General features: G+C 36.3%; 3 protein-coding genes across 3 annotated transcripts; 2 read left to right on the top strand and 1 right to left on the bottom strand.

The window, feature by feature from the left end:
- The first annotated feature begins 22,922 nt into the window (after positions 1 to 22,922).
- LOC135644154 (alpha-1,3-arabinosyltransferase XAT2-like) lies at positions 22,923 to 23,318 on the top strand. Its single transcript, XM_065161614.1, has 2 exons — positions 22,923 to 23,075; positions 23,136 to 23,318. The coding sequence occupies exons 1-2, from the start codon at positions 22,923 to 22,925 to the stop codon at positions 23,316 to 23,318; spliced, it is 336 nt and encodes a 111-aa protein (XP_065017686.1).
- An 8,180-nt stretch (positions 23,319 to 31,498) lies between these two features.
- On the top strand, positions 31,499 to 34,173 carry LOC135643968 (alpha-1,3-arabinosyltransferase XAT2-like). Its single transcript, XM_065161290.1, has 4 exons — positions 31,499 to 31,788; positions 31,869 to 31,955; positions 32,117 to 32,200; positions 32,734 to 34,173. The coding sequence occupies exons 1-4, from the start codon at positions 31,656 to 31,658 to the stop codon at positions 33,918 to 33,920; spliced, it is 1,491 nt and encodes a 496-aa protein (XP_065017362.1). The 5' UTR covers positions 31,499 to 31,655; the 3' UTR covers positions 33,921 to 34,173.
- A 6,474-nt stretch (positions 34,174 to 40,647) lies between these two features.
- On the bottom strand, positions 40,648 to 41,256 carry LOC135644155 (uncharacterized; the record flags this gene model as incomplete). Its single annotated transcript, XM_065161615.1, has 2 exons — positions 41,197 to 41,256; positions 40,648 to 41,115 (listed from the first exon to the last, which is right to left on the bottom strand). Coding segments are annotated over exons 1-2 (528 nt in total), but the record flags the coding sequence as incomplete, so codon positions are not given.
- Positions 41,257 to 72,089: the final 30,833 nt, after the last annotated feature.

Consider the following 72,089-nt stretch of genomic DNA (forward strand, 5'->3'; position numbering starts at 1 on the left):
TTAATAGGAAAAGATTAACCTCCTTCTTACAACTCTATTCTCCTTTTGCAAGCTTAGGAGAGAACCTTTACACTCCCTTTTTATAAAGCTTCCCTCACACTCTCTCTTAGAACAGTCTCAAAACTTTAGGAGGAAAGACTCTATACTTCACAAGGGTTTTCAACTATAGAAATATAGAGTTTTTGTTCACTTTCCTTCCCCCTCAATGTAGGAATAGCTAGGGTATTTATAGACCCCAAATGGCTTCAAATATTGGAGCCAAATTTTAAATCCCCAAAATTTCGGGGTATGTGCGGTACCACCGCTTGTAGCCTGACACTAAGCGATACCATCGCCTAGAAAACTATGTTTGGGCAGTACCACCTGTTGGGTCACTGTTTGGGCCTTTCACTTGGCCTAACACAGCCCAAACTTGGGCCCAACTGACCCCTAATTAGGTTAGCCCAACTCCTTCCTAATTATATGCTAACTACAAAATTTAAGGCATACAATAAGCTAAATAAGTCTGGTAAGGCTAGGTTTCTTCCGGTGAGCTTCTAGCGATCTTCCGACGATCCCTCGGTAATGTTCCAATGGACTCCCAACAAGCTCTTGGACTTCACGATGATCTTCTTGGTGAGTTCCAATGAGCTTCTTTGGCAAGCTCCTGGACTTCTCGGTCAATTCCAGTAGAACTTCCGACGAACATCCGTACTTCTAATAAACTCTCAAACTCCCAATGAAATCTCATTCTTGACTTTGGGACTTCATTTTGCTTTATGCCTTGATCGCTATCATAGTTAATCTTGTACAATTAAAACCTACTTTGACCTTAGACAATTATTACAAAGCTTGAATCATGTTGTCCGACATGTCATTGGTTCATCGACGCTTCGTCCGATTCTTCGGAGCATCGTCCTCTCTTGTGGCCTATTGCCCAATCGGCCAGTTGACCTCCGTAACTCTGATTTCCTTGGCGTAATTTCTACTCTTAATGGCTTGATGCCCGAACTCATGCCTCGAAGCCTTTTGTCAATACGTCGACGAATCTTTCGGCTCGACATCCAATCTTCTAACATATTTTTCTCCAGCCCAACATGATTCTTCCTTCTTTATTTGTCTCTCCCTGATCGAAGCTTCCTATGTCACTTAAAACATAGATCAAATCATAAACACTATCAATTGGTTTCGTCATCAAAATCTAAGATTCAACAACGAAGGCACTAGTAAAGTTAAAGATTCGAAAATCAACGTTTTGATGCATGATTTTGAATTATTTCGGATGGAACCAAGTGAGACCATTGGAGATATATACACCCGATTTACAAATGTCGTCAATGGTCTAAAAGTTCTTAGTAAAAGTTTTTCTAACTTTGAACTCGTTAATAAAATATTGAGATCTCTTCCAAAGAGTTGGGATCCTAAAGTAATGGTCATTCAAAAGGCCAAGGATTTGAACTATTTTCAACTTGAAGAACTTATCGGGTCTTTAATGACCTATAAAATGAGTTGTATGGCATAAAACGAATATGAAAATAACTTTCCAAAGAACAAAAAGTATTTGGCATTTCGAACAATAGAATACCACTTGAGTGATAACTCAAGTGATGATGCTGGTGACTTTGAACTTCTCACTATAAAATTTTAAAAGTTCATGAAACAAGAATTAAAGAATAAAAATGAACTTAAAAAAAAGATGCCAAAGAAGAAGAAAGTATTCAAGGTGGCTTAGAACGAATCAAGCTCATCCGATGACGAGAAGCAAACCAACAAAGATAATGTGGCGAACTATGCCTTAATGATTTTCGACAACGAGATAACCAAAACTCTTTACTTTATTTTGAAATTACTTGATGCATTTTCATGAGTTATTTTTAAATTAATTAATAAAAATAAAAAATTATAAGATTAAATAAAAGGGGATCATGCTTTTCCTTCTAGTGGTTTTAAAAAATTAAAAAATTGATCATGACAATTGCATCTCTTTATGATAAAGGAACAAAATATTAGATTTAAATCTAATGCTTATATACCTATTAAGATTAATCAGATGTATGTAATAAGAAATAATTATGTGTATCTTGATGATTTTGTATTGCTTTTCAGTTTTAAACTCGATTGATGGTTTTCTTAAGCATACTTATATGAAATCAATCACATAAAATGAAACACATAAAAACGAAAATGTATTATCATTGGAATCAAAATGATAAATCAAATTGCTAGTTTAAAGAAGCCTTATGTTTAATGTGTTATATTTTTTGTCATGATGATTTTGATGATGAGATTTGTTTTTCGGTTTTAATCAACGATGCATGGATTTGACATAAAAGAAAAGGCCATGCATGTACGAAATCAATCACATAAGTTGAAACAAAAAAGTGGAAAGCATTTTTCTTTAAAATTTCTCAATCCCTACCTTATCGAGTTTTCAAAAAGGGAGATTGATGAATCTATTTGTATCATTTTTATGAATCTCTTAGACTATGAAAATAATTTTGATGATTTAAATTTGAATGACTTTTATCCAAATCTTTCACATATTCTTGAGATTTATGAATCAAAATCTTATATCTCTTATGTTTCATTTTACCATTTACTAAGGAGGAAAATTATCCAAATGAATCATGAATGTTCTTTTGATTACAACTTGAAAGTTTTCGATTGATTTTTTCATAATTTGTTCTCCTATGATTCTTTTTTATATTCACTAAAAAGGAGACTTATCCTAATAAACCATGATATGCTATTTGACATCTTGATAATTTATGACTTGAGTCATGTTATGTATTATTCCCCTCTTCTTCTTTCTTATTTACAATGACAAAGGAGAGAAAGGAAATCACTGGTATTTCAAGAGATCGATAAATCTCTTTATTTCAATTTGAATCTCTTGAAATTGACTTTGTTGATTTGATAAATTGAATGAGTTGAAAATAATGATGAATGTTTTGAAAATGAATGATTGTATCATGTTTGATGATTTTACATTTTATGCATGGTGAGTTGAAGTGATGATAGTTTAAAAATATTTATTCAAATGCATGAATCGACAATCTTTTTATCAAATGAATCATGGTTTTTCTTGTGAATTCTTGGAATTATAACATGAGATTTTATTTTATGAATCAAGATCTTCTATTATTTATTCTCGTATTATTTAAGAGGGTTTCTTTTATGAATCTTGATTTTTTCTAAATTCTAAATAATTATAACTTGTGATATATTTTTTATGAATCATAAACTTGACAACCTGAGATTTTTTATACATGAACCAGATCTTTTATTCTCCTATGATTCCTTTTCGCTAAAGAAGATATTCATCCAAATGAATCTTGATTCTTTCACTTGATACTTATGAATTGAAATTTATGTTATATGAATCAAGATTTTTTATTAATTGTTCTCCTACGATTCCTCTTAGTATTTACTAAGAAAATATTTATCCAGATAAACCAATAATATATCTCTAGACTTTTTAATGTTTATGACTTGAATTTTATATGTATAATTCTTATGTATTTATGATTTGTATATCTCATCACTAAGTTAATTTTTCTTGATATATTTCATGTGATGATTTGAAAAATGATGTAATAGGAAAAGTTTTGCACTATTGTAACCCTTCCTTCTTTTTGACAATGACAAAGTAGGAGCAAAACTTGCTAAGCTTGCTAATCTCAAAAGAGAAGCAAGAAGTGCTATCTTGCAAATCTCACAATAAGCAATGTTTGCTAAGTTATATATTTCAAGAAGATGCAAAAATAGGCTATCTTACATACCTCAAAAAATGTAAAATTTTGCTAACTTTCATATGTATAAAATTTGCTAGCTTACATGCTCTAAAATGATATAAAATTTGCCAGCTTGCATGTTCTAATATAATGTAACACTTGCTAAATTTGCTAGCTTACAATTGCAAGGAGAAAAACTTGCTAGGAAGCAAAATTGCTAGCTTACACTTCTCAAAAGAGAAGAAAAAACTTGCTATCTTGAACATCACTAAGATTTGCTAGCTTGCAATCTCAAGATAAGCAAAAGTGCTACTATCTTGCTTATCTCAAGAAGCAAAATTTGTAAACTTATACAACTCAAAATGTTGCTAGCTTATATGTTGTAAAACTTGCATATCTCTAAAACTTGATTGTTGCACTTCTCCTTTTTGTTGATGATAAAGAGGGAGAAGATATGATGATATGAGAATCATACATGGTAAGATTTAATATACTTTGATATTTTGATACCATGATGATTTGAAATATTTATGATATGCATGCAAAACATATGATAATGATACATGTAATGCAATGATATACATATAATGTATTGCAAATATTCATGATTAAATTTGCTTTTATTTGAATTCAATTTGAATTCAAGGTTCTATCAATATGGCATAATGACAGGGGGGAGTTAAAGTTAACTCCGTCATCAATTGGTTGTCATAATAAAAAAGGGAGAGATTATTGAATCTTGGATTTTGATGATAAAACAAATTGATAGTGTTTATGATCTAATATACGTTTAAATGACACAGGACTAGCTTCAATCAAGGAGAGGCAAATTGATTAAAGCAAGAGGAATCGGGAGTAGATGTAAGTCATGACCACCGAACCACTATAAAACTCTATTTGCATTTCTATTTTGCTTTTCATTCCCTTACTCTAAACTGCCTTACTTGCTAACTGCTTTCACTATACTTCCATATGTTTTCAAAGTTAAACTCACATTTTCGATACGAGCTTTTATCGAACAAAAGATTTTCGAACCGATGAGGTTTTTATTGCTGCACTAATTCACGCCCCCCCCCCCTTCTTAGTGTTGTTCTTGATCCTAACATGCACAACATACACTAGTGGCTATATACTCAGCTTCGATTATAGATAATGCAATCGAGTTTTGTTTTTTAGAAGATCAAGAAATAAGTGCATGACCTAAGAATTGACATATTTCGAATATGCTTTTTCTATCTTTTTTACATCCAGCAAAATTCGCATCAGCATAAGAAATTAATTCAATGTTTTTAAATTTTAGATATCATAATCCTAGATTAAGGGTTCCTTTAAGATATCTAAGAATTCTTTTAACGACTTTAAGATGAGATAGCTTAGGATTAGATTAAAATCTAGCACAATGTACTACGCTAAACATGCTGTCTGGCCTAGTTGCGGTGAGGTATAGTAAACTTCCTATTATACACCTATAAGTTTTTTTATCAAATCTTTCTCCACTTTCGTCCATATCTAACTTAGTGGAGGTACTCATAGGAGTATTGATAGCTTTTGAACCATCCATATTAAACCGTTTTCTTAATTCTAATGCATATTTGGTTTGACTAAGAAAAATACTATCACTAAGTTGTTTGATTTGTAAGCCTAAAAGGAAAGTTAGTTCATCCACTAAACTCATTTCAAACTCTTGGCTCATACTCTTGGCAAATGATTCACATAAGGATTCATTTGTAGAATCAAAAATAATATCATCAACATAAATTTGAACAACAAGAAAGTTATTTTCAAAATTTTTAATAAATAATGTAGTATCGACCTTGCCTTTAAATAAATTATTTTGGATAAAAAAGGAGCTAAGTCTCTCATACCAAGCCCTCGGGGCTTGTTTTAATCTATATAGAGCTTTACTTAACTTAAACACATGATTAGGAAAAAGAGAGTTCTCAAATCCGGGTGGTTATTCAACATACACTTCTTCAAAAATAAAGACATTTAAGAAAGCACTTTTAACATTCATTTGAAACAACTTAAAATTATTACTACTAACATAGGTAAGGAGCATCCTATGTTGAAATCGATATCTTCACTTCTAATCTTGCCATAGGAGTGAAGGTTTCTTCATAATCGATATCTTCTTCTTGGTTGAAATCCTTGGCCACTAATCTAGCATTGTTTCTAACCACGATACCTAATTCATCTTCCTTGTTTCTAAAGACCCATTTAGTACCAATAACTAAATAGTCATTAGGTCTTGGAAAATGCTTCCACACCTCATTTCTCTCAAATTGGTTCAACTCTTCTTGCATTGCGATAACCCATGAATCATCTTTTAAGGCTTCATCAATGCATTTTGGTTCAATTTGAGAAAGAAAAACGGTATTGGCACAAAATTTTTTTAAAAAAGAACAAGTTTGAACACCCTTTGATGTATCTCTTATAATTAGCTCCTTAGGATGAGTATCTACATACTTTCATTCCTTAGATAAGGATGTTTCGGAAGAATATGTATCTAAGTTGCTAGTTGGAGGAAAGGTTTCATTCAAAGTCAAAGCATCAAAATTAAGATCATCATCAAAATTATTTTTCTTAAATTTGAAAACTTCATTAAAGACAACATGAATAGACTCTACTATAACCAAGGTTCTTTTTATTAAATACACAAAAGACTTTAGAAATAAAAGAATAACCAAGAAAAATACCTTCATCAGATTTTGCATCAAACTTTCCTAAGGCATCTTTTTCATTCAAGATAAAACATTTACAACCGAAAACTTTAAAATATGAAACGTTAGGTTTTTCGTTATTCCATAGTTCATAAGGAGTTTTGGAAAGTAATGGTCTTACTAAAATCCTATTCATGACATAGCATACCATATTAACGGCTTCGGCCCAAAAATATTTGAGTAGGCTATGTTCGTTTAATATGGTTCTTATCATTTCTTGTAAACTCCTAATTTTTCTTTCTACTACTCTATTTTGTTGAGGATTTCTCGGAGTAGAGAAATTGTGATTATATCCACTAGATTCATAAAAATTTTAGTAATCGCAGTTTTGAAATTCACTACCGTGATTGCTCTGAATTGATGAAATCATAAAGCCTTTTTCATTTTGAACTAGTTTACAGAACTTAGAAAAACACTTAAAGCAATCACTTTTGTGTGTCAAGAAATATGTCCAAGTGTATCTACTATAATCGTCTACAATTACAAAGGCATATTTGCTATCTCCTAGGCTTGTCATATCAATTGGTTCAAACAAATCCATATGGATCAATTGCAATGGTGTAGAGGTACTTATTTAATTCTTTGATTTGAAACTACATTTTATTTGTTTTCCTACTTCACATGGATCATACACATTTTCTTTAACAAACTTAATGTTAGGAATGCCTCTTACAAGTTCACTAGATGAGATTTGAGAAATTAGTTTTATGCTAGTATGACCTAATCTTCTATGCCAAAGCCAAGCATCGTCATTCAAAATTGAAAAACACATTTCATTACAAAGATCATCAATGTCAATAGTGCATACATTATTTTATTTTAGGGCAATCATAGATGTGTTTTTGTATGGTTGTTTAATAATGCAAGCATTGGATTCAAATCTAATGATGTATCCTTTATCACATAATTGACTAATAATCAAAAGATTATGCTTTAAGCCATCAACCAACAACACATCTTTAATCAAAAAGTTAGATTTGTTACCTATGTTTCCTTTGCTAGTGATTTTACCATTGTTATTATCTCCGAAGGTGACATACCCTTCGTCTAAGCTAGTAAGCTTAGAGAATTTAGATGGATCTCCAATCATGTGCCTTGAGCATCCATTATCAAGGTTTCATCTCTTACTCCTAGTTTGTGATGGTAAATATTTTTATAAAAAAGAATGATTTTTAGGTAACCATTTGACCTTGGGTACCTAAAAAATTGATCTATTCAACTTATCATTGTGTATGGAGTTCTTTACGATTCCTTTAGGAACCCAAATCAATTTATATGGACTATATCTCTTAAACAGATATTTGTAAACAATGTGCCCGAGTTTGTAACAAAAGTTGCATTTGGTGGGGGGTGGTGATACATGCAAGGTAGGACATTTAACAAAGGTGGTTGTATTTTGGTGAGAGCTACTCACAAATCCAATTCTGCCTCTTCTATGGATGCGACCCTTATTGGCAAGGATCATGTTCAAGGACTTGCTACCAACCTTAAACTTTTCTAGATTTTCTTTGAGTAGCAAGTTTTCTTTCTCAAGTACTTCTAAGTAGTCACACTTACTGCATAGAGGCAATGAAGGACTATCATGCTTATGCTTTTCATATTCAATATTTAAAAGGGCATTCTCCTTTTTCAAACAATTAAACATTTTACTCATTATTCTACATTCATCGAACAAATCATGAAAAGCACTTAAAAGCTCATTGAAAGATAAATTTGCATATAATGAACCACTTATTGAATCTCGTATTTTGTTGATGAAACCAATTGATAAGTGTTTATGATTTGATCTGCGTTTTGAGTGACGCAAGATGTTCCGATCAAGGAGAGACATTTAAAGCAGGAAGAATCATGTTGGGCCGGTGAAACATGTCAGAAGATTGGACGTCGCACTGAAGGATCGGTCGACGTATCGACAAATGGCTTCAGGCCATGGATTCGGGCATCGGGCTAAGAAGAACGGATATTGCACCAAGGATATTAGAGTTGCAGAGGTCAATTGGCCAATTGAAAAATAGGCTGCAAGAGAGGATGATGCACCGAAGAATCGGACGAAGCGTCGAAGGACCAATGACATGTCGGACAACATGATTCATGCTTAGTATTAATTGTCTAGATTGAAGTATGTTTTTATATATGTAGGATTAACTACGAAAGCAAGGCATAAAGTAAAATAAAGTCCCGGAGTCAAGAACGTGATTTCATTGGGAGTTCGAGAGTTCGTCGGAAGTCCGGACGTTCGTCGGAAGTTCTACAGGAACCAGCCAAAAAGTCTCAGAGCTTGCCAGAGAAGCTCATCGGAACTCGCCAAGAAGATCGTCGTGAAGTCCAGGAGCTTGCCGGGAGTTCACTGGAACATTGCCGAGAGATCGTCGGAAGTTCGTCAGAAGATCGCCGGAAGCTTGCCGGAAGAAACTAGACTTACGGACTTGTTTAGCTTAAAAAATGTCTTAGAATTCATAGTTAGCACGTAATTGGGATTGGATTTGGGCCAACCTAATTAGGGGCAAGTTGGGCCCATGTAAGGACTATGTTAGGCCCAATTAAAGGCCCAAATAGTGACCCAAAGGTGGTACCATCATGGCATAGTCTTCGAGACTATGTCAGGCGGTGGTACCGTCGGTCTAGGCGGTGGTACCGTACAGACACAACCTCCGAGAGGCTGTAGGCGGTGGTACCACCAGTCCGGGCGATGGTACCACCCAGCACAGCCTCCCATACGGTGGTACCACCCAGTGTAGTGTCAATGTCAGACTGACACTAGCGGTGGTACCGTCGAAACCTAGGAAACCCGGGATGAGATATATTTAGGCTTCAAGTTTGAATCAACTTGATGCCTATAAATACCCCTCTCATCCCTGGTTAAACTACATAAGTATTGAGAGTAAAAAGGAAAGAAACTCTATTGTAATCTTGTGTGAAACACATCTCAAAGTTCTAAGTGTTAGAATAGTTTGAGAGAGGAGTGAGTGGGGGTGTAAGGGTTATCTCCTAAACCCGATAAAAGGAAAAATAGCTGTAAAAAGGAGGTTGATCTTCGCTTATAAAGGAAGATCGATAGTGGATGCCAATGGCCTCGAAGGAAGAGGAATCGGTAGAATTGATGTAGGTCACGATGACCGAACCACTATAAAATCGGCGTGTTCTTCTCTGGTTTGCATTTCTATATTTGAGCAATTTACTTTACTGCAAACCTCTTAACTTGCTTTACATCCACTACGCATCTTTCGTATGCTTTTAAGTTATCTTTACGAAAACGCTTTCAAGTTAACCTCTCTCTAAAATGATTTTCGTCGAAATCAGTTTTTATCGTATGAAGTTTTTTGAACCGACGTAATTTTACTGCTGCACTAATTCACTCCCCCCTCTTAGTGCCGACTCTTTTCCTAACAATTGGTATTAGAGCCTCGTATTTCTTATTTGGTTTAACACCTAAGAGAATTGTCTCTTTTCGACTTTCAAGAGGGTCACTCTCTCATTCGTCCTCCCCTTTTCAATGGGATGGACTACACATATTGGAAAACTCGAATAAGAGTTTTCTTGCTTTCTTTGGATTTGAACTTATGGAACATTATTGAAAATGGTTTTCGAAGGTCTTCTCTTCCAATGAACCATTGGAATGATTTGGAGAAGAAGATATTTTCTTTAAATGCTAGAGCTATGAACGCTCTATTTTGTGCCTTAGATAAAAATGAGTTTAATCGGGTTTTTACTTATGAAACAACTTTCGATATATGGCACACTCTCGAAATCATACACGAATGCACTAATAGAGTAAAAGATTCTGAAATCAATCTTTTAATGCATGATTTTGAACTATTTCGAATGAAGCCAAGTGAAACCATTAGAGACATGTACACCCGTTTTACGGATGTCATCAATGGTTTAAAAGCTATTGGCAAATGCTTTTCTAATTTTGAACTCGTTAACAAGATTTTATAATTGTTTTCTAAGAATTGGGATTCGAAAATAATGGCTATACAAGAATAAAAAAATTTGAATACGTTTTTGATCGAAAAACTTATCGAGTCTCTAATGACTAATGAAATGACGTATAATACACGTAAAAAACTTGAGAACTACCTTCCAAAGAACATAAAAGATTTCAGACTAAGAACAATCAAAGACCACTCGAGCATAAACTCAAGTGAACTTCTCACTCTGAAATTTAAAAGGTTCATGAAACAAGAATTAAAGAACAAAAATAAACTTAAAAAGAATGCAACTACTTACTATGAATGTAAGAAGAAGGAAACTCTTTGGGACGAATCAAGCTCATCCAAAGACGAGGAGAAAATCAACAAAGGCGAGGTGGCAAACTACGCCTTAACGGCTTTCGACAATGAAGTAATCAAAATGCCCTTAGTTTACTTTGAAATTACATAATGATGTTCATGAATTATTTTTAATTTAGTTTAGAATAATTATTTTTCTTAAAAATTATATGTTTAATAATGTAATGAAAATGTAAAAAAATTAGGAATCATGCTTATCATGCTATTAATTTTGAAAATGATAATGACAAATGCATGTTTCATGATAAACAAACAAAATAATTTTGAATGCCTTATGAAATCATGCTTGATGTTTTAATGATGAAAATACAACTAAATATTAGATTTAAATCTAATGATTGATCCTATGTTTAATGTGTTTTTTTTTTTTGTCATGATGATTTTGATTAAAGATGATTTGAAATCATGCTTAATGAGTTTATCTTTCTAAATTATTCATAATGATTCTTACAATTTATGGATTATCGATTTTTACCATAATGAAAGTGACTTTTTCGATTTTAAAAATAATACATGTTTTTTATTTGACATAAATGAAAAAGACATGCTAATATGAAACCAATCACTTAAAATGAAACACATAAAAAGGAAAATATATTATCATTGAAATTAAAATAATGAATCAATTTATGTTATGAATTTTGTGAACCATGAAATTAATTTTGATGAATCTATTTGTATCATTTTTATGAATCTCTTAAAAGTGACTTTGTTGATTTAACAAGTTGAATGATTTGAAGATAAATGATGATTTTTCTCTTGATTATAACTTATGATTTTTTTTATGAATCATCATCTTAATTTTGAACTCCTATGTTTCTTCTTACCATTTATCTAAAACGAAGAGATTAATGAATCTATCTATTTTTTTTATGAATCTCTTGAAAATGATTTTGATTTGATGATTTGAATATGAATGAGTTTTATCATGATTTTTTGAGATTTATAACTTGAGATTTCTTATGCTTAAATCAAGATTTTATATGCATGAATTGAAATTTTTTTTTCTCCTAAGTTTATTTTACGATTTATTGAAGAGAATATCTTTTTAGAAATTCATGACTTAAAATTTCTTTTGAATATCTTTTATTATTTGATCTCCTAATATTTTCTTTTGATTATTTAAGAGGATATTTTTCAAAATAAATAATGTCTTTTGGTATTCACATGATCTTATCTTTCATGATATGATTTTTATACAATTCCTTGTATTCATGAAATGTTTATCTCATCACCTAATTAATTTTTCTTGATATTCTTCATGTGATGATATGAAATTATGCATGAAATACTCATGATATTATGTTGATGCATACAAATGAGAATTTATGATTTGTATTTCGCATGATATGATTGAATCATTGTTGTAAAAGAAAAAGGAAATTGTTAGCTTGCACATTACAAAAGAGAACAAAAATATATACTAGCTTGAATGATAAAACATGAGATTGTTTATAAAATTTATTATTCTCATGATGTGTAAATTGAAATAAAAGGAAATGAATTGTGTCATTGTATTGTTATTCCCCTCTTTTTGCCAATGACAAAGGGGGGAGAAAGAATTGCTAGTATGCACATCTCTAAAGAGAAAAATTACTCGCTTGCACTTCTCAAAAGAGAAGAAAGAATGATGCTATCTTGTGAATTTTGCTAAGTTACATATTTCAAGAAAATGCAAAAATGATGCTATCTTGTACATTTCAAAAACTTGCTAGTTTGAACATCGTAAAGAAAAGCAAATATGCCAACTTGCACATCCTTAAATTTACTAGCTTACAAATTGCATGATGATAAAAATGAAGATTATATTTATTATGCAATAATTTGAACTTGTATGTCCAAACACTTGAAAATTACACTTCTCCTTTTTGTTGATGACAAAGGGGGAGAAGTATGATTATATTATGCATGATGACATATTACAAATATTCATGATGAAATTTGCAATGACTTAAATTCAGCTTGAATTCAAGATTCTATCAATATGGCATATTAATAGGGGGAGTTAAGGTTAACTCCGTCAACAATTTGTTATCATCATCAAAAAGGGGGAGATTGTTGAATCTCATATTTTGATGATGAAACCAATTGATAAGTGTTTATGATTTGATCTACGTTTTGAGTAACGCGGGATGCTTCGATTAAGGAGAGACATTTAAAGCAGGAAGAATCATGTTAGGCTAGAGAAACATGTTAGAAGATTGGACGTCGCGCTGAAGGATCGATCGACGTATCGACAGAAGGCTTCGGGCCATGGATTCGGGAATCAGGGCAAGAAGAGCAGATATTGAGCTAAGGATATCAGAGTTATGGAGGTCAACTAGCCGATTGGGCAATAGGCTGCAAGAGAGGATGATGCACCGAAGAATCGAACGAAGCGTCGATGGACCAATGACATGCCGGACAAAATGATTTATGCTTAGTATTAATTATCTAGATCAAAGTATGTTTTTACGTGTGCAGGATTAACTATGATAGCAAGGCATAAAGCAAAATTGAGTCCTGGAGTCAAGAACGTGATTTCGTTGGGAGTTCGAGAGTTCGTGGGAAGTCCGGACGTTCGTCGGAAGTTCTGCATGAACCAACTGAGAAGTCTCGGGGCTTGCTAGAGAAGCTCATCAGAACTCACTATGTAGATCATCGTGAAGTCCAGGAGCTTGCTGGGATACGCTAGAACATTGACAAAATATCGTCAAAAGCTTGTTGGAAGAAAACTTGACTCATAGGACTTGTTGAGCTTAGTAAATGTCTTAGATTTCATAGTTAGCACATAATTGGGATTGGATTTGGGCCAACCCAATTAGGGGCCAGTTGGGCCCATGTAAGGACTGTGTTGGGCCCAATGAAAGGCTCAAACAGTGACCCAAGAGGTTACACCGTCATGGCACAGTCTCCGAGACTATGTCAGGCGGTGGTACTATCGGTCTGGACGATGGTACCGCCCAGACACAGCCTTTGAGAGGTTACAGGTGGTGGTACCACCTAGCACAGCCTCCCAAGCAGTGATACCACCAGACTAGGCGGTGGTACCGCCCAGTGCAGTGTTAGTGTCAGACTGACACTGGCAATGGTACTGCCCAGCATAAGCGGTGGTATTGCCCGAACCAGAAAATCTGAGATAAGATGTTTTTAGACTTCAAGTTTAAATCAACTTGAGGCCTATAAATACTCCTCTCATCCCTAGTTAAACTACACAAGTATTGAGAGTAAAAAGGAAAGAAACTCTACTGTAATCTTATGTGAAACTCCTCCCAAAGTTCTAAGTGTTAGAATAGTTTGAGAGAAGAGTGAGTGAGGGTGTAAGGGTTATCTCCTAAACCCGGTAAAAGGAGAAAGATCAGTAAGAATTAGGTTGATCTTCACCTATAAAGGAAGATCAATAGTGGATGCCGGTGGTCTTGACGAAAGAGGAATCAGTGGAGTGGATGTAGGTCACGATGACCGAACCACTATAAAATCGGCGTGTTCTTCTCTGGTTTGTATTTCTACATTTGAGCAATTTACTTTACTACAAACCTCTTAACTTGCTTTATATCCACTATGCATCTTCCATATGCTTTCAAACTATCTTTACAAAAACACTTTCAAGTTAACCTCTCTCCGAAATTATTTTCGTCGAATTTCGTCGAAATCAATTTTTATCGTACGAAGGCTTTTTGAACCGACGTAATTTTACCGCTGCACTAATTCACCCCCCCCCCCCCCCCCCTCTTAGTGCCAACTCTTTTCCTAACACCACTTACCTTATCTCCGATAGCTATTAGTGCGTAGTTAGCGATTTCCTTGTTGCTTTATTTAGCGTCTTTAGAATTGCTCGAGTCATCCCACGTTGCTTTGAGCGTCTTCTTCTTCTTTAGTTGTTTCTTCTTCATTTGGGAACATTCATGTTTGAAATGTCTTGGCTTCTTGCATTCGTAGCATATAACTTGTTCTTTCTTGGGTTTAATTTTGTTTTTAGTTTTATTTTTAAATTTATTTCTTTTTATGAATTTTTTGAACTTTCTTATCAAGAGTCCCCAGTCATTATCATAGTCCTCATCACTTGAACAACTTCCTTTCAAGTGATCTTCATGAGTTCTTAGTGTCATATCCTTCCTATTCTTTGGAAGGTTATTCTTGAACTCTTCATGAGCATTGTAAGTCATCTTTAAAATAGGTCATTAACGACCCAATAAGTTATTTGAAAGGAAAATTATTTAAATCCTTGACCTCTTAAATGGTTGTTACTTTAGGGTCTCAACTCTTTGGAAGGGATCTCAATATTTTATTAACAAGTTCAAAGTTAGAAAAACTTTTACCAAGTGCTTTTAGACCGTTGACGACATCCATCAACCAGGTGTACATGTCTCCAATGGTCTCACTTGGTTTCATCCGAAATAGTTCATAAGAATAGACTAAAAGATTTATTTTGGACTCCTTTACTCTACTAGTGCCTTCGTGAGTGATTTCGAGTGTGTGCCAAATATCGAAAGTTGTTTCACAAATAGACACTCGATTAAACTCATTTTTATCTAAAGCGCAAAACAAGACATTCATAGCCTTGGAATTTAAAGGGAAGTCTTCTTCTCCAACTCATTCCAATCGTTCATTGGAAGAGAAGACTTTTGAAAGTCATTTTCCACAATGTTCCATAACTCAAAATCTATAAAAATTAGGAAAATCCTCATTCTAGTTTTTCAATAGGTGTAATCCATCCCATTGAACATGGGTGGACGTGTGATTGAATGACCCTCTTAGTTACCAGCAAATGCCATCTCTCTTGGGTTTTAAACCAAAATGAGAGTGACCTCGCTTTGATAGCAATTGTTAGGTTCAACAACGACACTAAGAGGGGGGGGGGGGGTGAATTAGTGCAGCGGATAAAAATAATCAATTTAAGTGATTTCAAAAACTTTGTACAATAAAAGCCCTTAGTTCGACAAGAACTGTTTTAAAAAGTCAAACAATAAGGAAAGAACATACCAAAATTTATAATGGTTCGGTCGTTGTGACCTACATCCACTTCTTATTTCTCCTCCATTGAGGTCACCGACGTCCACTAATGGTCTTCCTTTAATAGGAGAAGACCAACCACCTCTTTACGATACTTTTTCCTTTTTACGGGTTTAGGAGATAACCCTTACAAGCCTCACACCTCTTCTTGGATGATTACAAAGCTAAAGAGAGAGAGGAGGAGGACTCTTTGTACTTTTATAATACTTTTACACCCTAACATTTAAAGATTTTTTCACACTATGATTGCACTTTGTTCTCATTCATGCAAAAAAGGGTAGGGTATTTATAAAACCCCATAGCTTTAAAATTAGAGCCAAAAAGTATCTCATCCCGAGTTTTTGAGGTACTTGCGGTACCACCGCCTGCAGCACTAACATAGGGCGGTACCATCGCCCAGTCTAGTGGTACTACCGCCTGATAGAGCCTCGGAGACTGGGCTATAGTGGTACCACCACTTGGTAGTAATAACTGTTAGCGGTACCACCGCCAAGTCTGGGTGATACCACCGCCCAGTCTGGGCGATACCACTACTTAGTCTAGGCGATACCACTGCCCAGACCACCTGGGAAGCTGAGCCTCAAGTGATTCCACTGCCCACCCTGGGTAGTTCCACCGCCTAATAAGGTTCAGCAACCTGTTTAGGCCTCGAATTTGGCCCAAACTAATTTAATTATAGGCCTAATTCGCCCTTAACAATGTTAATTGGATTACCTCCCAAACCTAACCCTAATCATGTGCTAACTACGATTTTTAAGGCATACATTTAATAAAACAAGCTCAATAAGTCTAGGTTTCTTTCGGCGAGATTCCAGCATTCTTCCGATGGACTTCCGATGATCTCTCGACATTCTACCAATGGACTCCTAGCAAGCTCTTGGACTTCACAACGATCCTCTTGGCGAGTTCCGATGAGCTTCTTCTTGGTCAATTCTAGTAGTATTTCTGATGAACCTCCGGACTTTCGATAAACTCTCGAACTCCCAACAAAATCTCGATCTTGACTCTAGCACTTCATTTTGATAATACTTCACTGAGCTAGAAGGAGTTCTAACATGTATGACTCACAGCTAGCTCGATTGGGCCTAAAGGGTCACACACATATGGTAGGCGTTGCGATGAGTAGAGGTTCAGATATGATATATCCATCGGAGCCCCTATCTTATTGGATATTTAATAAGCCCCTAAATTATTAGATCCTACAGATGAGATCCAATAATAGTCAATGAGAGATTATTAGATAGAGATCCACCAATATAAGAGGCTTAGGTAGTTGGATGGAGATCCAATACCCAATTGGGCAAGATCCATTAGGGTTAAGTTGACAGAGGACCTTTATAAATAGGAGGGAACCAATGGTTTATAGGCTAAAGCCTTTTTGGGTCGTCTCTCCTATTCTCCTCCCCTTCTCCTCCTCAAAGAGTAGGCTTGGAGTTTTGAGGAGCATCGTCGCAATCCTACTGTTGTTGAATCTCAGATTTTTATGATGAAACCAATTGATAAGTGTTTATGATTTGATCTACATTTTGAGTGACGTGGGATGCTTCGATCAGGATGAGACAATTAAAGCAGGAAAAATCATGTTGGGCCGGAGGAAAATATGTCAGAAGATTGGACGTCGGGCCGGAAGATCAGTCGACGTATCGACAAAAGGCTTCGGGCCATGGATTCAGGTATCGGGCCAAGAAGAGCATATATTGAGCTAAGGATATTGGAGTTGCAGAGTCAATTAGCCGGTTGGACAATAGGCCGCAAGAGAGGATGATGCGCCGAAGAATCGAATGAAGCGTCGATGGACTAATGACATGCCGGACAATATGATTCATGCTTAGTATTAATTGTCTATATCGAAGTATGGTTTTACATGTCCAGGATTAACTATAATAGTAAGGTATAAAGCAAAATGAAGTCTCAGAGTCAAGAATGTGATTTCGTTGGGAGTTTGAGAGTTCGTTGGAAGTCCAGACGTTCGTCAGAAGTTTTATAGGAACCAGTCGAGAAGTCTCGGAGCTTTCCAGAGAAGCTCATCGGAACTCACCAAGAAGATCATCATAAAGTCTAGGAGCTTGTCAGGAGTCCGCTCGAACATTCCCGAGAGATCGTCGGAAGTTCGTCGGAAGATCACCGGAAGCTCGCCATATAAAACTAGACTTACGAACTTGTTTAGCTTAGGAAATGTCTTAGAATTCGTAGTTAGCACTTAATTAGGATTAGATTTGGGCCAACCCAATTAGGGGCCAATTGGGCCCATGTAAGGATTATGTTGGGCCCAATGAAAGGCCGAAACAGTGACCCAAGAGATGATATACCATCATGGCATAGTCTTCGAGACTGTGTCAGGTGGTGGTACCGCCAGTTTGGGTGGTTGTACCACCAGTCTAGGTGGTGGTACCGCCTAGTGGCCCAGTGCCAAGCGGTGGTACCGCTAGATTGGGCGATGGTACCGTCTAGTGCAGTGTTAGTGTCAGATTGACATTGGCGATGGTACCGCCCGAACCTAGGAAACCCGAGATAAGATGTTTTTAGGCTCCAAGTTTGAATCAACTTGAGGTCTATAAATACCCCTCTCATCCCTGGTTAAGATACATAAGTATTGAGAGTAAAAAGGAAAGAAACTCTATTGTAATCTTGTGTGAAACTTCTCACAAAGTTTTAAGTGTTAGAATAGTTTGAGAGAGGAGTGAATGGGCATGTAAGGGTTATCTCCTAAACCAAGTAAAAGGAGAAAGAGCTGTAAGAAGGAGGTTGATCTTCGCCTATAAAGGAAGATCGATAGTGGATGCTGGTGGCCTCGACGGAAGAGGAATCAGTGGAGTGGATGTAGGTCACAACGACCGAATCACTATAAAATCGGCATGTCCTTCTCTGGTTTGCATTTCTATATTTGAGCAATTTACTTTACTACAAACCTCTTAACTTGCTTTATATCCACTATGCATCTTCCGTACGCTTTCAAGCTATCTTTACAAAAATACTTTCAAGTTAACCTCTCTCCGAAACGATTTTCGTCGAAATCAATTTTTATTGTACGAAGGTTTTTTGAACTGACGTAATTTTACCACTGCACTAATCCATCCCCCCCCCCCCCCCCCCCCTCTTAGTGTTGACTCTTTTCCTAATAGTTATGTGGATCACCGCTAGAGAGGAGGACGGTTGACCTCCTACACCCTCTCTTAGAGATCTATAGGGATTCAGAGATATATGATCTCCCTAGGTAACATAATCTTTAATATACGTATGGTTTTAAGTTTCGCTGATTTTGCGTACCAATCTTCGCATGACAACGAACACATCTTTAAGAAATTGAGGGTTTTGTTTTTAATGTTCTTCTGTTGAGCATGTGATGTCGCCTCTAAGATTTCCCTACAAGAATTTTTTTTCTTAGCTACTCATATGATCAATTTGGTTATAGGCTTTGGGATCAAGAAAAGTAGAAGGTGTTTAGAAGTAGAAGCGTGGTCTTCTTTGAGGATCAAACCATTGAGGATTTGAAGAAGAAGATGTTGAATCTCAAATTTTGATGATGAAGTCAATTGGTAAATTATTTGATCTAATCTATATATTGAGAAAAGTGTATAGGACTAACTACGATATTTAGTCGACTCATCGATTGTGGACGTACTTGGTCACTACGCATATACCTATAGTCTCTCATCCATCTAATATCATAAAAATCGTATACCGGGCATGGTGCTATCAGACTCATACGGTTTATGCTCGAGTCTCGCTCTAATCGGATTCTCCCAGAAAACTCTTTCTCTCTTAATCTAAATGACCCTAGCCAAGGATTTGTCTGAGCAAAAATATATGGGGCATTCCTCTCATGACATCGAGAGTGGATGATCCACTATCGACACTTAATAATCCTCGTAAGGTTAGCTACCACTCCCGATGACCGGTTGTGCTAGATCTGGAACCTCTTAACCTATAAGTATGGTATCAAAGAATGGAGTACTCATACAGGATATCCTTGGTGTCTCGAGTCTAAGGACTAGATATACCACTAGGACTACGAAATCGTTGTCTAACAATAAGGCATTATCAACCATCCAACATTCTATTAGCGGATTAATTAGTGAACTCATTCTCCAATGAGCATATGTACTGTATCTCTAGTATCCCCACACGAGCAGCTATGAGACCAACTACATCCATCATATGGACGGGTATATAGCACACTAGTCTATCCGGTTATCTCGATGTCCGTCTCGAGTAACCTATGACTAGGATTATTTAGTATCTGTGTTTAAAGGCAAACCTGTCTCATTATCATGATCTCATCATAATCTGATTCTCATTGCACATATCCATGGACATCACAATATATTCAAGCAATAGGTAATATAAAGTGATAAAATATCAAATAATAATAATAAATAAAAAGACTATGTGTCAAGTCATACATGTCATCACTCAAGCGATTGGCTTGCAAGGCACCTATGACTAGTAATTCTTTTGTCTTACCATCTAGTTTGGACCTCTCATAGTTTGGAACATATGCAAATGCACGATAACCAAACACTCTCAAATGCTTGTAGGAAATATCTTTCCCTAACTATATATGCTCTGCAATATCACCATCTAGGGTTGTATATTGTGACAAGTTAATCATATCAACTGTAGTCCTCAAAGTCTCATCCCAAAACTTTTTGGGTAGCTTGGCTTGTGAAAGCATACATCTAGTCTTTTCCATGATTGTGCGGTTCATTCTCTTTGCAATAGCATTATGATGAGGTGTACCAGGAACTGTCATCTCATGTTGGATGTCATGTGACCTGCAACAATCATTAAACAATCCTATGTACTTACCACCATTATCTGATTTTATGCATTTCAATTACCTTTTTGTCTCCCTTTCTACTATGACATGAAACTTTTTGAAGACATTAATAATCTGATCTTTGGTCTTTATAGCATAGGTCCCAACTTTCTTAGAAAAATCATCTATAAAAGTGACAAAATAAAGTGCACTACTGATGCCAAGAACATTAACAGATCCACCAGGAGTTTTTGTCCTCAAAGGGCCATGTACATATCTATAAACACGGTCTAAGACATGTATTTTTCTAGATAAAGCAAGACTAATAAATGAAACTCTGTGTTGTTTACTAACCAAACAATCAATACAAGGGTTCAGACGTATACCTCTAAGGTTTGTAAATATCTCTCTCTTAGAAAGAGCTTACATCTCCTTCTCATTCATGTGTCCCAGTTGCGTATTCCATAACTCCATGTTGAAGTCTTTCTATATGGCATTTAACTGCTCACCATAAGCTTTGGCCTACAACCTGTATAAGATATGACATTTCTTTCCACTAGCCACAATAAGAGAACCCTTATTGAGCTTCCATTACCCTATATGAAACATGCTATCATAGTCTTCATCATCTAGTCTTCCAACTGAAATTAAATTTAGCCTCAAGTCAACTACATGCCTCACATCTTTAAGTGCCAACTTGCAGCCAATGTTGGTCTTTATGTGGATATCACCCATGCTAATGATGTCTATCGTGCCATAGTTGCCCATCTTGACAACATCAAAATTTCCAGACCTGTAGGTAGCAAAAAACTCCCTTCATGGTGTAGCATGATAAGAAGTACTTGTGTCAATCACCCACTCAAGATCATAACACACATAAAAAAAAATATCATCAGAAGGAGATAAAATCAAATAATCACCACCTTACACTATAGCTGTAGTATTATCCTTTGACTCTATAGACTCCACTTCTTTTCTCTTTTTCTTGCTCTTCTTAGATTGCTTTGCATTGGTTCTTATAATATCCTTTCTCATTATAGTTATAGCAAACAATATTCTTTCTTAAAATTGACTTGCTTCTTCCCATGCGTGAACTACTTCTATCTTTGGACTTTGACCTTCCTCTATTCTTTGAGATAAGTGCTTGTGAATCATTCTAAGATGTTGCTAAATTCTTTCTTTTTATCTCCTTATTCAATAAACTATTTGTTACTTGACTCATAGTGACAACACCATTTAGCGCAGAATTACTGAGAGAAACCACTAGTGTCTCCTAACTTTCTAACAAAGAACTGATAAGTAACAATACCTACAACTCATCATTAAGAGACATTTTCATAGAGGATAACTAGTTAGTGATACTCTGTATTTTATTCAAATGCTCAGCAATAGAAGCACCCTCTTTATATTTCAGGTTCACAAGTTTTCTGATTAAGATGGCTTTATTGCTAGTTGTTTTTCTTTCACAAAGACCTTCTAACTTTTTCCAAAGAGAATATGCAAAACTTTCAATAGAAACATGGTGAAAGACACTATCATCGAGCTATTGTCGAATAAACCTAATTATTTTTTAGTCTAACATATTCCACTCATTATTTGTCATAGTTGTTGGCTTTGTATTATCCTCTTGCAAAGATTTATACAAATCTTTACAATACAAGATATCTTCCATTCTTGGTTTCCATATCATTCAATTGTTTCCATTCAAGCTAATTATACGAGAAACACTACCGGCCTTTATGTTCAAATACAAAAATTAAATCACCAAAATCCTACTCTGATACTAGTTGATGAGATATAAAGAAGAACAAACTTTGTATACAAACAAATACTAGTAGGTCGTAACACGCAACGGAATTAAATAGAAATCATAATAAATTAGAATACCAAGATTTACATGAAAAATTCCTCCAACGTGAAGGGTAAAAATCACGAGATAAACCAGAGATAATCCACTATAAGAATAATGAATATATAAATCTCAAAGTCTTTTGTCCAAAACCCAAGCAACAATCTCAATAGAATAATTGAGATACAAAGATTACGTCAGTGTACACAATATCTAAATTCTCCCCAAGTAATCATAGTAAGAATCTACTATAGATCTGATCTAACTTGAGATGAGAACACTGCTTGGATGATTGAGAAGAGTCTCTCTACGTTGTTCTTGTCTTCTTCCCTTTCCTTCTATTGTTTTTATGCTCTTTTCTCCTCTTTTTTGAATCAAGTTATTGCTGTAATTTTCTATCTCATTGCTGTAGTTTTTTCTCCTATTTTCGCAGTCACCATACTCCCCTTATTAGATCTAGGATTAGGTTAAAAGAGAGGTGAACAATGTACTGTTAAAACTCACTATGAGCTATTAAAACTCATTATGGGTTGGAACTTGTGAGCTGTCAACCCAACGAGAACAAGAAAATTCATGAACACAGAGGAGATTATGGTGATGGCCGAAGAGGTGAGCTATGATGTTGTGGTCACGGATCCTGATATTGCCAAGTTCTCCGGCATCGTGAACTCGTGCGATGTGCTGATGCGTGTTCATGGATCAGCGCTTAACAACATGGTTTTCCTTCTTGGAAACGCTGCGGTGATCCAAGTAGTTCCATGGGGTAATCCGGACTGGATTGCAGGCCACTAATTTTGGGTACCATCCAAGCAAATGAAGCTGAACGACATGGAGTACAGTATAAATGACGAGGAAACTACACTCTCCGAACTGTGTCCCGGAGATCATGCAATTTTCAAGGTCCCCAAGTCACTGCATCCTCAAAAAGCAGATTGGGATACATTTTCCAGGATTTTCCTGAAAGAACAGAATGTGAAGCTTGATGTGAGATAGTTTAGGCCTTTCCTGGAACGTGCCCTTCGGATTCTCCATGAATAGCGGAGAGAATGAGTTGGTTGGAGCGTTCTTTTAGCGCCTCCGATGAATTTCTCAACTACTTTTCCTTTATTTTTTTTTCCTTTATTTTTTTTTACTTCATTTGAGGAACATCTTGTTGATAGGAAGAGAGGATAGAGATATCAAATAGAGGAAGAGTATGACAAGCTTTAATCTTCTATATTTCTCTCAAGAAAAACACTTTTACAAACTCTATCTCCCTCATGACCCAACATATGAGGTTTATATAGTCCCCAAAGATACATTATATTAATTGTATTCAAGATGAATCATTCTCTTTCAAGAAACCCTTTCAAGAACCAATAACCAATTTGACTTATCCTTCTATAACCAATTTGACTTATCCTTCTATAGACTTTTAATCCATTTTTTCTTCTTGATGTAATGATTCTCCCACTTGATGCAATGAACCTTTTTATGACACTTGAACAAGTTTAATTCCAACATTCTCCCCTCTTAAACTTGTTCCATCCAGCATGCCAAGTTTTCTTTGAAGTTGTTGAAATATTTCAAATTTAAGAGGTTTTGTGAGTCTATCAGCTACTTGTTCACTTGTCTTGACATGATGTATCTTCACTTCTTTATTTTTGATATGATCTCTTATGAAATGAAATCTTGTATCGATATGCTTCGATCTTTCATGATAGACTGGATTCTTAGCTAAGGCAATAGCTGATTTGTTATCAACATAAATCTTAGTTGACTTCTCCTGTGGCATATGAAGTTCTTGGAGTAATCTTCTTAGCCATATTGCATGACAAACACTAGAAGAAGCTGCTATATATTCTGCTTCACAACTTGATAGAGCAACGATTCGTTGCTTTTTTGAAGACCAAGTGAATGTAGCTTCACCAAAATAAAATACAAATCCAGTTGTACTCTTCCGATCATCGTAGCTTCCGGCCCAATCACTGTCACTATATCCAATGAGCTCCAACTTTTTAGATGATGAATAGAACATTATATACTCAATTGTTCCTTTGATATATCGCAAAATTCTTTTAGCGACATTTAAATGAGATGTCTTTGGAACTTCCATAAATCTACTTATTAAACCAACTCCAAATAGTATATCAGGTCAAGTGTATGTCAAATACCTTAAACATCCAACTAGACTTTTATAATAAGTTGGATTAATATATTTACCTTCACCTTCCTTAGTCAACTTGGTGCCATATTCAATAGGTGTATCTGTAGGATGACAATCTTCTATGGAAAATTTCTTTAAAACCTCCTTTGCATAATTTTCTTGTGAGATAAAAATTCCTTCATTATCTTGTATAACTTCGATACCAAGGAAATAAGTCATTAAGCCCAAGTCGGTCATCGCAAACTCCTTTTTCATAGAGTGCTTAAAATCTATAATCATGGAGTTACTATTGCCTGTAAATATTAAATCATCTACGTACAGGCATATAAACAAGATATCTCCATTAGAGTTAGATTTTGTATAGAGCATGTTCATATGGACATTTAGAAAAACCATTTTGAATAAAATAAGTATCTATTCGAGAATTCCATGCTCATGGGGCTTGTTTAAGCCCATAAAGAGCTCTTTTTAACTTATATACTTTGTCCTCTTGTTCTTGAATAATAAAACCAGGGGGTTGTTTAATATATACCTCTTCTTCAAGAACTCCATTAAGAAATGCTGATTTGACATCCATTTGTAAAATCTTCCATTTCATTTGAGTTGCTAGAGAGATAAGTAATCTTACTGTCTCCAATCGAGCAACTAGCGCAAATACTTCTTCATAATCAATCCCATATTGTTGTTTATATCCCTTCGCAACCAATCTGGCCTTGTATTTCTCTACCTCTCCTTTTGCATTTTTTTTATTTCGAAGATCCACTTAACACCGATAGCTTGGTGGTCTTCTGGAAGTGTGGTAAGCTCCCATGTATTATTTTTGTTAATGGCATGAATCTCTTCATTCATAGCTTGTCGTCATTTTTCATCTCTATAAGCTTCTTCAAAGGTTAATGGATCATATCCTGCAAAAATACAAAATAAAGAAAGTTCATCATTATTAGTATCAATCCTTCGAGTCACATCATATAGGTCCTGAATCGGTCTTGTCCTTCTTATAATTGGACTTCTTGAATCATGTGACCTAGCTGATCTAGATGATGATTCTAGCAAAGCAACTTCGGTGCTTGCTTGTATTATATCATCTTCTTCTGAAACTACAGCTTTCTTATGCTGCTCATCACTTTTCCAGTTACAAATCTGTTGTTCATCAAACTCAACATCTCTTGACATCACAACTTTATTTGTGATAGGATTGTAGAGTTTGTAACCACTGGAATTTTCTGGATAACCTAGCAAAATGCATTTTTGACTTTTATCCTCCAATTTTGTTCTCTTCTCTTCTTGTATCTTGGCAAATGCAACACTTCCAAAAATCCTCAAATGATTAACTCTTGGTTTTTGTAAGGTCCATGCTTCTTCTGGTGTAACATTACCAATTCACTTTGTCGGAAACCTATTAAGCAAATAAACTACACAAGCAACAGCATCACCCCAAAATTCTTTTGGAATTTTTCTTTCCTTTAACATACATCGGACCATATTAAGGATAGTCCTATTTTTTCTTTTTGAGACACCATTTTGTTGAGGTGTGTATGGCATGGTGAATTGATGTAGAATTCCATTATTTCTACAAAAACTTTCAAATTCATTTGATATATATTCACCACCCCTATCTGTTCTTAAACATTTAATCTTACAACAACTTTGTCTTTCAACCAAATCCTTAAATTCTTTAAATTTGCTTAAAACTTCTTTCTTTTCTTTTAACATATAAACCCAAGTTTTTCCATTATGATCATCAGTGAAGGTAAGAAAATACCTACTTACTCCAAGTGATACTGGATTGATAGGGCCACAAACATCTGAGTGTACCAGATCAAGTCGATTTCATGCTCTTTTTATCCTTCTCACTTTGAAATGCTTTCTTTCTTGCTTACCCATGACACATACTTCACACAATTTTGCTAGGCGATCAATTTTTGGCATTCCTATCACCATATTATACTTCTTTAGAAGTTTCAAAGCCTCAAAATTTAAGTGAGCATATCTAAGATGCCAAAGTGTAGAGATATCCTCAATATCAGCTTTAAAACAATTTGATTGATCAAAAATACTTAAATGCAGAGGAAACATTCTATTCTGTGTCATTTTCACATGTGATATCAGTGTTTTATTCTTATCATGAATTGAGAGAGTCATATCTTTCATCTCAATTTCATAACCTTTTTCAAGTAATTGTCCCAAGCTTAAAATATTATTTTTCATATCAGGAACATAATAAACATCTGAACTGCATACTTCCTTGCCATTATTAAGTTCAAGGAGAATTTTACCTTTGCCTCTTACTGGTCTTTGAGACAAATCGCCAAATGTAATGTTCCCGGAATAACTTGTATCTATTTCTGAAAATAGCTCTTTGATGCCACACATGTGATTTGAAGCTCCTGTATCTAGATACCATGTCATAGATTGATCCTCTTTCAAATTATCATAAATCATTAATAAAACTTGATTTACGTTCTTTTCTTCCTCAACAAAATTTGTCTTATCACCTTGATTGTTAGGATTATAATAACATTCATAAGAATAATGTCCATACCTTTTGAAAACATAACATTGTATTTCAGACCTTTTAGAGTTTCTGCCACGTCCACGGCCTCGGCCACGTCCTCGACCATAACTTCGGCCTCTTTGGCTAGAATTTTCTCCACCACCTTCATTGTTTGGAGATTCTTGATTGGTCTGATTTCTGCCTCCTCTTCCTTTTTGTCCTCGTCCTCTTCCTCTTTGAGAATTTGATTCTCGTTTATTTTCAAGAGTAAGCTTCGTTTGTAATGCTTGCTCCATAGTTTTGTCTTCTCCTCTTTTTGCAATCTTTTGTTCATGAACTTGAAGGGAACCCATAAGTTCTTCTAAAGACATTTTTTCCAAATCTTTAGATTCTTCGATCGCAACAGCAATAAAATCAAATTTCGGATCTAGAGATCTCAATATTTTTTCTATTACTCTCTGATCATTTACTTGTTCACCATTTCGTCTCATTTGATGAACAATAGAAATGATTTTTGAGAAGTAATCAGAAATGGTTTCAGAAGTACCTTGTTGTAATTTCTCAAACTCAGCTCGTAAAACTTGTAGACGAAGTTTCTTTACCTTATCAACACTACCGAATGCTCTTTGAAGCATTTCCCAAGCCTCCTTTGAAGTATTTGCTGGAGCGATGATCTTGAACATTGTATCATCAAGGCCTTGGTAGATTGTGAACAAAGCCTTTTTCTCCTTCTTCCTTCTTTCTTTGAGTTGTTTTCTTCCTTCTGCATTCATTGCTCCTTCTGCTGGACTTGGTTCAGCAAATCCATCTTCTACAAACTCCCATACATCTTAGGAGCCTAGAAGAACCTTCATTTGGATGCACCATATGTCATAATTTTCTTTTGTCAATCTGGGGATCTGGAGTTGGATGGCACTTGAGGAAGAAGTCATAGCTTAACCTATGCTCTGATACCAAATGTTGATGTTGATAGGAAGAGAGGATAGAGATATCAAATAGAGGAAGAGTATGACAAGCTTTAATCTTCTATATTTCTCTCAAGAAAAACACTTTTACAATTTCATAAACTCTATCTCCCTCATGACCCAACATATGGGGTTTATATAGTCTCCAAAGATACATTATATTAATTATATTCAAGATGAATCATTCTTTTTCAAGAAATCCTTTCAAGAACCAATAACCAATTTGACTTATCTTTCTATAGACTTTTAATCCATTTTTTCTTCTTGATGTAATGATTCTCCCATTTGATGCAATGAACCTTTTTATAACACTTGAACAAGTTTAATTACAACACATCTAATGTGTAATATGTTTAATAATCCGGTTCCTTTATTTTATTTATATATACAAGGACATCTTAGATAGATAGGATAATACGGACATTGTTCTGAAGATGAAATCAAGGGTGATGTTTGAACCTACAAAAGTTTTCTCGAAGCGTTAGTTTCTCATCATCAGAATTAAACTTGAGAAAACACCGGGTGGAAGATTATCAAATGGAACGTTTTGAGACAGTCATATTAAGAATATCAAATGGAACTGAGGAAGTCTCCCGACGCATCAACTGTTTCTGCGGTCGGTAGGCTGATTGGTGTCAATCATGTACTGCTCCCTCTTCTCTCTTTGACAGTTTGATGGAGAAATCCAATTCTTCGTCACCAATGTTCGAGTTTGGCAGCCCCATAAGTAAACTCGATGTCGACAAGAGCGACGAAGTCGCCTCTATTTCCACGGTTTCACTATCCATCCTGCACAAGTTCCGGATGAATATCCTACGTTGATTTCACACAGTTTAATATGACGACTTTGTTCTCTGGAGTAAGAATATATCCAGACAAGAAGCCGCCGCTCCTCCTCATACCGAGGCATGGTACTCAAGGTTCACTAAATACTCTTCGAATGGCTGAGATAAATTGTGAGTTGGTGCAAGCCCGGGATCTTCCCTTTCGACAGAAACAAGGAGGGCATGCTAGCATTTCTTGTCCTCCTTTTTGTCTTTGAGCAAAGCTTGCTGGAGCTCTGATTTGTTAAATCTGTTCATTTGATGATACCCAAGAAAGAACGTAATTTATGTCCTGCTATCATTTATCCGAATAATGCTTACTCTTGAGCCATGGAATGTTCAAATGAAGAGTTGGTATTGCAAACCATCTGACACAAGATCGATTCAGGTGACACTTTAACTGGGTTAGATGTCTTCATCTAAAGCAACCTGCTTGCCATCTAATGGGAGATATCTTGATAAATTAATCAAGATTAGTATAGTTAGCAGTCATTTTCTCATGATTCGATCATTTGAATAATTGGTTTGTTAATTTTATTAAGCCTGAACTACCGATTCAAAATATTTACTCCCAATAAAAGTACATTTATGTAACCCTTTAAGTTAAATTAATTCTTAATTCAGTGAGACAAAGTCTAAGGGTGGCTTTACACCATAATATATTCTTTAGTCCAATCGTTAGGTAGCTATTTTCCACCCAAATCTTTCATCATGTCTAATGTTAGGTTAGTTTTGATATTATTTATTATGATTCAATCTGATACGAAAATCCTTTTGTTAATTTTGTGAAGCTTAAATCATTAGCTCAAAATTTCTAAGTCCAAATTAGTGGTAGCATCTTGACATAACCGATCCATATAATTCTTTATCTAATTAGAGTATGAGATTAATTGAGATATTATACATTTAGTTATTCTTAAAATTTAAAAACCTAAGATCTTCATCGAGTGTAGTACTGAATTTTTAGTTAATTTACCATCTTCCCCTTTAAAATTGAACATGGAAAAAAATATATTTTTTTAAATAGAGTTAGGATTATTATTTTTTAATATTCATATTCTAAATATTTTTGAATCATTGCCTCCTGTTTTACTTTTTTTCAAACAGTATCCCTAATTTTAAAAAAACCTAAATTATTCCTATAAATTTTTTTCACCTATTAGAATGTTTTAGCCATTACAACAAAAATAATATAACCTATTTGAAAACATTGTAAAAGAACCAAATGGAATCAAAGCACATTAGAAATGATTTGATACATCATTCTAGTGTTCAAATAAATATTTATAATAATTTAAAAATAATATCATCTAAATAGAAATAAAATTAATTTGTTATAACATTTTGATCATCATAATAAAAACATCATAAGACGTACTGGAAGATCTAAATTGACTCCTAACCACAAACAAACCAACTAAAAGCCTATAAATATGATATCCTAAACGAGTAATGATAATCAAAGAGACATAATATGATGTCATTCATAATATTTTTCAATAGCATTTATAGTATTTTTAATATATTAATAAAACACTATAAATATTATTGAAAAATACTATAAATGAACCAAATAAAAATATAATTTAAAAATACAAAAATAGATGAAAAAATAATTTAATAAATATTTTGATTTTTTTAAAATTAGATATACCGTGTAAAAAAAAAAAAACAAAAGGAACATCTTTGTGAGAAATATTCAAAATATAAGCATCGTAGATTTATGGTAAATCTCTTTTGATCAGGTACAATTCCGGAGCATGTATGATTAATGCTTCGGTTGGTGGATGTCAACATCTTAGTCTACAGCTAGCCTGTTAATTATGAGTGATTATTCTTAGCTGTCTCAACAAGTAACACCATTGCAGTGGGGAATTCATCCACAAAAGTCTCTTGAAAGGTAGTAACTAGTTGGAGAATCAGTCCTCAACACTGATGCATGCACCTCGATATAGTTTTCTTAATTTATAGCCTCATCTTTTTCACTCTTTTGTTCTGGAAGCTCAAATAATATGTTGTATACCCTCTGCAAGACCTATCCTTTATTGACGAATTGCTTTGAATCATCTACAGGGCATATTCCAATGCTGACTTTTCCCCTGTATACCTAATTTCAATTACCTGCAATAGGTGCAACTGTGTCTATCAGGGAATCAATGTAATTGTTTTTGCTAAGAAAAATACTATGGTATATAAAGTTTGGATGTGTCCTTGACCTTGACCTGGTAATATATAGTATGGTATACTTGTTTTCGCTAAGAAAAATACTATGGTACCTGCTTCACATGGCCCATCTTATACTACAATAAAGTCGACTTCTTAATTGGTCTTGGAAATGTCTACATGACTCCATTTTCTGTGATCCTTACCTACCTACTCCTCACATGCCACAAACTATTCAACCTAGATGTCACACTCATTGAAAGAAAACACGGAATTGAAATTTGCAAGCCGCCTTGTGATTTGAAAGATCTGATCGACTGTTCATATCACCAATTTTAAATTTCACTACGCCAGCTTGTTTTTTTTTTTCTTCCCCTTATTGGAAAACAGAATAACAGTATTAAACTTTTCACTCGATTACTTTTTTACAATCATATAATAAATATAATTAAATTGGCAGTAATGTGATGATTTAGCTCTAAAAATGGACTCTGTTTGGCTGTCTCATCCCTCAACCATATATTAGAATAATACAAAAGTCAAGTGTACCCAAACCTGCTGATTGGGCACCTCTCTCCATTCTGTTCTTCCTCCTGTTGTGAGTTCCACAGAGTTATATGGGCTCAACATTTGCTGCCTAATCTCTAACAGCTCCTTCTGTCCGCCTCCAAGGAAAAGATGAAGTACTTCTGAGAACCATAGAAGACAACAAGACAAAACGATAGCTAGGAGGAGGAGATGGCGAAGGCGTTGAGGAACCTCAACCGCGCAAAGCCTCAAAGTTGTGGAGTAGGATTGCTTGCTGTATTGATCCTGGTCTCCCTGTCCTATGTTACGATGTCGAGGACGAACAAGATGCGCATATCAATTGGTAAGTTCCTCTGTGTTTCGTGTTTACTACATGTTGTTCCATTAGCTCGTTCGGGTTCTCATGACTCGTGAGCTTTGCAGCAACTTCACAGCTTCCACCATTGTTGAAGGTCAACTCCACCTCTATGGCATCTGATAAATCCGATGGACATGACGATTCTTCACAAGGTACACAAAAATCCTCCTATATCTTTTATCTTTTCCCATGGATTGACATCTTCAACTTGTTAATCAAACTGACTCAATTCTAGAGAAGGAAACTGGATCAGGGTTATATGAACATGTACAGAAAAACTAACTGGTAGATACATGATTCTTTCCTCCTTCAGACGGTGACAAAGCAGGAAGAATCGAGAAGAGTTCTTCTGTCGATCATGTCGAGGTCCCGGTAACATACAGTCGCGGTGAATTAGGTATGTTGTCTGCCTTCCTAAGTTGACCATATTGAACAAGTTGTAATCAGACTTTCGTTCAAGGCAAGTAAATAAACAAAAGTAGGGCGCTCTGTTTCCAAGAGGATTAATGGAGTTCCTTGTACATGCATTCCATCCTTTCATTCTTCTCTCCCTTTTTCTTGTGTTAAAGAAGTTGATTTCTATTCCTGTTTCGGACCACTCGTTGCATTTCACCAAGAGGGATCTCACCTGTCCATTTTGACTGATTCCAGTAGTCCTCAGCAATCATAGAAAGAGATAAGTTCAAGTGATACAGGAGACCATCACCGATTACTTTACTAAATTCCTGATCTCAGGCCATTGAATCCTCTTTCTATTTCTTCTTATATAGTCTTGTTTGATCTACTTCATGCCCTTAGGCTCTTCCAGCCCTTCTCTTTTCGTTTGATCTATAGCACATCAATATTGTACGACGCAATACCTTTAGAAATATTGTTGATTTGGATATTTGAATTTCCAATTCTGAAACCACCGTTCTGTGCTTTGCAAAGGTGGGATGAAGCCAGAGAAGAAGCCAATATGTGATCTTTCAAACAGAAAGTCCGAGGTGTGTGAGGCAGACGGCGATGTCAGAATCATCGGCAAGGACACCAGGATGGTGTACGTGGCTCCTCAGTTCGGCGACAGCGGAGGAGGCGAATCATGGACCATCAAACCTTATGCACGAAAGTGGGATGCAGGATCAGGAGCTCGTGTTCGCGAGGTGACCATGAAACTAGTCAATGGCTATGGAGACGATACGCGTTGCTCCGTGAACCACACCGTCCCCGCATTGGTGTTTGCCATCGGCGGATGGACCGGAAACTTCTTCCACGACTTCGCCGACGTGCTTGTCCCTCTCTTCCAGACTGCCTACCCTTTCGGCGGCGAGGTCCAGTTCCTCGTAGCCAACATGAAGCCAGAATGGGTCAAGAAATATCAGCTCTACTTCAGAAATCTCTCCCGGTACGAGATCATCGAGTATGACAACGACGACACCGTCCGTTGCTTCAAGCATGTGACTCTCGGTCTTAGATGCAGCAGCATCGAGGACTTCCAAATGGAGCCCTCAAAATCTCCGCACGGCTACAGTATGGTTGACTTCGCCAAGTTCACCAGAAGCGCTTTCTCTCTCCAGAGAGACCACTCGTGGAGGAGCGACGAACAACACAACAAGAAGCCGAGGCTAATGATCATAAGGAGAGCCCGAACAAGAAAATTCATGAACGTAGAAGAGATTGTTCAGATGGCCAAAGAGGTGGGGTATGACGTTGTGGTGGCTGAGGCAGACGATGACATTTCCACGTTCTCGCGCGTCGTGAACTCGTGCGATGTGTTGATGGGCGTTCATGGAGCAGCGCTTACTAATATGGTGTTCCTCCCCACCAACGCCGTCGTGATACAAGTAGTTCCCTGGGGTAACCTCGACTGGATAGCTGGCCACTACTTCAGGGATCCTTCCAAGCAAATGAAGGTGAACTACTTGGAATACAGCATAAGCGAGGAGGAGACGACCCTCTCAGAGTTGTACCCGAGAGACCATGCCGTCTTCAAGGACCCCATGTCACTGCACCATCAAGGATGGGATACATTTTCCAGGATCTTCCTACAGGAACAGAACGTGAGGCTCGATGTGAACAGGTTTAGGCCTTTCCTGGAACGTGCCCTGGACATTCTAAGCCAACAGCCGAGAGAATGAGTTGGCTAGGAGTTCAACTCAGACTAGAAGAGATATGAGCTGCCGATTGATTTCTTGATTTGTATTAGTTGTCTTGTAATGAAACAGAGAAGAAAGGAGAAGAAACACCGGTACTAACGGCATCTTTGTTGTTTCCGATGCACAAAGCAAAGGGAGAACATGTTTTGTGTTGGTACTTCATGTCCCAGGGCAACATTTATAGGTCGACTTACTTCTTTCAATGGACGATCCAGAACAGTCGTGGAGCACTATACATGCTAAACTGTGACTTACCAATTGGATGGAGTTGTTTGGTGTCCATGTGCTTTTGGCTGGGGCGCTGTTTGGTAAACTTGATAGATTCCCGCGTCTGTGAGATCCTTCAATTATGTTTGCATCATGGCGTTGGGCTGGCATCCGAAGCCACAGCTAATCATGTATGTCATGTGCCATTGATTCCCCAGCAGGCATCCTGGGAAGAGGTTAACGTAATTATTACTGATAGGCCGTGGAAAACCTTATACAAAACCAGTGTCGCTCGTCTGTTGCTGATCCGGAGTACAAAGGGAATCGATTCTGCATTGCTGGTAACAAAAAATTAGGCACTGATCAGGCTCCACGAATCTGAGATGAAAAAGAAGCTGCCACGTGGTTGCATGCTTGAATTTAGTAAGGAACGCTCTCGTTTTGCTGCACCAATACACCGAGTGGTCAATCTTCTTACTTGTTACCGCTCGTGTCGGTGATGGCATGGCGATCATACGGCGTCAATGGGGAGAGGGACTCGCTTCGCTGCCCCGTGCTCCATGATTGATGTGCTGGACCTCCGAGAAGATCCATCACGATTTCTACGTGCCTTTTAGTTGTATTGTAATTTTGTCGTGGATGATCACACATTAAGAAATGAGTTCGTAAATTTCCGCTATATGTGTAGATATACCATTCTATTAATAATGCAGAGGTGGTAAAATGTTGAACCATGTCATAAATAGCTGATAGCCTAAAGTGTTTATTTTGATGTATACTAATGTGAACACTTTGATATGTCAATAATACATGCTCAATGTTTTAGCAATAGTAATACTCCCAACTCGATAACGTGGGTATCACCTTACATTACCTCACAACGGATGGAATCTAGGATAAGCTTATAATTCTCGAATTTAGTACAGTTTTTTACTTACAACTTGATAAGTCGCAAACTAAGGGCTTTGCCCAGCATGCCTCAGACACAATTTTACAGGTCCCAGGTTATCGAATTTGATGTTCTACCTAATTTTGTCAATGATATTCTCGTGAAAAAGGGTTATGATTGGATTTGAATCTATCTTTCGAGTTAGACAATCAAAATATACTTTTAATAAATAAATTTAAAAAAATTTAAAATAGAAAGAAAACAAAAGGATACTTTGATTTGATTCCAAGTTTCCCATTGTCTTAAGAGTTTTGAGAGTTCCAAGTCTATGTCTTAGTCAAAGTCGGACGTTGGTTTCCTTACATCAATTAATATTTGACTCTTGGAATAATGGATTATGGCGACTCTTCTCCCGTCTCTTTCCTTCGCCGGTCCCCGACCCGTCGCATCTTCCCCCACACACTTGGGAAGAGACGCCGAAGTCGGTTTAGCCTCTCCTGCTTCGATAGGAGTGGTTCCTCACTCACATCTCTTCCACGTGCTGATGTATCTACCTTAGGAGATGTCACTCCTGCAGGGTGTTCCTCTTAGACAATCCCCAATTCGTGGATAAACTTATTCAAGATGGTGCATGGTGGTAGAGATTGGAAACAGAATGTAGCTTTAGAAGCAAAGCTTTTAAAGATTCAAGAGCAATCGTCTCTAAATTCTGGAACTTGATCCTGTTGAGGTGGAGCGCAATGGGCTCATGGAATATGTTTTTGATAAAACTCTTCGAAAGAGTTTTGTCATTTCAAAACCATTTATGGTATTAGAATATTTTTAAAATCCATACTTAATAATATTTCATAAATCATAATCAATGGGAAGTAAGAAAACTTTTATTTTTATTTTTGTTAAATATAATCTATTCATGAAATATAGGTAGATAAGAGATAGAATAAACCTCTAGGATACTGTTGAAGATGATGGTGCTCTCTACGGTGTAAAGCCTAGTTTTGAGAGAATTGAGCTAAAATACCAATTATTAATGTAAGTGTGATTAAAAACTTTTTCACAAACTAATTAAGAATATAAAAATAATTAGAAAGCAAGATAAGCAGGTGTTTAAATGAGTAAGAATATAAGTAAGAGTAAAGATAAACTTTTTAAGCTGTTTCACCTTCACAACCTATTTTACTCCCCATCATTCTTTCTTCCTGGCAATTGAGTTTCACTATCTTCTTTTTAAGGCTTAGGAATAACCCTTACATTTGAAGCAATCATACTTTTATTTTAAACTTCTCAATTAAGCTCAAGAACACCTAGAAACTCTTATCTCAAACACCTAGCGAATCACCAAAACATTATAATAGTTCAAGATGACATGAAGAGCTCTAGATCGCTACCTCGAAGCAACACAAGTCTAAATGCCCATGGTAAGATCCTTCGTATATATATTATTTTTTTATTAGATTATAATAGGGTTTGGATATTTGACACATTATATTGGACTTTGGGCTTAAGGTTATATGAAGATCATCAAGAGGATGTCATTCACACATCTTGAAATGTACATAGTAAAAGATCTTAAAGTGGACTTATGTCTTAATCATATAAATCTTTACTCATCTTTCTTTCAAAAGAGAGGTACATGTCATTCATCCAAAGGTTGGATACATATCTTTATCAAATGAATCCCTACACATTTCTTTTCTAGAAAAGATATATATGATACTCATCTAAAGGGCATACATCTCTATAAAAAAATATACATACTTCTGATAATTAATAAAAAGAAGTTGGAAGTTTATAGCTACCATGAAACAATGTGAGATGTGTAAACAAGAAGAGTCATCAAGAGTGCTTTTTTCTCTTTTTCTCCATCTCTCTTCGTCGCCTAGACACCATTGGTGAAAGAACAATAGTAACTACCATCATCACCACATAATGTAGCAGAACAACTATGGTGGTCGTCACACACCACCGCTGGTGAAGCAACAACAACATCCATCATCATCACTATCATCATCTCGTCCTACCCGTGCTCCCTCGGTTTTCCTCTCTTCTTCTTTAATGGATTTGTTGTCCTCTCATCTAGCTAAATGCTTTGCAATCTTTTAGTTTATTATAAGCACTTTATGGGAAGAACGTTTCCTATCCTTGAATCTTAAACAATATATTAACTTAGGGGATATGATTGATCCAACCCCTTTAGTTGTGGCTTGTTAAGAATTAGTTCTTTGCATACTTTGTTTTAGCCCTTCAACCCAATCTGAACCATACAAAAGCTCACATAAAAGGGTATCAGTGCAAATAAATCGAATCTTTTTAAATTCTTTGCACAACTCATTTACTTCCTTCAATAGTTATATCATTACGAGTCAAGAATATTTTCAAAAAATTTCAGCTAAAAATATCACCTGTAGCCTCAACAACTACCCTAAAACATTGGCACTATCCTAATTATCTAGATTGTATACATTCTGCCTCTATGTCGACCGTAATGACATCTCTTTTAATCCCATTGAATCCCTTAACCCAAGACAACCTATGATAGATCTAGATCAAGTTATACAAGTGTTGGCTCAAATAAATACTAAACTTGAGGCTATGGATACTTGCTTAGTTTGTTGTCAAGATTACTATTAAACCTTCAATGGGTGCTTGATCACTCTTGAAGCCATTCGATTGCCATCTTAACAAAGGGATCACTCCGATGATAACCTAATCTTTAAGCCGGAGCTAAAGCCATTTCAATTGAGATAACTAAGGGGATATGCTACATCACCTTGTGATGAAACACCTTTGCATGAACACAATCCTATTAAAGAACACAGCCTTAATGCAGTATCCTAAACTTCTATAGTTAAATTTGGACTAAAACCTGAATGATACCTACAACCTTACAATGTAGCTTGTGTTAGGATCATGAATGTCACTAAGAGGAGGGGGGGGAGGGGGGTGGGGTGTGTTTAAACTTAAAACATCATAAGAGTGCAAACAAAAGTAGTAGACTATTAAATAAGAAGGTAATGAAGGTAAACAACAAACGAAAAGAGTACATTGGATTTATATTGGTTCGCTTGTCGTGACCTACGCCCACTCCCGATTCTTTCTCCATCGAGGCCACCGACTTCTACTATCAGTCTTCTTTCAATTGGCGAAGACCAACTACTCTCTTACAACTTTATCTCTTTTTCACAAGTTTAGGAGACAATCTTTATAAGTCTCGCACCTCTCTTAGAATGATCTCAAAACTTAAGGAAAAGGAGAAGGACACTTAGCACTTTTTCAAGACTTTTATAACTCAAAATCTTAAGACTTTTGTTCTTAATTTGGTACTTTTTCATGCAAGAAAGAGTGGGGTATTTATAGACCCCAAATGACTTTCAAAATATAGCTAAAAAGTGTTTCATCCCGGGTTTTTGAGGTACTAACGGTACCACTGCTATTATTGGGATGTTACATCCTAGATTTTTTTTTTATTTCTTTTAAATCTTTCCACACATTTAGGCCAAATAGATAAACATCAATTTATCATTCATAAACATTTATTACAATTCATTTATTACAATCCATTTATTCATCGAATCATAAATAGAAAAGTAAACATAGTGATGTTAACTTCAAGAATCATCCAAGTGGCTCTACCAAGCGGTAGAGGAAGGTCCGCTCTCCACTGGAATCCGATTTAGTATTAGAGAGAGGTTGCTTTGAAAATAAAAAATAAAAAAAATTCAGCAATGCTGAGTAGGAACCCAAAAGTCAACTCAAAATATATACATGATCAAAATTCAATCAATCATCCCATTGGCGTATATCAAGTACCCGAAGGAGCACTCCCCCAATAACGAATGGAGAGGCTTTATCCTACGGGATGAGTTTGTGCTCTCCCAACAATGGATGGAGGCAAACTCATATCGCACTCCCAACAGCGGATGGAGTGGTGTTCCACACCCGCCAAAGTGGGGACATGTTCCTCCCAACAGTGGATGGAGGAACCGTCCAACCGCCACGTCCGACGGCCCACTAATCCCCAAAGGGAATCGCCCTACCTGCTCTCGACAGGAAAATAACATAATCTAACACCGGTCATGTACATATCGGGATAAAATAACACATTTAAAATATTTTTTTTTCAAATATCATCAATATCAAATAATACAATTTAGCCCTCAATTTACTTAAACTCTAGTTCAATCGATCCAATTGAACTCAATTTACTAGAACCTAACTGAACCGATCTCTAATCCTTATTTAACTGGTTTGGAACCACCCTAGACTAGTATAATTTGGACTAGATTAGATTCAATTTAGGTTAAACTAACTTGAATAAGTCAATCAATTCAGAATCACCCTAAATTGATCTAAACTAATCAAGCCTAGTTTAGTTCAATCAATGTTTGGGCTCAAATTCAATAATAATATTGGGCTAGATTGGGCCAGCCCATCTACTAGTCATATGCATTATACATAACTGAACTTGCATCACACAAAGTTGGCCCAGCCCTAGCCCATGGACTGGTAATGTGCGTCGCATGTGACCGCCCATGATGGTTGAGCTGGGTTAGCCTACGGGTCAAGGCCTGACCCATGGGTTGGGCCTGGCCTACGAGTTAAGCCTAGCCAATGGGCTGTGGCTTGACCTATGGGTTGAGTCTAGCCTGTGAGTAATTTCAATCTAAGTAATATCTAATTTTATACCATAATATAAATTCATTAACAATATAAACAAAAATATAATAACACATTAAATGATAGATAAGGAGATAAACTTTAATACAGGAAATAACATCATATCAATAGAAATCATAACACATTAAAAGATAGATTGGGAGATAAGTTTTAATACAAGGAATAATCTTCTAAATTCAAATAAAAATCATGCTTTCAACAAATATAAAATTTCAACATATTCTAGTCAAAATTTAAATCATTCAGAATAACATATTTTAAATTTTAGATCAAAGAATATCAAATAAGATTTTAGATAATATATTTTAATCTAACAAGATTTTTAATCCAAATAAAATTAAAGATGAACTGTAATGTTAGGAAATATCATATAAAACATATAAATTTTGAACATATTTAAATCTACAAGAAAAACCTTAATCATTGGTCAAAAAATATTATAAAAACTTTAACTGATTACTTTAATGTAAAAATTTTGATATTTAAAGAATTAATAAATATTTTTCAAACTACAAAACTTTAAATAGAATCAAAATAAAAACTAAAACTTTTATATTCAAGAAAGGCTAGGTGTAACTCCTCGTTCCTCCCGCTACCAGGCTCGACTAGGCGAGGAACGAAGGAGAGAAATCCCTCCCTTTAAATAGGAGGAGGTGAGCCTCTATTAAGGAAAATTCATTTTAATTTTTATATTTATTTAAGATAAATTATTTTCATTGAATATACTAACAAATATGATATCATCATATTTGGAATTCTTAATAGTTATTTTCTTAATTCATATCAATAAACAAGGAAGTAGATTAAGATTTCCTTAAATTATAATAACAAGTAAGGAAAGAAAATCAATTCCTAACTTAAATATTTGATGTGATTACATTTCTCCCCTCCTATAGGAAATTTGGTCCCCAAATTTAGCTTTTCTTAATAGAATAGATGAGGATACTGCTCTCGCATATCTTCTTCTCTTTCCCACGTTGCCTCTTGGTCTGAATGGTGTTGCCAACAAATCTTTACCAAAGGTATAATTTTGTTCCTCAGAACATGTTCTTTTTTTTCCAAGACCTGGGTTGGTTGTTCTCTAAAAGTGACATCATCTCGTAGTTGTAGAGGTTGGTAAGATATGACATGTGATGGGTCCCTGATATATTTTCGAAGCATTGACACGTGGAATACATCATGGATGCTAGCCAAATCCGGGGGCAATGCCAATCTGTATGCCACAGGCCCAACCTTTTGTAAGATCTCAAATGGGCCAATAAATCTTGGGGCTAACTTCCCTCTTTGACCAAATCTCATAACTCCCTTAGTGGGCGACACTTTTAAGAAAACGTGCTCACCAACTTCGAACTCTAGATCTCTTCGCCTTCGATCTGCATAACTTTTCTGACGACTTTGAGCTGTTAATAATCTTTGGCGTATAATTCGAATATTATCAACATCTTTTTGAATTAATTAAGGCCCTAAAAGCTTCCGTTCTCCTACCTCATCGCAATTTACAGGTGATCTGCACTTTCTTCCATAAAGAGCTTCAAATGGAGCCATCTGTAAGCTAGAGTGGTAAATATTATTATAAGAAAACTCAATTAGATGTAAGTGCATATCCCAACTCCCACCAAAGTCCAAAGCACATGCTCTTAAGAGATCTTCAAGAGTTTGTATTGTCGTTTCAGATTGACCATCAGTTTGGGGGTGAAAGGCTGTACTAAACTTTAACTGCGTGCCCAAAGATTTTTGTAGACTTCCCCAAAATTTAGAGGTAAATCTTGGATCTGTATCTAAGATAATGCTAATTGGCACCCCATGATATCGAATAATTTCCTTAATATATAAGCTTGCTAGTTTATCCAATGAATACTTCTTGTTAATAGGAAGGAAGTGAGCAGATTTAGTAAGTATGTTTACTATTACCCAAATTCCGTCATATCCTTTCACAGTCTTGGGTAATCCTGTCACAAAATCCATAGTGACTTGCTCCCACTTCCATTTAGGAATCGAAATCCTTTGCAACTTCCCGCAGGTACTCGATGTTCTATCTTCACCTATTGACATATCAGACATTTAGAAACAAACTCTACTGTATCTCTCGTCATACCACGCCACCAATAGTTTTGGCATAAATCTCGATACATCTTAGTAGTCCCGGGATGGATATTAAATTTTGATCTATGTGCCTCCGATAATAATTGCATCTTTACTGGATGGCTTTCGGGAACACAAAGTTGATTGTAGAATGTAATAGAACCATCTTCGGCTTGGAGGAATTCAGGTCTAGAACCTTGAGCTGTTTCCTTAACTATCGTTTGAAGATATGTATCTTCATTCTGACCTTCTTTAACCTTTTCCACCAAAAATGATTGTGCCATCAAACACACAAGAAAACCTTTATTTGTCTTCGATAAAAGTTTAAGTTTCAAGTCTGCTAACTCAGTCATCATAGAATTCCTTTGAATATTCATATAGGCTACAAGACTATGGGTATTTCTGCTTAAGGCATCAGCAACTACATTCGCTTTCCCAGGATGGTAATTAATATTAAAATCATAATCCTTTAGAAAGTCCAACCACCTTCTTTGTCTCATATTTAAATCTTTCTGTGTGAAAATATTTTTGAGACTCTTATGATTTGTGAAGATTTTGAAAGTCTGTCCACAGAGATAATGCCTCCAAATTTTTAGTGCAAAAATGATAGCTTCTAGCTCTAAGTCATGAGTAGGATAGTTCTTTTCATGAGGCTTTAATTGCCTCGATGCATAAGCAACTACCCTCTCGTTTTGCATTAGAACGCAACCAAGCCCTTGTAGTGAGGCATCACTATACACTACAAAACCTTCTCCCCCTGAAGGAATCACCAAGATAGGAGCACTGGTTAATTTCTTCTTCAATTCTTGAAAACTTTGTTGACATTTATCATCCCACATGAATTTTATGTTCTTTTGTGTCAACTTGGTCAATGGTGCTGCTATTTTTGAAAAGCCTTCTACGAATCTTCTATAGTATCCAGCCAAACCCAAGAAGCTTCTAATCTCTGAAATATTAGAAGGCTGCTTCCATTTTATCACAGCTTCAATCTTGTGAGGGTCAACAGATATGCCAGCGCTCGAAATTACATGACCGAGAAACATAATATCATTGAGCCAGAAGTTGCACTTGCTTAACTTGGCATATAGTTTCTCTTGCCTTAAGATTTCCAGAACTGTCTTAAGATGGTGTTCATGCTCTGCTATGCTTTTGGAGTAGATTAGGATATCATCAATGAACACAATTACAAATTTATCAAGATAAGGGTAGAACACCTTATTCATGAGGTCCATGAAGGCAATTGGTGCATTTGTGAGTCCAAAAGATATTACTAAGAATTTATAATGACCATATCTTGTTCTAAAGGCAGTTTTATGTATGTCTCCTTCCCTTATCTTCAGTTGATGATACCCGGATCTCAAATCAATCTTTTAGTATACTTGAGTACCTTGAAGTTGATCAAACATGTCATCTATTCGGGGAAGAGGATATTTATTCTTTATGGTCACTTGGTTGAGCTGTCTATAATCGATGCATAGTCACATAGATCCATCTTTCTTCTTCACAAATAGGATAGGGGCACTCCAAGGTGATACACTAGGTCAAATAAAACCCTTGTCCAAAAGCTCTTGGATCTGTTTCTTTAACTCCTCCAACTCAATTGGTGTCATTCTATACGGAGGTTTAGAAATAGGTGCAGTACCAGGTAGAAGATCAATTGTAAATTCAATCTGTCTATTTAGTGGCAGTGCAAGTAGATCTTCAGGAAAAACATCTAGAAAACCCCGCACAATAGGGATATCTTTTAATACTGGCTTCTTAGATTCTTCTCCAGAAATGAAGGCCAAGTATCCCTGACATCCCTTCAGTAATAGTTGGGTAGCACTCAAGGCTGAAATAATAGAAGGAAACTTTTCTTGAATCCCAATGAACTTGAAAGGTGGTTGATCTAGAGGTGAGAAAGTAACAGTCTTCCGAAAACAATCGACACTTGCATGGTATTCTGAAAGTCAGTCCATACCCAAGATAGCATCGAAATCTTGAAATTCTAGTAGAATAAGATCTACTAGCAAATCGTGACTTTCAATAGTAATAGCACAGTTTCTATATATCTGATCAACTATCAAAGAGTTTCCAACTGGTGTTACTACCGTTAATGCATTATTCATTGTCTCACGATTCTTATGCAGTTTCATAGCAAAATAGGGTGATATAAAAGAATACGTAGAACCAGAATCAATAAGCACAGATGCTGGCATACCACAAAGTGTGATGATACCTTTAATAATAGATCTCGAGGCTTTAGCATCTTGATGAGTCAATGCATAGACTCTTGCCTGTCCTTCCTCTCTAGGTCGTAGCTATTATTGTCTAGTTGTTTGGGGTGGAGCTCGACGTTAATGTTGCTTCCGTGGGCAATCCTTCGACATGTGCCCCAATTGTTGACAATAAAAACATACGCGTTGTCCCATGGGGCATGAGGTGGAAACATGATCTGTCTTCCCACAGAAATAACATCTTATAACAACTTGATTGTTAGGAGCTCCTGTTGGTTGATGCCCAAACTGTTTGTCTTTTCCTTTCTTTGAGGGTCCAGAATGTGATCCCCCATACGTAAATGGTGTAGTATTAAAAGGTCGCTTTCGGTCCTTTGCTTGTTGTAATTCATTATCCAATTTCTCTACCACCAAAGCTCGATTTAACACTTCAGCATATGTTGGTAAAATCAGTACTGCAACATACTTTCTAATTGATGATCGAAGTCCCCTCTCAAAATGACGAGCTCTTTGACTTTCATTAAAAGCAATATATGGAGAGAACTGAGCCAACTTAGTGAAATGATGATCATATCCCATTACAGTTCTATTTCCTTGGTGGATGCTAAGGAACTCTTGTTGTTTCTCAAAGCGAACTGAACAAGGAAAGAACTGCTCATAAAATGCATCTTTAAACTGCTCCCAAGTTACTACATTACCTCCTGCCTCTAACATCTTCCTTTTCGAGGTCTACCAAGTGTCTGCCTTCCCTTCTAAAATGAAAGAAGCGAAAGACACTTTTTGATTTTCCCTACATTCGATAGCTTCGAATGTCTTTTCCACTTGACGAATCCAACATTCAGCAAAGATTGGATCTGGCTTGCCCTAAAAAATTGGTGGTCCCAATCTCTTAAAGTGATCTAAAGTATTATTCCTGCCCTATGGAATTTCATCTCGTTCCTCATGATGCTCAAAGTATCCTCTAATAGCATTGAGGACTCTGTGTACGTCATCTTGAGCATTGACGGGTGCTGGGGCATGAGGGGCATTCTGCGAAGTCAGAAAAGCTGGCCCATAATTAGTGACAGGTGTACGAGAGGACTGGGTTTGCTCTACGATGCGTGGAGCTTCCAAGTTATTATTTGTTTGAACACCTCTTCGAGTGCGTAGACCAATAGCATTGCGACCATGAGTACCCCGAGTGACAGGACCACTAATCTCTGGAATTGGCTCAATTACTCCTATAATAGGTTAAAGACAATCATCGGTTGGAGATAATCAAGGGACCTAATACACCTACAGGCCCTAGACCATGCTCTGATACCATAAAAAGATGTCACATCCTGGATTTTTTTTTTTTTTATTTTAAATCTTTCCACACATTTAGGCCAAATAAATAAACATCACTTTATCATTCATAAACATTTATTACAATTCATTTATTACAATCCATTTATTCATCGAATCATAAATAGAAAAATAAACATAGTGATGTTAACTTCAAGAATCATCTAAGTGGCTCTACCTAGCGGTAAAGAAATGTCCGCTTGCTAATGGAATCCGATTTAGTACTAGAGGGAGGCTGCTCTGAAAATCAAAAATAAAAAAAATTCAGCAACGCTGAGTAGGAACCCCAAAAGTCTACTCAAAATGTATACATGATCAAAATTCAATAAATAATCCCATTGGCGTATATCAAGTACCCGACGGAGCACTCCCTCAACAGCGGATGGAGAGGCTTTATCCTATGGGATGAGTTTGTGTTCTCCCAACAGCGGATGGAGGCAAACTCATATCGCACTCCCAACAGCGGATGGAGTGGTGTCCCACACCCGCCAAAGTGGGGACACGTTCCTCCCAACAGCGGATAGAGGAACCGTCCAGCCGTCACGTCTGACGGCCCGCTAATCCCCAAAGGGAATCGCCCTACTTGCTTTCGACAGGAAAATAACATAATCTAACACCGGTCATGTACATATCGGGATGAAATAACACATTTAAAATATTTTTTTTCAAATATCATCAATATCAAATAATACAATTTAGCCCTCAATTGACTTAAACTCTAGTTCAATCGATCCAATTGAACTCAATTTACTAGAACCTAACTGAACCGATCTCTAATCCTTATTTAACTGGTCTGGAACCACCCTAGACTAGTATAATTTGGACTAGATTAGGTTCAATTTAGGTTAAACTAACTTGAATAAGTCAATCAATTCGGAATCACCCTGAATTGATCTAAACTAATCAAGCCTAGTTTAGTTCAATCAATGTTTGGGCTCAAATTTAATAATAATATTGGGCTAGATTGGGCCAGCCCATCTACTGGTCATGTGCATTATACATAACTGAACATGCATCACACAAAGCTGGCCCAGCCCTGGCCCATGGACTGGTCATGTGCGTTGCATGTGACCGCCCATGATGGTTGGGCTGGGTTAGCCTATGGGCCAAGGCCTGACCAATAGGTTGGGCCTGGCCTATAAGTTAGGCCTAGCCAATGGGCTGTGGCCAGACCTATGGGTTGAGTCTGGCCTATGAGGAATTTCAATCTAAGTAATATCTAATTTTATACCGTAATATAAATTTATTAACAATATAAATAAAAATATAATAATACATTAAATGATAGATAAGGAGATAAACTTTAATACAAGGAAATAACATCCTATCAATAGAAATCATAACATATTAAAAGATAGACTATGAGATAAGTTTTAATACAAGGAATAATCTTCTAAATTCAAATAAAAATCATGCTTTCAACACATAAAATTTCAACATATTCTAGTCAAAATTTAAATCATTCAGAATAATATATTTTAAATTTTAGATTAAAGAATATCAAACAAAATTTTAGATAATATATTTTAATCTAATAAGATTTTTAATCCAAATAAGATTAAAGATGAACTGTAATGCTAGGAAATATCATATAAAACATATAAATTTTGAACATATTTAAATCTACAATAAAAACCTTAATCATGGGTCAAAGAATATTATAAAAATTTTAACTGATTACTTTAATGAAAAAATTTTGATATTTAAAGAATTAATAAATATTTTTCAAACTACAAAACTTTCAACAGAATCAAAATAAAAACTAAAACTTTTATATTCAAGAAAGGTAGGGAAACCTACCTCTTGTCAACAGGGTGTAACTCCTCGTTCTTCCCGCTGCCAAACTCGACTAGGTGAGGAACGAAGGAGAGAAATCCCTCCCTTTAAATAGGAAGAGGTGAGCCTCTATTAAGGGAAATTCATTTTAATTTTCGTATTTATTTAATATAAATTATTTCCATTTAATATACTAACAAATATGATATCATCTGGAATTCTTAATAGTTATTTCCTTAATTCATATCAATAAACAAGGAAGTAGATTAAGATTTCCTTAAATTATAATAACAAGTAAGGAAAGAAAAATAATTCCTAACTTAAATATTTGATGTGATTACATTTCTCCCCTCCTATAGGAAATTTGGTCCCCAAATTTAGCTTTCCTTAATAGAACAGATGAGGATACTACTCTCGCATATCTTCTTCTCTTTCCCACGTTGCCTCTTGGACTGAATGGTGTTGCCAACAAATCTTTACCAAAGGTATAATTTTGTTCCTTAGAACATGTTCTTTTCTTTCCAAGATCTGGGTTGGTTATTCTCTAAAAGTGACATCATCTCGTAGTTGTAGATGTTGGTAAGATATGACATGTGATGGGTCCCTGATATATCTTCGAAGTATTGACATGTGGAATACATCATGGATGCTAGCCAAAGCCGGGGGCAATGCCAATCTGTATGCCATAGGCCCAACCTTTTGTAAGATCTCATATGGGCCAATAAATCTTAGGGCTAACTTCCCCCTTTGACCAAATCTCATAACTCCCTTAGTTGGCGATAATTTTAAGAAAACGTGCTCACCAATTTCGAACTCTAGATCTCTTCGCCTTCAATCTGCATAACTTTTCTGACGACTTTGAACTGTTAATAATCTTTGGCGTATAATTCGAATATTATCAATATTTTTTTGAATTAATTGAGGCCCTAAAAGCTTCCGTTCTCCTACCTCATCCCAATATACAGGTGATCTACACTTTCTTCCATAAAGAGCTTCAATTGGAGCCATCTGTATGCTAGAGTGGTAAATATTATTATAAGAAAACTCAATTAGATGTAAGTGCATATCCCAACTCCCACCAAAGTCCAAAGCACATGCTCTTAAGAGATCTTCAAGAGTTTGTATTGTCCTTTCAGATTGACTATCAGTTTGGGGGTGAAAGGCTGTACTAAACTTTAACTGCGTGCCCAAAGATTTTTGTAGACTTCCCCAAAATTTAGGGGTGAATCTTGGATCTCTATATGAGATAATGCTAATTGGCACCCCATGATATCGAATAATTTCCTTAATATATAAACTTGCTAGTTTATCCAATGAATACTTCTTGTTAATAGGAAGGAAGTGAGTAGATTTAGTAAGTCTGTCTACTATTACCCAAATTCCGTCATATCCTTTCATAGTCTTGGGTAATTCTTTCACAAAATCCATAGTGACTTGCTCCCACTTCCATTCAGGAATCGAAATCCTTTGCAACTTTCCCGCAGGTACTCGATGTTCTATCTTCACATGTTGACATATCAGACATTTAGAAACAAACTCTGCTATATCTCTCTTCATACCACGCCACCAATAGTTTTGGCGTAAATCTCGATACATCTTAGTAGTCCCGGGATAGATATTAAATTTTTATCTATGTGCCTCCTCTAATAATTGCATCTTTACTGGATGGCTTTCGGGAACACAAAGTTGATTGTGGAATGTAATAGAACTATCTTCGGCTTAGAGGAATTCAGGTCTAGAACCTTGAGCTGTTTCCTTAACTATCGTTTGAAGATATGTATCTTCCTTCTGACCTTCTTTAACCTTTTCCACCAAAAATGATTGTGCCATCAAACACACAAGAAAACCTTTATTTGTCTCCGATAAAAGTTTAAGTTTTAAGTCTGCTAACTTCGTCATCATAGAATTCCTTTGAATATTCATATAGGCTACAAGACTATAGGTATTTCTGCTTAAGGCATTAGCAACTACATTAGCTTTCCCAGGATGGTAGTTGATATTAAAATCATAATCCTTTAGAAAGTCCAACCACCTTCTTTGTCTCATATTTAAATCTTTCTGTGTGAAAATATATTTGAGACTCTTATGATCTGTGAAGATTTCGAAAGTCTGTCCATAGAGATAATGCCTCCAAATTTTCAGTGCATAAATGATAGCTGCTAGCTCTAAGTCATGAGTATGATAGTTCTTTTCATCGAGCTTTAATTGCCTCGATGCATAAGCAACTACCCTCTCGTTTTGCATTAGAACGCAACCAAACCCTTGTAGTGAGGCATCACTTTACACTACAAAACCTTCTCCTCCTGAAGGAATCACCAAGATAGGAGCACTGGTTAATTTCTTCTTCAATTCTTGAAAACTTTGTTGATATTTATCGTCCCACATGAATTTTATGTTCTTTTGTGTCAACTTGGTCAATGGTGCTGCTATTTTTGAAAAGCCTTCTATGAATCTTCTACCTGGTACTGCACCTATTTCTAAACCTCCGTATAGAATGGCACCAATTGAGTTGGAGGAGTTAAAGAAACAGATCCAAGAGCTTTTGGACAAGGGTTTTATTCGACCTAGTGTATCACCTTGGGGTGCCTCCTAAGGATCACTAAATGACCCCTAGGGGTCACTAAATGGGCCTTTTACTTGCCCCCAAAAATCTTAACTAAAGCCTAGTTGGCCCCTAATTGAGTTAGTAGGATTATACCCAAACGTAACTCAAATTAAGACCTAACTTCGATAATAAGGACTAACACAATTACAAGAGTGTAAATCTAAGTTGTTCGGCTTGTTATTTGTTCATCTGAATTCCTGATGAACTTCCAACGCATCTTCCGAACCTTTGGTGTATCACTCGATCCATCGACAAGTTAACTCTTGCAACTTCCGATCTTTGCGCAACATCCAATTCTTCCGGCTCAATGCCCGTTTTATAACTCCGGCCTAATGTCTGATCCTTTTTGCTTCAATCATTTTGCCTTTTCTGATTGAAGTTAGTTCTGCATTACTTTTCTCAAACAACAAATTGTATCGTAAACTCATCAATTGACTTTATCATCAAAATTCGAGATTCAACAATCTCCCCTTTTTTTATGATGACAACTAATTGATGATGGAGTTTAGATTAAACTCCCCCTATCTAAATGCCATATTGAAGGAAACTTTGAATTTAGAAAATGATAACTTTAGAATTCAAATGAAAATAATTTTAATTATTTTTTTTTGTAAAGTTCATCATTTCACACTTCATATGCATCATCATTACTTACATTATATGTATATCATTGCATGCATCATTCCAAATTATAAATATTTCAATTCATTATGATACAATATATATAATTCCCAAAACATTATAAATCATCATCACTTTGGGCATAACATACATGATACTAAAACATAAGATTTCGAATCAACATCATGCATAATTTTAAAATATGAAGTCATCAAGCATGATTTGAAAACATTTACATTTTCAAAACATTCATCATTTTTTTATCATTATTTTCAACTCATTCATCATTACTTTTTTACCTCTCCCCCGATATCATTAACAAAAAAGAGAAAAATGCAACTATCAATTTTTAAAACATGCAAGCTAGTAGGTATTAGAGATGTGAAAGTTAGTAATTTTTGCTTTCACTTGAAATGTACAAGTTAGAAATTCTTGCTTCTCTTTTAAGATATGCAAGCTAGCACTTTGCTTCTCTTGAGATATGCAAGATAGCACTTTTTTTTCTACCTTTTTTATTAGAAAAAAAGAGAGGAAGATTTTAATGGTGCAAAAATTTCAATCATCACATGAATTCGAAATATCATGAATCATCTTGACAAGTCTTCCTTTTGTAAAAAGTGAAAAGACTCATGTCATAAAAACTTAAGAGAATCATAGGAAATCAATGATGCAAATATTTCAATCATCACATTAATGAAAGAAAGATCAAGTCATGAATCTGAGAGTCCATGAATTAAAGCTCTACTTTTGCAAATAGAAAGAGGAAAGATGCATGATCATCACATAAAAAATAAAAGATCAAGTTGTGAATACCAAAAGTCCATGAATCAAATCTCTTTTCTTGTAAATAGTAAGAAGAAGGAATAATAGGAAATGATCTCAATTTAAAATAAAAACTTAAGTTACAAAAAACCAAGAAATCCAAAAAATGTATAAGAGAAATTCATGCATTAGGAAGATTTAACATGGCTAATTCTCTTATAATAAAATTAAATTGTTCCTCATTTAATGGTTTTGTAAAAATATCAGCTAATTGATGTTTTATATCAATAAATTCTAGAGATATATCATGATTAGTAATATGATCTCTAATAAAATGATGTCTAATATCAATATGTTTAGTTCTAGAGTATTGAATGAGATTCTTTGTTAAACATATTGCACTAGTGTTATCGTATTTTATAGGGATGTTTTTTAATAAATTGCATAGTCTTCTAAAGTATTTTTTATCTAAATAACTTGTATACAATATGCACCTGCTGCTATATATTCAGCTTCAGCTATAGATAATGCAACATAATTTTGTTTCTTAGAAGACCAAGAAACAGGTATATGACCTAAGAGTTGATATGTTCCAAATGTGCTTTTTCTATTTATTCTATATTCAGTAAAATCAACATTGACATAAGCAATTAATATAAAGATTTTTGATTTTTGATATCATAATCCTATATTAGGAGTTCCTTTTAAATATCTAAAAATCCTTTTAACAACTTTTAGGTGAGATTGCTTGTGATTATATTAAAATCTAGCACATAATCTAATACTAAACATAATATAAGGTATAGTTGTTGTGAAGTATAATAAACTACCTATCATACCCCAATAAGTCTTTTGATCAAAACATTCTCCATCAATGTTCATATCTAATTTTGTAAAAGTGCTCATTGGCATATTAATAGCCTTAGCACTATCCGTATTAAGTCATTTTAATATATCTAAAGCACACTTAGTTTGACTAATAAAAGTTCCATCACTAAGTTGCTTGATTTGTAATCCTAAGAAAAAAGTTAATTCCCCTATTAAATTCATTTCGAATTCTTGGCTCATACATTTGGTAAAAGACTAACATAAAAACCATTTGAAGAACCAACAATGATATCATCAACATGAATTTGAACTATAAAAAAATTATTTTTAAAATATTTAATAAATAATGTGGTATCTACCTTGCCTTTTAAGACACTATTTTGAATAAGAAATGAACTAAGCCTCTCATACCAAGCCCTTGGGGCTTATTTTAATCCATAGAGAGCTTTAGATAATTTAAAAACATGATTAAAAAAAATAGCATTATCAAATCTGGGTGGTTGTTCAACATAAATTTCTTTAGAAATAAAACCATTAAGAAACACACTTTTAACATCCATTTGAAATAACTTAAAATTATTACAACTAGCATAGGCAAGGAGTATCCTTATGATTTCTAATCTTGTTACAAAAGTGAAGGTTTCTTCATAACCAATACCTTCTTTTTGGTTAAAACCTTTGGACACTAATCTATCCTTGTTTTGAACCATGATACTAAGTTCTTCTTGTTTGTTTCTAAAGACCCATTTAGTGCCAATTACAAGATGCTCACTAGGTCTAGGGACAAGTTTCCACACCTCATTTCTCTCAAATTAATTTAAATCTTCATGTATTACAAAAACTCATAATTCATCTTTTAAAGCATCATCAATACATTTCGATTCAATTTGAGACAAAAAGGATTTCATAATATATCTCGGATGATTAGCTCCTTAGGACGAGCATCTACATACTTCCATTCCTTATGTAAGGATTCTTTGGAAGAAGATGCATCCAAGTTGCTTGGGGGAGGAGAGTTTTCATTCAAATTTAAAGCATCAAAATCAAAATCATTATTGAAATCATTTTTTTTAATTTCAGAAACCTTATTAAAAACAACATGGATGGATTCCTCAATAACTAAAGTTCTTTTATTAAAGACACAAAAAACTTTAAAAATAGAAGAATAAAAAAAATGCTTTCATTAGATTTTGCATCAAATTTACAGTAAAAAAAATTAAAATATGAAATATTGGGTCATTTGTTGTTCCATAATTTATAGGAAGTTTTGGAAAATAATGGTCTTATGAGAACCTTGTTCATTAATAGCATGTCGTGTTAACCGTTTCGACCTAAAAATATTTAGGTAGACTATGCTTGTTTAACATAGTTCTTGCCATCTCTTTTAAGCTCCTATTTTTTCTCTCAACTACTCCATTTTATTATGGATTTATTGGAGTAGAGAAATTATTGTTGTACTCGTTTGACTCACAAAATTTTTAAAAATCATGGTTTTGAAACTCACCACTGTGATCACTATGAATAGATGAAATCATAACACCCTTTTTATTTTGAATAAGTTTACAAAATTTAGAAAAATATTTAAAGTAATCACTTTTGTATGTCAAGAAGTATGTCCAAGTGTATCTACTATAGTCATCAATAATTACAAAAACGTATTTACTATCTCCTAGACTTGTTATATTAATTAGTCCAATTAAATTCATATGGATTAATTGTAGTGGTCTATAGGTGCTTATTTGATTCTTTGATTTAAAACTACTTTTTATTTGTTTTCCTAGTTGGCATGCATCACAAACTTTGTCTTTGATAAACTTGATGCTAGGTATTCCTCTTACGAGTTCTCTAGTTGAGATTTGAGAGATTAGTTTCATGCTAGCATGACCTAGTCTCCTATGTCAAAGCCATGCATCATTGTTTAAAGTAAAAAAATATGTTTCATCACAAAAATCATCAATATCAATAGTATACACATTGTTAGTCCTTAAGGCAATCGAAGATCTATTTATGTGTGGTATTTCTATAATGTAAGCATTAGATTCAAATTTGATGTTATAACTTTTATCGCACAATTGACTAATTCTTAGCAAGTTATATTTTAAACCATCTACTAATAAAATATTTTCAATCAAAAGGTTTGATTTGTTACCTATATTTCCTTTGCCAATAATTTTTTTTTTTTTTGTCATCTTTGAAGGCGACAAATCCTTCATCTTGGCTAGTGAGCTTAGAGAAGTGTATTAGATCTCCAATCATATACCTTGAGCATTCACTTTCAAGGTACCATCTCTTACTCCTAGCCTTTGATTGTAAACATATCTACAAGAAAGAGGGGTTCACTTTAGGTACCCATTTAGCTTTGGGTCCCTCATAAAAAGATCTACCTATTTTGATTATTGGTATTGAGTTATTTATGGTTCCTTTAGGAACCCAAACTAATTTATGTGAACTATATTTTTTAAATGAACATTTATAAGCAAAATGTCCACACCTTCCACAGAAATTACATTTATTTTTAGGAGAAACATATAATGTGGGTCTTTTAACGAAGATAGTTGGCTTTTGTTGAGTGTTACTCACAAAGCCAATTCCTTCCTTTCTATGAACATGACCCTTATTACCAAGGATCATGTTTAAAGATTAGTTACCTATTTTAAAATTTTCTATTATTTCTTGTAATAAAATATTTTCTTTCTTAAGTGAATCTAACTTTTCACACTTAGTGCAAGGAGCTAACATACAATTATCATGCTTATTTTTTAAAATTTTAAATTTACTAGCAAGAGAAGCATGATCCATTTTTAACTGTTTATACTTTTGGATAACTAATTTAAAATCTTCAAATAAGTCATTAAATGAATTGAATAATTCATCATAAGATAAGGAAGATTTGTTTGAGTTACATACCTCATTGTCAAATGTTATTAATGCGTAATTTACAACTTCTTCTTTGTTAGTTGGCTCTTCATCTTCGGATGCATTTGAATCGTCCCAAATTGCTTTGAGCGCATTTTTTCTCTTTGGTAGCTTTTTCTTCACTTAGGGACATTCATTTTTTAAGTATCTTGACTTCTTGCATTTACAACATATCATTATATCCTTTTTGGGTTCATTTTTATTCTTAACATCTTTTTTTGTTTTGTTTCGTTTTAAGATTTTTTTAAATTTTCTTGTAAGACGTGCCAAGTCATCATCATCATCATCATCATCATCATCATCATCATCATCATCATCACTTGAGTTTTCTCTCAAGTAATCTTCTTTAGTTATAAGTGTCATGTTCTTCATGTTCTTTGGAAGGTTATTCTTATATTCATCATATGCCATAAATGTTATTTCATATGTCATTAAAGACTCGATAAGTTCCTCAAATGGAAAATTGTTCAAGTCCTTTGCTTCTTATATTGTTAGTACTTTAGGATCCCAACTTTTTGGAAGAGATTTTAGTATTTTGTTAACAAGTTAAAATTAGAAAAAATTTTACCAAGTGTTTTCAAACCATTGACGACATCTATAAAATAGGTGTATATTTCTCCAATGGTCTCGCTTGGTTTCAATCGAAACAACTCATATCTATGTATCAAAAGATTAATTTTTTATTCTTTAATCCTACTTGTGCCTTCATTAGTGACTTTGAGTATGAACTAAATATCATGCGTAGTTTCGTATATAGAAACCCGATTAAATTCATTTTTATCAAGAGCACAAAATAAAGCATTTATTGCTTTAGCATTTAATGAGAAAGTCTTCTTTTTCAAATCATTCCATTCGTTCATTGGTTTGAAAGATTTTTGAAAATTACTTTCAATAATATTCCATAAATCAAAATCCATAGAAAGAAAAAAAATTCTTATTCGAGTTTTCCAATACGTGTAGTCCGTCCTATTGAACATAGGAGAACGAGTGATAGAAAGACCCTCTTGATGATAGTTATAGGTGCCCTACAAGCCAATAACATGACAAATGACACGTGTGACATGATATACTTTTTTTTTTCTTATTATATTTTGGTATTTTATCACTTTATATTACTTATTGTATATATGCGTATATATTGTGATGTTCATGGATCTGTGCAATGGAAATCGGATCATGATGAGATCATGATAATGAGACCGATTCATATTTAAACACAAACCCTATATAATCCAGGTCATAGGTTACTCGAGAGGGACTTTGAGATAACCGGATAGACTGGTATGCTGTATACCCGTCCATATAATGGAGGCAGCTGGTCTCATAGTTGCTTGTGTGGGGACACTAGGAATATAGTACTGGTGCTCATTGGAGAATGAGTTCACTGATTGATCCGCTCATTGAATGTTGGATGGTTGATAATACCTTATTGTCAAACAGCGATTCCATACTCCTAGTGGTGTATCTAGTCCTTAGACTTGAGATACCAAGAATATCTAGTCCGAGTACTTCACTCTTTGATACCAGACTTATAGGTCTAAAAGTTTCAGATCCAGTATAGTCGGTCATCGGGAGTGGTAGCCAACTTTATGAGGGCTATTGAGTGTCGATAGAGGATCATTCACTCTCGGTGTCATAAAAGGAATATCCCATGTATTCTTGCTTAGACAAATCTCTGGCCAGAGTCATTTAGATGGAGAGAGAAAGAGTTTTCCGGGAGAATCTGATTAGAGTGAGACTCGAGTAGAAACTGTATGGGTCTGATAGTACCATACCTGGTATACGGTCTCTAGGATGTTAGATAGATAAGAGACTTTAGATACACGGTAACTAAGGATAGGCAGGCCCAATGGATTAGATTCCCCTATATCGTCTAGGGAATGCGATGTAGTGGCCTAGTATGTCCGCAGTCGATGAGTCGAGTAAATTATTATGGAGATAATAATTCACTGAGCCAGAAGGAGTTATGATAGGTATGACTCACGGCCAGCTCAATATTAGGCATAGAGGGTCACACATAAATGGTAAGCATTGCAATGAGTAGAGGCTTGGATATGAGATATCTGCCAGAGCTCTTATTTTATTGGATATCCAATAAGCCCATGAATTATTGGATCCTATGGATGAGATCAAATAAGAGCTAATGAGATATTATTGGATAGAGATCCAATAATCTAAGAGGCTTGGGTAGTTGGATAGAGATCCAATACCTAATAAGGCATAATCCATTAGGGTTAAGTTGATAAGGGGCCTCTATGATTAGAAGGAAACCAAACATCCATAGGCTAGAGGTTTCTTGGTTGCCACCTCCTATTCTCCTCTCCCCTTCTCCTCCTCAAATAGCAAGTGTGGAGTTTTGGGCAATGATTTGAGGAGCATCGTCGAAACCTTATTGTGTGGACCACCACTAGAGAGGAGGACGCTTGACCTCCTTCATCCTCTCCTATAGATCTGCGGAGATTCAGGGATATATGATCTCCCTAGGTAACACAAGTATCTCATGCGTGATTTTCAGTTTCGTGGATTTTGCGCACCAATTTTTGTACGACGATGAACGAATCATTGGGAAATTTGGAGAATTTTGTGTTTTGTTCTTCCATTGTGTATATGATGTTGCCCCTATATTTTCCTATAGTAGTATCAGAACCAAGTTTTTCGTGTGAAAGATTAGTTTTGAATTGTGTGTGTTGTCTTTTATGAAGACTTTTGATGTCAAAATTATTAGCACAAAAGACGAGAAAGGGCAGTAATTGTTACTATCCTTGTTGCCCTTGTTGTTGAATCTCGTATTTTGATGATAAAACTACTTGATATATGTTTATGATTTAATCTACGTTTTAAGTGACGCAGGATACCTTGATCAGGATTAGACAATTAAAGCAGGAAAATCATGTTGGGCCGGAAGAACATGTTAGAAGATTGGACGTCGGGCCGGTGGATCGGTCGACGTATCGACAGAAGGCTTCGGGCCGTGGACTCGGGCATCGGGCCAAGAAGAGCGGGTATTGTGCCAAGGATATCGGAGTTGCGGAGTCAACTGTCCGATTGGGCAATAAGCTGCAAGAAAGGACGATGCGCCGAAGAATCGGACGAAGCGTCGAGGGACCAATGACATGCCGGACAACTTGGTTAATTGCTTAGGATTAATTGTCTCGATCGAAGTTTTTATTTTATATGTGCAGGATTAACTATGATGAAAGTAAGACATGTAGCAGGAGTTGCGCCGGAGTCATAACAATGATCACGTTGGGAGTTCGAGAGCTCGACGGAAGTTCGGACAGTCGTCGGAGGTTCTGCGGGAACAAATCCGAGAAGTCCAGAAGCTTGCCAAAGGAGCTCGTCGGAACTTGCCAAGTGGATCATCGCAAGTCCAGGAGTTTGCCGGAAGTCCGCAGGAGGATCACTGAGGGTTCGTCGGATGATCGACGGAAGTTCGCCGGAAACACGCCGGAAGAAGCGATTGACGCACCGACGCAAGCTGCAGAATATGTCTTAGGAAATAATCATAGTTAGCACATTGATTAAGTTAGAAATGGGAGGTGATCCCATTAGCTTAATCTTGGGGCAATTGGGCCCCCTGAAAGAATCAAATTGGGCCGAAAAGATTAACCCATTCGGAACCTGATTGCTGTGGGAGGTGCAACCGCCCAAGCCAGGAGGTAGCACCGCCCAGGCTATGTCTCCCAGCGAGACTGGGCGGTGCAACCGCCCCAGCCAAGAGGTGGCACCGCCACGGGCTCAGTCTCCGAGCGAGACTGGGCGGTGCAACCTCTTCTGTCAAGAGGTAGCACCGCCAGAGCTCAAGTTTCGAGCTCTACCAGGCGGTGCAACCTCCCCAATCAGGCGGTGCAATTGTCTGAGCTCGGTCTTCGGGCTCTGGCAGAGAGCTGCAACCGCCCCTGACAGAGGTGGCACCGCCCAGAGGCTCAGTCTTCGAGCTCTGCAAGGCGGTGCAACCGCCCCAGTCAGGAGGTGCAACCGCCTGATCCCGAAATTCCGGGAATTGACAGATTTGAGCTCCAAATTTGAACTGGGTTGGGGCCTATAAATACCCCACTCATTCAGCACTGAAAGTATAGAACACACACTCGAAATCTTGCTATCTTTCTGTGGTTCTTAGAGCTCAAAACTGCTAGTTCTCCTCTTTCTGTTCTTCAAAGTTTGAGTTGTAAAGAGATGAGAGAAAACTTCTGTAAGGGTTGTCTCCTAAGCCCGTGAAAAGGAGTGAATCTGTAAGAGGGTGGTTGGCCTTCGCCTATTGAAGGAAGGCCTCTAGTTGACATCGGTGACCTCGTCGGTGGAGGAAGCCAAAAGTGGAGTAGGTCAAGATTGACCGAACCATCTAAATCTCGGTTTGCATTTCCTTTGAGCATTTTACCTTCACTGCAAACTTCTCAATAGCTTACTGCCCTCTACGATTTTACGAACAAGTTTCAAGGTTCAGACGTAAATCTGCGTTTAGACGTAAATCTACTTTTTCGTATGATTATCTTATTGCAGATTGCGTTTACGTTTTGAGCTTTACCATAACTGCACACTGCCTTTATACTCCTGCTTAAACTGCGTCTTATCTAATCAAGTGATTTACGAATTAGCATTTAGACGTAAATCAGTTTCTTCGTACGAACGTCGGATTTCAGTTTGCGCCGATATTCTGGTTTTCATCATAGCTACAAACTGCTTGCATAGATTGACTTTAACCTTGCTTAGTATCAACTTTCATACAGAAGTTGTTTTTATCGTTCGAACACAGCTTTCGATTTTAATCGCAGAAAGTTATTCGCTGCACTAATTCACCCCCCCCTCTTAGTGCTCTCGATCCTAACAATTGGTATCAGAGCCCGGTTTTTCTCATTTCGGATTTACACCCGAGAGAAATGGCTCTTCATGGCTTTCAAGAGGACTTTTCGATTTTTCGTCCACCATTGTTTAACGGATTGGACTACACTTATTGGAATACTCGAATGAGAGTTTTCTTGATTTCTATGAATTTGGATTTATGGAATATTGTTGAAAACGACTTTCATCTTCACTCTAAACTGATGAACGAATGGTCGGATTTAGAGAAGAAGCATTTTTCTTCAAACGCAAAGGCTATGAATGCCTTATTTTGCGCTTTGGACAAAAATGAGTTCAATCGGGTTTCTTTGTGCGAAACGGCTTTCGATATTTGGCGCACTCTTGAAATCACGCACGAGGGAATTAGTAGAGTCAAAGACTCAAAAGTTAATATTTTACTGCATGATTTCGAGCTTTTTCAAATGAAGCCAAGCGAAACCATTGGTGACATATACACCCGGTTTACAGATGTCGTCAATGGTTTAAGAGCTCTTGGCAAATGTTTTTCGAATTCTGAACTTGTGAACAAGATTTTGCGTTCTCTTTCTAAGAAGTGGGATTCAAAAGTAATGGCTTTACAAGAAACAAAAGATTTAAATATTTTTCCACTCGAAGAACTAATTGGTTCATTGATCACATATGAAATGACGTGCAATGCACGTGAAGAACTTGAGAACCACCTTCCAAAGAACAGGAAGGATTTGGGACATAGAACATTTGAAGACCACTCGAGCATAAGCTCAAGTGATGGTGAACTTAAACTACAAATGAAACAAAAATTAAAAAGTAAAAAGAACGGAACTACTTGCTTTGAACGTAAGAAGAAGAACAAAAATTGGGATGAATCGAGCTCCTCCGAAGACGAGGAGAAAATCAACAAAGGCGAGGTGGCAAACTACGCCTTTACGCCTTTCAACGCTGAGGTAATCAAAATGCCTTTAATTTACTTTGAAATTACATAATGCTTTTCATAATGCATTTTTCTTTTTTATTTAATTTTCTTGAAAATTAAATGTTTAATAATTTTATAATGAAAATACAAAAAATTAGGCATCATGTTTATCATTCTAGTAATTTTGAAAATAATCATGAAAATTACATGTTTATGATAAACAAAATGATTTTGATTAAAAATACCTTATGAAATCATTCTATATGTGGTTGAGAAGTAATAATGTGTATCATGTTAATTTCCATTGTTATTTCTCGATTTTGAGTATATGAAATCATGTTTAATTTGAAGTTATGATTAATGAGTATATATTTTTGAAATTATGATGATTCTTCATATTTATGGATTATCGATTTTCATGATAATAACAATGGCTTTAAAAAAATTAATGCATGTTTTCATAAATGAAAAGGCATGCGAACATGAAATCGATCACTTAAAATGAAACACTTAAAAAGGGAGAAAATATATTATCAATGAAATCATGAATCTATTTATGTTATAAATTTTGTGAGCCATAAAAATGATTTTGATGATTTAAATTTGAAATGAGTTTTATCAAAATCATGATCTTGATTTTTCTCTTGAATGATTGTGACTTGTATTCCTTGTATTCATGATATGATTTTTATGCAATTCTTTGTATTCATGAAATATTTATCTCATCACCCAATTATTTCTTTTTCAAAATTCCTCAAGTGATGATATGAATGCATGAGATATTCATGAATTTATTTTGATGTATGCAAATGAGAAGTTTCGATCATGCATGGTAGGATGCAATGTGACAAATTAATACCATGATGATTTGAAATATTTATGATTTGGAATGATGCATATGCTTTTTATTATGATAATTTATGATGTGCTTAAAAAAAAAAAAATTAAATAAATGTTTATATCATGTTAGATGGTTTTACATATTATGCATGATAAGCTATAGTGATGAGTGAAACAATGATTGAAATAATAAGAATGATGATTTGGAATCATGCATATAATAACGAGTTTATATGATTTGAAAATGTGCATATTTTAATTTGAAAATATAATGATGCACAAATGAGATTGATACTAACCTTTGTCATGATTTAAAAATTGATGTAAAGGGTTTTTCCCTTGTTTTTGACAATGACAAAAGGGGAGATAGCTAGCTTGCACAATTCAAGAAGAAATAAAAAATTGCACTTCTCAAAAGAGAAGAAATTGCTATCTTGAACATCACCAAGAAGTGCTATCTTGCAAATCTCAAGACACACAAATGCAATCATGCAAAATTTGTAATTTTGCACATCATTAAAATTTATGATGCTTTGGTGATTATGCATGTTCTAAAGTGTTATAAAATTCACTAGCTTGCATGATGTAGAACTTAGCTATATTGAACATCACCAAGGAATGCTATCTTGCCTATCTCAAGAAGCAAAAAGTTAACTTGCACATCTAGCAAAACTTATATTCCAAGAAGCAAGAGTTGCTTTCTTGAATATGTCAAAATTGCTAGCTTGCGGGCCTTAAAATGTAGAAATTTTTTGCTAGCTTGTATATGGTAAACTTGCTATCATACTACCATGATGATGAGCATGCCTTATCTTCATGATTATATTTGAAAAACTATGGCAAAAATATGTCCGAATGATTAAACGTGTTAAAATTATTTTTCGGACTTTTTTGATTGAATGATCAAATCACTTGATTGCCATAATTATTTTACACAATTACCTGCCATGATTACATATTGAAAATTATGTGCTTGAATACAAAAATTTCCATGATAATAAGCATGTTTTACCTTCATGATTGTAATTGAATATCTCTAGTAAAACCCTGTCCGAATGTATGAAAGTGTCAAATTTCATTTTCGGATTTTCTTGATCCTAACAATTGGATTTTCTTGATACATTATCCTCTTCCGAACTTAACAAGCATATGTCATATCAAGTTTAATTCACATCATTGATTTTTGACATATGGAATCATCTAGCAAATGCACTTATCATGTGAATAATATTTTTCGAGAAACATATTTGATAATTTCCTTATATAAAAGGAATATATTTTTACATACAAGGATTTGACTCACTTACATATCTTAATCCTTGCAAAAATGAAGTGTGCTTTAATTAATATCTTATCGATTTGAACTTCACATATGGCTTTCCTCCTTCATGTAAAAAGATAACAAATAAAAAGGAAGAAGCAATAAAAGCTATCTCCATGTCATGTTTTCCTCGAGATGTTTGCATAATTGGTATCCTATCACTCACTATTGGAAAATGACATGAACCAACTTATGTCATCGCACTTATATTTAAAATTTGCTTATATCGTTCTCCTTGTTGTTGATGACAAAGGGGGAGAAATATATAAATTGATACTATGAGTGCCATATTTGAAGAATATGAATAGATGTTATGAATGCCATATTATGATGAGATATCAAAAGCAGCATTCATATGAATATGTGCTATGAATGTCATATCATGTTAAGATATCAAGAACTTGAATCGCAATTTTACATGTTGATATCTCACCATTTGATGATAGCAAACTTGCATGATGATAACAATAGATATTATGTTTTTCATGCAATGAGTTAAACTTATATCACAAACACTTGATTGCGGTACTTCTCCTTTATGTTGATGACAAAGGGGGAGAAGTATGTTGATGACATGACATGTTATGCATAAGTTTATGATGACATGTTGCTTGGATTTTTGAATCCAAGAGTTTCTATCAATATGACATATTGATAGGGGGAGTTTCTTTAAACTCCGGGAGTTAAGTTTAACTCCGTCATCAAGTGGTTGTCATCATCAAAAAAGGGGAGATTGTTGAATCTCGTATTTTGATGATGAAACTACTTGATATATGTTTATGATTTAATCTGTGTTTTAAGTGACGCAGGATACCTTGATCAGGATGAGACAATTAAAGCAGGAAAATCATGTTGGGCCGGAAGAACATGTTAGAAGATTGGATGTCGGGCCGGTGGATCGGTCGACGTATCGACAGAAGGCTTCGGGCCGTGGACTCGGGCATTAGGCCAAGAAGAGCGGGTATTGTGCCAAGGATATCGGAGTTGCGGAGTCAACTGTCCGATTGGGCAATAAGCTGCAGGAAAGGACGATGCGCCAAAGAAATCGGACGAAGCGTCGAGGGACTAATGACATGCCGGACAACTTGGTTAATTGCTTAGGATTAATTGTCTCGATCAAAGTTTTTATTTTATATGTGCAGGATTAACTACGATGAAAGTAAGACATGTAGCAGGAGTTGCGCCGGAGTCATGACAATGATCACGTTGGGAGTTCGAGAGCTCGACGGAAGTTCGGATAGTCGTCGGAGGTTCTACGGGAACAAATCCGAGAAGTCCAGAAGCTTGCCAAAGGAGCTCGTCGGAACTTGCCAAGTGGATCATCGCAAGTCCAGGAGTTTGCCGGAAGTCCGCAGGAGGATCACCGAGGGTTCGTCGGATGATTGACGGAAGTTCGCCGGAAACTCGTCGGAAGAAGCGATTGACGCACCGGAGCAAGCTGCAGAATATGTCTCAGGAAATAATCATAGTTAGCACATTGATTAAGTTAGAAATGGGAGGTGATCCCATTAGCTTAATCTTGGGGCAATTGGGCCCCTGAAAGAATCAAATTGGGCCGAAAGGATTAACCCATTCGGACCCTGATTGCTGTGGGAGGTGCAACCGCCCAAGCCAGGAGGTAGCACCGCCCAGGCTATGTCTCCCAGCGAGACTGGGTGGTGCAACCGCCCCAGCCAAGAGGTGGCACCGTCCCGGGCTCAGTCTCCGAGCGAGACTGGGCGGTGCAACCTCTTCTGTCAAGAGGTAGCACCGCCAGAGCTCAAGTTTCGAGCTCTGCCAGGCGGTGCAACCTCCCCAATCAGGCGGTGCAACCGCCTGAGCTCGGTCTTCGAGCTCTAGCATAGAGGTGCAACCGCCCCTGACAGAGGTGGCACCGCCCAGAGGCTCGGTCTTCGAGCTCTGCCAGGCGGTGCAACCGCCTGACTCAACCGCCTGATCCCGAAATTCCGGGAATTGACAGATTTGAGCTCCAAATTTGAACTGGGTTGAGGCCTATAAATACCCCACCCATTCAGCACTGAAAGTATAGAACACAAACTCGAAATCTTGCTGTCTTTCTGTGGTTCTTAGAGCTCAAAACTGCTAGTTCTCCTCTTTCTGTTCTTCAAAGTTTGAGTTGTAAAGAGATGAGAGAAAACTTCTGTAAGGGTTGTCTCCTAAGCCCGTCAAAAGGAGTGAATATGTAAGAGGGTGGTTGGCCTTCGCCTATTGAAGGAAGGCCTCTAGTTGACGTCGGTGACCTCGTCGGTGGAGGAAGCCAAAAGTGGAATAGGTCAAGATTGACTGAACCACTCTAAATCTTGGTTTGCATCCCCTTTGAGCATTTTACCTTCACTGCAAACTTCTCAATAGCTTACTGCCCTCTGCGATTTTACGAACGAGTTTCAAGGTTCAGACGTAAATCTGCGTTTAGACGTAAAACTACTTTTTCGTATGATCATCTTATTGCAGATTGCGTTTACGTTTTGAGCTTTACCATAACTGCACACTGCCTTTATACTCCTGCTTAAACTGCGTCTTATCTAATCAAGTGATTTACGAATCAGCATTTAGACGTAAATCAGTTTCTTCGTACGAACATCGGATTTCAGTTTGCGCCGATATTCTGGTTTTCATCATAGGTGCAAACTGCTTGCATAGATTGACTTTAACCTTGCTTAGTATCAACTTTCATACAGAAGTTATTTTTATCGTTCGAACACAGCTTTCGATTTTAATCACAGAAAGTTTTCCGCTACACTAATTCACCCCCCCTCTTAGTGCTCTCGATCCTAACACTTGCAAGTAGCGTTGGCCATCTGTGTGCAAGCGGCTAGCTGTCGGTGACATGTTGTAGGTAGGCCACCTATAATAGTGCATGCAAGGGTAAGTGGCGCCTGCGGGTGGCCTGCCCACAAGGGCGGGTGACGCTTGCGAGCGACCTGCCCTCATGTGTGGGCGATGCCTTCGGGAGACTTGCCCGTAAGTATGGGTAGCACCTACAAGCAACCTGTCTACAAGGGCGGATGATGCTTGTGGGTGGGCAGCGCTTGCGGGCGACCTACTTACAAGTGTGGGCGGTGCATGTGGGCGGCCTATCTACAAGGGCGGATGGCGCCTGTGGGCGACCTATCCGTATGGGCAAACGGTGCCTATGGGCGGAGTCTGCGATCGCTTGCAGCTCGCCCGAAAAAGGGATGCCGCTTGCCGGCGAGCTGCTTTCGGGGGGCAGCGCTCGCCCGCGGGCGACTTGCCCGCAGGGGCGGCGTTGCCCGCATGTAGAGGCAGCGCCCCCGTTCCCCCCTATAGTGGTCGTCGTCGGTAGGGTGGCGGCGGCTACAACGCAGCAAAGGGGAGGGTTAGGGTTTTTTGGGCAAAAAGGACTATTTTGCATCTCGAGATTTAAGAAATTCCAAATTTTATCCTTTTATCCAAATTATCAAAATACCCTTCACAATTAAAAAAATTCCCTACATATCCCTAATTTTAAAAAAAATTAATTAATTAAAATTATTAATTAATTAATTATTATTATTATCTAGTAGTCCTACATGATGATGATGTATACATGTGATGTATGATATGGACGGATGATCATGGACTGTGTAATGTGTGTGTACATATGCTTATTATTATTATTGGGACTTACGAGCCTCCAATTTTATTCTTATTTATTGTCTGGCCTACGTACCTTAGATTAAGTTGTAATCACACGTGGAGGTGCAGTGTGAGCGTGGAAGCGACAGCGGGACCCACGAGGTCATGACAGACGATTGTAACGTATGGAGATATGCCGAGAAGCCGACGAAACCGACGAGGATGAGATGGACGATCACAGGGCATTGAGATGCACCGTTACATACATAGATCTTGATGTGAATGATTAGGCCCACTAGCTCAGACCTGATCAAATTAGGCTGGGGTACATGATCATCTGGTGTAATTGCTCATGTGATGTGTGATTGCTTGTATACCCACCATATATGTATATATATTTGCATGAGATATAGATATATATTAAGTATGAATGTGTGTGACATGCCAGGAGACAAAATCAAAATCCCCTCTTTTAATAATATTAAGTCGGTAAACGTGAGGCAATTAGATTGATCTACGTAGCCTTCTATTGTTATAGGTAGGGATCGATTCTCGACGTAGGTTGAATTAGTTGAGTCCCTCAAGGCTCACCTATATCGTGATTCAATATCTTGCGTACGACAAAGAGATGTCACTAGTGACCAAAGGACATGGTATGCTTGGTCGAGTCCCTCAAGGGTATATCATTGAATCAGACTTATCTTGTACTAGTGGTGTTGACTTAACCGAACATCATGATTGGTCGAGTCTCTCGAGACCATGGTGGTTCGGAGGCCGAACAGGATAGGAATCACAAGAAGTTTTGATTAGCAAGAGTTGCCTACCTTTTGGACTTAGTGTAATTGGTTGAGTCCCACAAGATTATGTTAGGAACGAGTTGGCACTAAGAGGGGGGAGTGAATTATTGCAGTGGTAAAACCATGGATTAAAATCGTTTCGTTTTGATTAAAATTGATTCCGACGAAAACTATTTCGTAAAGATCTTAACTTGAAACACGTTCGTAAATGTATTGAAAGTAGTAAGCAAGTAAAGTGGTTTACAATTAAAGTAAATTTCTTAAGACAAAATACAAACCAGATTTTTATAGTGGTTCGGTCGTCATGACCTACATCCACTCCACCGATTCCTCTTCCTTTGAGGCCACCGACATCCACTATCGGTCTTCCTTCAATAGGCGAAGACCAACCACCTTTTATAACTCGATTCTCCTTTTACCAGGTTTAGGAGATAACCTTTACACCCCACTTACTCCTCTCTCAAACTATTCTAATACTTCGAACTTTGAGAGGAGTTTCACACACAATTGCAACAGAGTTTTCTTTCTGTTTTATTATCAGTTGTGCGTATCTTAACCAGGGATGAGACGGGTAATTATAGGTCTCAAGTTGATTTAAACTTGGAGCCTAAAAATATCTCATCCCGGGTTTCCTAGGTACAGGCGGTACCATCGCCTATGCTGGGTGGTACCACCGCTTGACACAGTTTCAGAGATTGTGCCATGATGGTTTCACCTGTTTAGTCACTGTTTGGGCATTTCTCTTGGCCCAACATAGCCCAAACTTGGCCCAACTATTCCCTAATTGGGTTGACCCAATTCTAATCCCAATTATGTGCTAATTACAAATTTTAAGATATTTACTAAGCTAAACAAAGTTCGTAAGTCTAGGTTTCTTCCGGTGAGCTTCCAGCGATCTTCCGATGAACCTCCAACGATCTCTTGACAATGTTCCAGCGGATGCCCAACAAGCTCCTGGACTTCACGACGATCTTCTTAGTGAGTTTCGACGAGCTTCTTTGGCAAGCTCTTGGACTTCTCGGTCAATTTCGTTGGCAAACTCCCAACGAAATCGCGTTCTTGACTCCGGGACTTCATTTTGCTTTATTCCTTGCTATCATAGTTAATCCTGCACATATAAAACATTCTTTAATCTAGATAATTATTACTAAGCATGAATCATGTTGTCCGGCATGTCATTGGTCCATCGATGCTTCGTCCGATTCTTTGGTGCATCGTCCTTTCTTGTGGCCTATTGTCCAATCGACCAATTGACCTTTGCAACTCTGATATCCTTGGCACAATATCCGCTCTTCTTGGCCCGATTCCCGATTCCATGGCCCGAAGCCTTCTGTCGATACGTCGATCGATCCTCTAGCACGATGTCTAATCTTCTGACATGTTTTCCTCCAGCCCAACATGATTCTTCCTGCTTTAATTGTCTCTCCCTGATTGAAGCATCCTGCATCACTCAAAACATATCAAATCATAAACACTTATCAATTGGTTTTATCATCAAAATACGAGATTCAACAGGTTATACCAAGATGCTGATTAGATCCTAATCTCCACTAGAGGTCTGTTAGAGACTTCTATTTCACGTGCTGAGGGTGTCGTGTGACTCACCAGAAAAATAGTGGGAGTAAATTAAGAGAGAAGCCATATCTTGATTGTTTATTTTTAAAAAATCTGCATGTTATTTATTTCTATTGCATCTTTATTTTCAGAAAATGTCACTTTCAAATCCCTTACGTGACATACTTGATGTCAACCACCTCACTGATCTGAATTATATAGATTAGCTCCACAACTTGAGAATTATTCTCATGATGGAGAAAATCGCGTACGTCCTTGATATTGTGATGCCTACGTTTGAGGAAGGGGCAAGCGAGGATGAGATCACTAGCTACATGAAGTACATATATGACTCCACTCTTGCTCAGTGTTACATGTTGGGCTCCATGACTCCTGAGTTAAAGAGACAACATGAAAAGATAGAAGCCAGATCTATTCTCCTACATGTCCACAAACTATTTGAGGAACAGGGAAGGACTCATTGATATGAGATATCCAAGAGCCTCTTCCACGCTAGGATGACTAAGGGGACACCGGTTCAGAACCATGTCTTAAAGATGATTAAGTAAATAGAGAAACTCACAAGTCTAGGAATGGTCCTAGAGGATAACTTGTGTGTGGATTTTATACCTCAGTCCCTACCAGATTCTTTTTAACACTTCATATTGAATTTTAATAGAATAAGATTGAGGTGACTCTCCTTGAGCTCCTCAATATATTGAGGGAGGCAGAGAGTGCTATCAAGAAAGAGAAGCTAGTTCTCTATACTGGTGAGACCAGAAAGAAAAGTAAGGCAAAAAAATCCCTTAAGAAGGGTAAGGGTAAGGGCAGACCGGGTAAAGCAAAGGTTTCTAAAAATGACCCGATAAAGGACAAAGGCCAATGCTTCCATTGTGTCAAAGATGGGCACTAGAATAGGAACTACAAAGAGTACCTTGCAGAGAGGGCGAAACAGAAGCTTAGAGAAGCTTTAGGTACATCCATGATCTATCTCCATTTGTCAGACTCTTATGATAAAACATGGATATTGGATATCAATAGTGCTTATCATATTTGTTATTCATTGTAGGTTCTGACAAGACCTAGAAGATTGGCAAGAGGTGAGATGAACCTCAATATAGAAAATTAAGCAAAAGTTACTATAGTAGATGTTGGCGAGGTCACCCTATATCTGCCTAGTGGAGCTATTATTACATTGGATGCATGCTATTTTTTTCCTTCTATTATCAACACATTATTTCCATTTCATGTTTGATAATTAGTGAATATAAATTAGTTTTTGAGAACAATGGTTGTTTAATATTATTAGATGATGAGATCATCTTGTGAGGAACATTGCATAATGGTTTGTTTATGCTAGACACTGCTTCACATATCATGAATGTAAGTGTGTCCAAGAGAAAATGAGATGAGGTGAATAGTGTATACTTGTGACATTGTAGGCTAGGTTATATCCATGAGGGAAGGATTCAAAAGTTGCTAAAGGATGGATATTTAGATCCATTTGACTATTAGTCATATGCAACTTATGAGCTTTTCCTTCATGAAAAACTAACCAACTCTCCTTTTAGTGAAACTAGAGAGAGAGCCACTGAGTTGTTGGAACTCATACATAGTGATGTGTGTGAACCCATGTCAACTAATGCCATAGATGGCTACTCCACTTTATTACTTTTACTAATGATTTCTCAAGGTATGGACATATATACTTGATGAAGTATAAGTCTAAGGCCTTTGAGAAATTCAAAGAATATAAGAATGAAGTGGAGAACCAGACTGGAAAGAGTATTAAGACTCTTCGATCAGATTAAGGAGGTGAGTACTTGAGTACAAAGTTCACCTAGTTCCTCAAAGACCATGAGATACTATCTCAATGGACACCTCCTTATACATCTTAGCTCAATAGTGTATTTGAAAGGAGGAATCATACACTATTAGACATGGTGCAGTCCATGTTGAGCTTTGCTGACCTGCCCATCTCCTTTTAGGGATATGCCCTAGAAACCGTAGCTTACCTTCTGAATAGAGTTCCAACTAAGTCAGTAGTGTCTACACCATATGAGATCTTAAGGTTGTTAAGATTTGGTGCTGCTCTACCCACGTTAAAAGACAACCCCGATAAGTTAGAATCGAGGACGGAGTGGTGCAAGTTCATGGGATACCCCAAGGAAACTTGTGGGTATTATTTCTATCACTTCGAGGACCAAAAGGTCTTTATAGACAAGAGAGCAATGTTTCTTGAGAAGGATCACATTCTTGGCGGTGATAGTGGGAGCATGATAGAGTTGAGCGAGGTTGAAAAACCTAACTCAAGCACCACTCCATAGCCTAAGTCTGTTCAGGTACTTAGCACACAAGTTCTGACTTTATGTAGGTCCAGTAGAGTATCCCATCCTCCTAAGAGATATGTGAGACATATTAGAGGAGAGGATGTTGAGGATATTGATACTTAAACCTATAAGGAGGCTACTACGAGTATAGACTTCGGGAAGTGACAAGAAGCCATGAATTATGAGATGGATTCCATATACTCTAACAAGGTTTGAAACCTAGTTGAAGCACCTAAGGGTATTGCACCTATTGGTTGCAAATGGATCTTCAAGAAGAAGATCAGAGTAGATGGAAAGGTAGAGACCTATAAAGTATGGCTAGTGGCTAAGGGGTATCGTCAAAGGCAAGCTGTTGACTATGACGAAACCTTCTCACCCGTAGCCATGCTAAAATTCATCTGAATTCTATTGGCTATTGTAGTACACTATAATTATGAGATCTAACAGATGGATATGAAAATTGTGTTTCTCAATGGCAACCTCGAGGAGGTGTCTATGATATAACCTAAGTGATTCATGTCTAAGGACTGCCAAGATAAGGTTTGTAGGTTGCTTAGGTCCATTTATGGACTGAAGCAAACTTCTTGAAGTTGGAACATAAGATTTAATGAGGTGATCAGATCTTATGACTTCATTAAGAACGAAGATAAGCCTTTTGTGTATAGGAAGGTAAGTGGGAGCGCTATCACCTTCTTGGTGTTATATGTGGATGACATCCTGATCAATGGGAATCATGTAGGAATTATCCATAGTAAAAGCTTAGTTATCTATACACTTCTCTATGAAGGACTTAGGGGAAGCATCCTATATCTTGGGGATACAAATCTATAGATATAGATCCAAGAGAATGCTTGGCTTATCCTAATCCAAGTACATAGACACCATTATCAAAAGGTTTGTCATGAAAAATTTCAAGAGAGGTTTTATACCGATGAGACATGGGATTTCACTTTCTAGGAGTATATCCCCAAAGACTCCTAAAGAATGGGTAAATATAGATAGGATACTCTTTGCCTCAGCGATAAGGTCTATCATGTATGTCATGCTATATACCAGGCCTGATATAGCGTATGCTCTGAGTGTCACGAGTAGGTATC

The sequence above is a fragment of the Musa acuminata genome, chromosome BXJ3-8, assembly GCF_036884655.1.
Source record: "Musa acuminata AAA Group cultivar baxijiao chromosome BXJ3-8, Cavendish_Baxijiao_AAA, whole genome shotgun sequence".
NCBI classification, from domain to species: Eukaryota; Viridiplantae; Streptophyta; class Magnoliopsida; order Zingiberales; family Musaceae; genus Musa; species Musa acuminata.

Excerpts from the sequence above, each read along its gene's own strand:
- LOC135643968 (XM_065161290.1), top strand. The coding sequence starts at position 31,656 with ATGGCGAAGGCGTTGAGGAACCTCAACCGCGCAAAGCCTCAAAGTTGT. Across the intron at positions 31,956-32,116 it reads ACATGACGATTCTTCACAAG|ACGGTGACAAAGCAGGAAGA; the intron begins GTACACAAAAAT and ends TTCCTCCTTCAG. Across the intron at positions 32,201-32,733 it reads ATACAGTCGCGGTGAATTAG|GTGGGATGAAGCCAGAGAAG; the intron begins GTATGTTGTCTG and ends TGCTTTGCAAAG.
- LOC135644154 (XM_065161614.1), top strand. The coding sequence starts at position 22,923 with ATGGCCGAAGAGGTGAGCTATGATGTTGTGGTCACGGATCCTGATATT. Across the intron at positions 23,076-23,135 it reads GAAACGCTGCGGTGATCCAA|CAAATGAAGCTGAACGACAT; the intron begins GTAGTTCCATGG and ends GTACCATCCAAG.